Raw genomic sequence first — 72,089 nt, 5'->3', positions numbered from 1 at the left:
AAATTCTCTACTTTTGATGCAGATAGTCAAAGCACCCAAATAAATTCATAACTTACATTTCCCAAATGTCTGCTTTATGTTGGATAGTGTTTTAAGATTCCACATATTTTACTAGAATGTTATGAGGCTCAGAATTTAGGTATCATTTTTCACAATTTTTGTAAAATCACCAGAACCCGTATTTAGAAGAACCTGCTCAACTTCTAATTTACAATGAGAGGCCTAAATAATAGCGAGACTCATAAATTACCCCATTATGGAAACTACACCCCTCAAGAAGTTTGTTAACCCTTTAGGTGTTTTATAGGGGTTAAAACAAAATGGAGGTGCAGTCTGCAAATTGTAATATTTTTTCACAATACGCTCATTTTGGGTGGAAAATTAAACATTTACAATGGATTAAATGAAAAAAGGCTCCACAAAGTTTGTTACCCAATCTCTCCCGGGTACACGGATACCCCATATGTGCTGGTAACCTGCAGTATGGGGGCACGGCCGGCTGCGCTATCCAGAGCAGATTTGCTATGTCACAGGCTATAATTTTCTTATTTTTTTTTATGTGGACCTATAGGGGCTTATTTCTTTTGCCACACGAGATGCACTTTTCTGGTAGTTAATTTTGGGGCATCTATAGCTAATTGGTGAGATTTTATTAACTCTTTGTTGGTGGAGGAAATGAAAATCATCAATTTTTAGGAAAATTTTTATGTGGTTTCTTTTTTTTTGGTCGTTAACCATACCATAAAAATAGTATATTATTTTTATTCTATGGTTTGCCACAATTACGAAAAGACCTCATTTATATAGATTTTTTTATTTTTTCCCATTTTTACTGAATAAAAGGTAATTTGGCAAGAATATTGTTAATTTTAGCATCACCGTCTTTTATATGCATAACTTTTTTATTTTTCGCCTCACAAATCTGTTTAAGGGCTTATTTTTATGTATCACTTTTTAGAGCATTTTTTTATAGGGTATTAATTGAAAATAATCTTTTTTTTTGGAGCTTTTTGGTTTTTTTTTTTACGGTTTGGGGTTTTTCACTTTGCGGTTCTAATAATGATTCCTTTTTATTATGCAGATTGTTACGGACGCAGGGATACCAAATATGTGGGGGTTTTGTGTATTTTATTCAATTGTACTGAATAAAAACTAATTTGGAGAAAATCTTGTTCATTTTAGCATCACCATTTTTTCATATGCATAACTTTTTTATCTTTCGGCAAATCTGGTTAAGGGCTTATTTTTTGCAAGAAGAGTTGTTCTTTTGAGTGGGCTTATTTTATAGTGCATAACATTTTTTAAATCACTTTTTAGAGCATTTTTTATAGGGTATTTATTAAAAATGATCTTTTTTCGGAACGTTTTTGTGGGGTTTTTTTCTCCGGCGTTTACCGTGCGGGTCCAGTAACGATTCTGTTTTATTATACAGATTGTTACGGACGCGGCAATACCAAATATGCGGGGGGGGGGGGGTTGTGTTTTTGTATTTTTTTATACTTTATTAAGTGTTTTTATGGGAAAGTGACATTTTAGGGGCTTATATTTTAATGTATTTATTTTTTATTTATTCTTATGTGTAGTGTTCAGTGTTTTTCACTTTTTTTTACTTATACTTACTTGAACTTGAACCAGTGATGCTCTGATCGCTGGTTCAAGTTCAATACACTGCTCTACAATACTATTTTATTGTAGAGCAGTGTAATCTGTCTGGCATGCTCGCGCATGCTCAGACAGTTTGCAGTCAGACCCGGAAGGGCAGCTCCGGGGCACATACCAGTCCTCGGAGCTGCCCAAAAGTGGATCGGATCCCCCGGTAAGCGGCGCGGGGGATCCGATCCATAGCGCAAACACCCTTGCACGCCGCGGTCATGCTTGACCGCGGCGTGTATGGGGTTAACACACATGATCGAAGTCGGCTCTGATCGCGGTTGTTAGCGCAGGCTGTCAGCTGTGATAGCAGACAGCCGCTGCTTCTGGTGCCGGCTCAGTTCGTGAGCCGGTGCCAGAAGCAGAACGTTATACTACGTCCCGGTGCGCTCAGCATGTAGCCCCGGGGACGTAGTATAACGTTGTGGTGCGCCTAGGGGTTAACAACCTTTATAACAGTTGTTTTACGTACATTGAGGGGTGTAGGTTCTATAATTGGGTAATTTATGGGGTTTTACTTTTATTTAGGCCTCTCAAAGTGACTTGAAACCTGAGCAGGCCCCTTAATAGCAGGATTTTGCATTTTTTATGAAAATGAGAAAAATCGCACCTAACACTCAAAGCCCCATAACATCCTACAAGAATAAGAGTATGCATAAAAAACCATGTCCACATAAATGTTGAAAGATAGTTATTAAAATTTTTTTGCGGTTATGACTATGTTTTGAAAAAGTAGAACATTTTGAAGTTCGAAAATCGAGAATTTTTCTAAATTTTTACCAAATATCTGATTTTCTCATAAATAAATGCAAAACATACCCCCCAAATTTTTCAACTAACATGAAGTACAAAGTGTCACGAGAAAACAATTTCCAAATCACTTGGATATGTTAAAGCATTCCAAAGTTATAACCATTTATAGTGACCCAGGGCAGGTTTGAAAAAATGGCAATGGTACTAATAAAATATTAAAAAACTAAGAAAATATGTATTTTTTTTAGCACTAATTTTATACACACACAATATGGATTAACTTTATACTTAAGAACAAAAGTCTATAGAAATGCTTTGTAGTATTTAAGTTATGTGCTACACATTCAACACGGAAAAATGTCCTCACTGCTAGAAAGAATTATGCCTGAGGACTAATGCCTGTCATTATGACAAGACAGTAAGTACATCAGTGTGCAGTGAAGTATAATTACAGTGAGGCATTGCTGCTACTCATTCTTTGTAATGTCATTGTGCATGTAGAAAATATAATGACTTATATTCAAAAGTACTATACAAGAGAGGTGACGGCACTACTCCTATTCACAAAGAGAGGGATATAATGTCACGTCACACTTAGGGCCGGAAGAAGCGCAGCACAGCGCGAAACGGCCGTTGCCCTCCTATGGGCGTTCAGCTCCCACTCCCTCCCTTGCACTTGTTATGTGAGTATATGTACTTTATTCAATAAAAGAAGAAGATATCTACATCTACAGCTTGGTGAATGCCTTCCTTGCTTTCTATACTGCATCCTGACTTATATTCAAAGTCATAATCACAAAAATAGTCCAGGAAACAGGGGTACCGCACTCCTTTGTGTTTCGGATGGTGCTTGCGTCGGACGCTCAGCCCAGATACATAGCATAGAGAAACGTAGCACTCATCCTGTATATGCTCCACCGGAATCTACCGAGTACTACCAGCCTATTTCAGATCGTGCTTGACAAAGGTCGACTTAGACCGAAACGTCGCGGAAAATTATCCCTTGATCTGTTTTTGCATTGTACAACCCTTTTCAAATATTTGGTGGAGCTGTAAACATTTTCTGTATGAAATGAATTAAAAGAAAATCGTTAAAGCATATACAGGATGAGTGCTACGTTTCTCTATGCTATAATCACAAAAATAGTCATAGAACAAAATCACAACATGTGTCCACTTAAACCAAGACTCTTTTTTAGATTTTTTGACTCTAAGCTGATCATACATTGTTCTGCTGATATAGACAATGATTTGCCGCAGACTGATAACCTGGAGCAACTATTCAATTCTCCTGCAGCACCATTACAGCATTACAGAATTCAGTGCCCATGTAATGTATTGACAACAACACAAAACTAAATTATTTTAGAGCTCCCTAATGTTTGAATAAGTTTTCTAAATTATCTCTTCACATCTACCTGCATTCAGGTAGATGTGCATGCTCACATGTAGGAGAATCTACATAGACTGTGTGCTCACATGTAGGGCAGCCTTACGTAGACCACATGCTCGCATGGAGGAAAGCCTTACATAGATTATCTACTCACGTGCAGTACAGCCTTACATAGATTATCTACTCACGTGCAGTACAGCCTTACATAGACTGCCTGCTCACATGTAGGAAAGCCTTACATAAACTGCATGCTCACATGTAAGAAGCCTTACATAGACTGTGTGCTCACATGTAGTACAGCCTTACATAGACTGCCAGCTCTCATGTAGGAAAGCCTTACATAAACTGCATGCTCACATGTAAGAAGCCTTACATAGACTGTGTGCTCACGTGTAGTACAGCCTTACATAGATTGCATGCTCACATGTAGGAAAGCCTTGCATAAACTGCATGCTCACATGTAAGAAGCCTTACATAGACTGTGTGCTCACGTGTAGTACAGCCTTACATAGATTGCATGCTCACATGTAGGAAAGCCTTACATAAACTGCATGCTCACATGTAAGAAGCCTTACATAGACTGTGTGCTCACGTGTAGTACAGCCTTACATAGACTGCATGCTCTCATGTAGGAAAGCCTTACATAAACTGCATGCTCACATGTAAGAAGCCTTACATAGACTGTGTGCTCACGTGTAGTACAGCCTTACATAAACTGCATGCTCACATGTAAGAAGCCTTACATAGACTGTGTGCTCACATGTAGTACAGCCTTACATAGATTGCATGCTCACATGTAGGAAAGCCTTACATAAACTGCATGCTCACATGTAAGAAGCCTTACATAGACTGTGTGCTCACGTGTAGTACAGCCTTACATAGACTGCATGCTCTCATGTAGGAAAGCCTTACATAAACTGCATGCTCACATGTAAGAAGCCTTACATAGACTGTGTTCTCTCATGTAGGAAAGCCTTACATAAACAGTGTGCTCACAAGTAGGAAAGCCTTACATAGATTGTATATCTTATTGATTAATTAAATAGTGCTAAGTAGCAAGACTTTTTTGTTTATTTGTTTTTTTTTAGTTGTTCCTAATTTATACAATAGTTCAACCAAAGGCTCAGATGAAGGATTCAGAAAACCTAAATGTGATTTCCAACAACCTGATACTGAGTGTTGCTACTGCTCTTTTTGTGCAGTCACAAAACATTTCTTCCAGTTTCCGTTGGTAAGATACCTGATAACTGGTTCTGGATGATTGTCAGATTGCTTCCAGCAACATTCATTCCTCCCTCATTCCTCTTTGGTTATTAACATTCCAAACTGGCAAAAGGCCCAGTACCGTTCCAGTGAATGTTCCAAATGTGGAAATCTGTAAGTTGATGGGAAATCTTGATATGTACGTATTTAGTATGGGTGAAAAATTACACACATCCAGGCTTGGACTGACACATAGGTAAACAGCTAAATTCCCTGCAGGGCCTCAGACCTCTGCATAAGTGCCCCCCCCCCCCCCCCCAATGAATATCATTTGACCAGAAAAGTGTGTAGAGTGGAAATCTGAGTGGGTAAGGCTGCATTTCCATAGGCATTACCTTTTTCTTAAAGATCTTCTCCACATGTTTCAGGTTTTCGGGCAACATTTCAGCTCCCATCAAAGATTTTCAATTAGGTTCAGGTCTGGAGAATGGCTAGGCCACTCCAGGACCTTGAAATGTTTCTAGTCGAGCCACTCCTTTGTTGCCCTGGCTGTGTGTTGTGGATCATTGTCCTCTTGGATCATCCAGAAGATGATTGGGAGACTTCAAAAAGGCTTGGACATGTTCTGGTGAGAGCAGGGGAACCTTGTGTGCCATGAAGGATTTTAATCCAGGTCTTTCTATGTTGTTCTGGCCTGATTCCTGAACAACATAGGAATGTAGAATTATTCTTAACCCATGAGGTGAGATCTTTTAAAGAGCCCAATCCTGAGGAAGGTGGACAATCATTCGATGCTTCTTTCATTTTTTAATAATTGTGCAAACAGTTGTTGCCTTCTCACCAAGCTGCTTGCCTATTGTTTTGTATCCCATCGCAGCCTTGCACAGATCTAAAATCATGTCTTTGGTGTCCTTAGACAGCTCTTTGGTCTTGGACATGGAGGAAAGGTTGGAGTGTGTTTGAATGTGTGGATAGGTGTCCCTTATACAGGTAACAAGTTCAAACGTGTGCAATTTATACAGGTGCAGAGTAGAAGGAGCTTCTTAAAGGAAAACTAAGGCTGCATTCACATGTTTCAGTTGGATTGTGTTTAGAAACGCATCAAACCAGAATGGTTATCAGAAGTGTCTAAGAGCAGAACTGTTGTAGTCGCCCATGGCAACCAATCAGAGCTCTGCTTTAATTTTCTCACAGATGTTTATAAAAGTAAAGCTAAGCTCTGCTTGTTTCCTTGGGCAACTTGAACAGTTTTACCTCAGACACTTCTGACAAATCTCCCTTATGTGATTTGTTGTTGCTGGTTGATAGGTGATCAAATACTTATTTCATGTAATAAAATGAAAAATAATTATTTAAAACACACAATTTGATTTTCTGACTGTACTTACAATTGAAGTGTGCCTACAATAAAAATTACAGATCTCTCCATTCTTTGTAGGTGGGATAACTTAGCAGTGCATAACATTTCCCCATTCTATGTTTTTACAAAATGACTGTTTCATCCTTTACATTTTTTTCCAGATAATACATTTCATTATGTGTATACTTACAAGAATCCTCCCTGCTGTGAATGGATTTTGTTTTCTCTTCTCTGTATACTTTGTAGCCTATGGACAACCATTTTATGAACAATTAACCAAATGTCATCTGTGTTTTCAAACAGCTTATGTCACTGCTTCTTGTGTCCATGCTTCTTATAATACATGATAAGATCCCACTTCTTAGGAAGCTAGTTTAGATTCCACGCTGTTGTTAGTCTATTATCTCCAAATATACCCAAATACTTCTTCAACAGGGATTCAGTTTCTCTTAATACACTTTTATGGTGCATGGACATCATTAAACAGATTCTTGAAATGTAAAAACATCTTCCATAGACCATATGCCATTACAACGCATATTTACATGAATTAATGTATGATAAACAACTCTCAGCTTTACACAATAAATAAAACAACACTTGAATGTTGGCTAAAAATAAGTACCGTATGTCTTTTATAAACTTCATAAATACAGCTTTACTTTAAAGAAATTTTAACAAAACACTCAATCTCAATCACAAACACAATGGGGCACTTTTACTTACCCGGTCCATTCGTGTTCCAGCGGCGGCTTCTCAGACGAGCGTTCGGGTCTTCCGGCGATTCATGAAGGTCCTGCGGCCGATATCCACCAGGTGTCACTGCTGCGCCGAGGTCCGCCAAGTTGCGTCGGAGTTCACTGATCTCTTCCTGGTGCATGTGAGTATGGCCCGTGCGACCAATTTTTTTGTATTAAATGCAGTAGTTTTTCTGAATGTCGGGTTTTCGTTCGGCCACGCCCCCCGATTTCCGTTGCGTGCATGCCAGTCCCGATGCGCCACAATCCGATCGCGTGTGCCAAAATCCCGGGGCAATCCATGGAAAATCGGCGCAAATCGGAAATATTCGGGTATCACGTCGGGAAAACGCGAATCGGGCCCTTAGTAAATGACCCCCATTAACTTCAACTCGGAAAATTATTAGTATTAATGGTTATAACCTCATGGGGATCCCTTTCTACAGGTCAGGCTCCAGTAATTTCACCTGGGAAGATAGAAAAAGTTGTACTAAGCTCATTTCAATGATACAAAGTTGACCATTTTTTAGCATGGTTGACACAAATTGTGGTAGTTGGATTTAGCCTGACAAATTATAATTTGTACCAGAAAGTAACAAATATGTCTAATGGATCAAGAGACATATGTCTCTAGGTACAATTCTCTGTGATGCTGGGGAGACCAAGACTGGCATTAATAGAGCATTCGTGATAAATTTCCTCTAGTGACTTGAGGCGTTGCTAATTCTCAATTGTATTCCATCTTTGTTGTTACTGCACGCTGTGAATTTTTAGGATGGAAAATCTGTTTTCACATTCCTTAGCAATCACTTGCAGAAATAGGGCAAAATTGACTCACAGCTAACACTCTCCAAATAACACTTTCCAGGTAATCCCCTTGCTGCTGGAGGGGCTTACAACACATTGCTAAGCAAGTAGAAGCAAATTCAGACTTAAGAGAGTGTGAGGTCTGCAGGGCAATAATTTAATTCAATTAGTCCTCACCTTTAAGAAAAGCACACCCAGTGTTAAAAAACTCTGACATTTAGGATGTCTACAGCTTGGGTCCCAGTATAAGATCTGATGGTGGCAGGAAACATGCTGAGTTTAGTTTAACTGATTTGGGATCAGGACATTCAATCCCAGCAACACAAAGTTCATGCAGTTGCGTTGTATTAGTTTAAATTAACTTACCTGACCCCTACAGCTCCCATTGAGCAGTTTTATTTTTTAAATAATTTTATTTGAGCCATTGCAATTAAATAAATCAATCACAAATGTACAGTTAAGATGGCAGGTCAGGAAGTACAATAATAGCATTATATATTGGCTCATTGTGATATATAAACAATTATAAAATACATCATTTTGTTTCACATTACCTCTCTGGGGGAAGGGGAAACAGCTACCTGCAGCAGCCTGTGTCTCAGTCCCCTCATGTATTCTTCCTCCACTCCATCCCCCTCACTCCCCTGCCTGGTCAATGCACACGACTGGAAGTAATAAGAAATAAAGTTACAGATCACATGCATTTCTATGGAGACACATATGCCATCAGGCTCAGCACTGCCTATGGAGGTTTCCCTTGCGTTTTGCCACATTTGAATGCAGCCTCAGTTATTACAAGTATACTAATAAGTATTACACACCTGCATCTACTGTTGTTAAATGATGAGACATTTGAAGGCAGTCACATTTGAAGCTAAACACTAGCCTCAGCTGTGACATCTACACACATACCATTGCTTAGAAAAGTCAGGGAGATATCATTAACCCCTTAAGGACGCAGCCATTTTGTAGCTCAAGGCTTGGCCCCATTTTTATGGATTCTGACCTGCGTCTCTTTATATGGATAAAACTTTTAAACACTGTTACTTATCAAAATGATTCTGAGATTGTTTTTCCCCACATGTTGTACTTCATTATAGTGGTAAATGTTGGCTGATAAGTTTTGCGTTTATTTATGAAAAAAAAAAGAAAAAATGATGAATTTTTGGAAAAATTTGCCATTTTCAAAATTCTAAATCATTGCATTTTCGGGGCAGATAGACTTACCACCTAAATAAGTTGCTGAATAACATTTCCCATTTATCTACTTTACATTTTCAGAATTTCTGAAATGTCTGGATAATTTATGTTGATGTCGCACAGCTTACAAATTGAATATCGCTTTTCCGGATTTTCTGAATTGACTTTTTTGGGGATAAATACTGTTTTGAATGAAATTTTACATATTTAACATCCAAACCCACTATATAATCATCCATTTCAAAACTGCACCCCTCAAACTATGAGATACAGCTTTTAGGAAGATTGTTAACCCCTTGAGATTTTCATAGTAATTGAATCAAATGGAGGTGAAATTTAGAATGGTCAAATTGTGTCGGTTATACGTTTATTTAGCACTAAAATTTACACATTTCCAAAAGATAAAAAGAGAAAACCCATCTTACAATTTGTTCTGCAATTTCTCCTGAGTACAGAGACCTCCCACATGTGGCCGTTACTTGTTTTATGGGGGCACAGCGAGGTGCAGAAGGGAAGGAGCGACCTGCAGCTGTCAGGATTTTACTTTCCTCATTGGCCCCTTTTGAAGGCTATCAAATTTTTGCTTTTTCGTTATTGGGGCCATGTGATGGCATTTTTTTTGCGGGATGAGATGCTTTTTCCAGTGTTGGCATTTTGGGGTTGGTATCACCTATTGTTGAAAATTTAGGAACTCGTTTTTGAGGGCAGGAGTAGAAAAGCATCAATTCTGTACTGGATTTTATTTTTTCGTGTTATCTTTACTCTATGGGACGATACGATTACGGGGATACCAGACTTGAATATTTTTTCTTACGTTTTACTACATTTGTCAAATAAAACCCTGTGAGAAAAATCTATCATTTTTGCAGTCTTCCAAGAGGCATAACATTTTTACTTTTTTGGCTACAGAGCTGGTTGATGGCTTGTTTTTTGTGGGACAGTTTTTTACTGTTTCCACCATTGGACATGAACAAGCAATCATCTGATTGCTTGTTCATGATAATACTCTGAGAATGGCTACATAGAGTCAGCCGAAACTTAGCACTTACCACTGGTGGAATAAATATTCACTGTTTATCTTTGAGTGCTGGAATCTTAAATACCATGTAAAATCGCTCATATCTTATTCCAGACTGTATTTCATAGTTCACTATACAATACAATCTCCTATCTATCTTTGTGCCAATCACTGCACTGGTTGCCTCTCTCCTTCTGTATTCACTTTACAATAATAACCCTCATCCAAAAAGCTCTGAATACTGCTGGACCTACCTCTCTTCTCTCATCTCAGTATTGCCCTCCCCGTGCTCTTCGATCTGCCAGTGACATTGGATTAATCTCTACCTTAATTCAAACCGCTCATGCACTTCTCCAGGACTTCTCCCGAGTCGCACCGATTCTCTGGAATGCCCTTCCCCGGACTTTCAGACTAATACCCATCCTCCAAAGCTTCAAACGTACTCTTAAAACCCATCTCTTTAGGCAAACTTAAAACACCGGCAAACAGCAGATATATACCAAGTTCCAGGCTTCTCTGAATCTGCGGTCTTTTTCACCTTGGACCTTGTATATAAGATGGCGGCTGACCACTATACAACCTCTTGTGTCATATGACTGTTTGTTCTGTGTAATGTAATATTATATTTGTATATGTCCCCTATGATTTGCAAAGTGCTACAGAATTTGATGGTGCTATATAAAGATTATTATTAAATAAAAAAATACATTAAATAAACTTTGCTTGTTTTTTCTCCTTATACAATCTTAGCTAATCTTTACTATAAAATAAGTGAGTCTGTGCATAAATTGGTGATAAGTGTTGTTCAGGAAAAGACAAAACTTAAAACAAGAGTAATACAATTCTTGTGTATTACCTCTACATGTGCAAGATTCCGAGATATGAATTCAGGCAGAACATCCCCCCATAAAGTAGTAAGCAAGGGCTGAGAACAAAGACACTGTTAAAACAAGGCCCTGAAAACCTTCCCCAAAACAATTTGATTTTGTTGTAAAACTTTGTATAGCAAAAAATCATCCACATCTGTTTCGAGTTATAGAGGAAGGGTCTTGAACAGTAAAGCAACACGCGCTGTCATTTAAGAGCCCCACACATACCAGGTGCTTTCAACGTGGTTCTGATAAAGCAGAAATCACACTTGGGTTATGAATGGGTGGCAGTTCATAAGGTAGACGCTTGGCAGTCTAAGGGCACAGATGGCATTATTTTAGGATTATCGTTATCATCACATTACTGGAGGCTGAAAGCAGAACCAAACCACATGTGTGTCTATTATGATGCAGATACCTGCAGTCGTAAAATCAATTTTAGCATTAAATGAAGGGGAATAAGTTACATGCTGTCCCATTACATCTGAAAGAATTTGCTGTATATTTTCTCCCCATTAAAAAATGTTTCAGATGAGTTTCACCACAATCTATAATTAGTGTAATAATACAAAACACATACAAATTGCATAAGCATGCAAAACACGATAAATTATACTTCAACGTGTTCTTCTTTGGAGCATAGCCTGTAACCCAGATGGCCTATTGCATGAAAACCATATTTATCATACAATAAATGATTGCAGGATAAACATTTTTTTGGGGGAACAGGACACACCATATCTTGAATTCTCTGACCCCACCCCATAACCATCAGCAGGGTCTTGTTTATAAAGATGCAGTGGATCACAATGATTTTGTGTGTTATTAAGGAGCCAAAAAAGTATCAATAATATTTAATAATATTTCCTTTATTTATATAGCGCACACAGATTACGCAGCGCTGCACAGAGCTTTGCCAAAACGGTCCCCGTCCCCAATGTGGCATCATTTTCCCAGTAGCACCAGCAGACCAATGTCCACTGCCCCTTTTCAGAATCAGATAATCAAAGCTTAATGGGTCAGAAGAAATTGAACCAATAAACCATTTCCATTATTTGGTCAAGCGCCTTAATACATTCCAGATCATGTTTCTTTCATGCCTCAGTGTTGTGGCATGATCCAGAAAATACATTTTGAAGTGATATTTAAACTGGTTGTTTAAAGTCATGGGGACAGAGTTTACCACAGAAGTAAAGCTCTCCCCATCTCAGAATGCCCACTCTGCTAATGTCCCTGGACACAGTGGTGTCAATTATAGCAAAGGGCTCTGAAGTGAATGAAGGATTTTCTAGAGTTTATTTATTGGGTTTAGATAAGGACCCTGGGCTGGCCATTTCATTGTTTCAATGTCTTTGTTAAAACAAACTGCTTTACCCATATTGCTGTGTGACAGGGGGCATTGTCTTGCATGAAACTTGCTGGGTGATTGAGATACGAATGCAAGGCAGGTACCACATGTTGTTGAAGAAGCTTCTGATACACACTTGCATTCTCTCTGCCATGTAACTGCATGAGAGGTCAAACTCCTGCTGCAGAAGACATTTTCCAAACCATGACACTTCCTCCATCACCTTTCACTGACTTCTTTACACATCAATTAAATTTGCTTCCATCAAGAAAATTAACTGTGGACCACTTCTCCTACGTCCACACACTGTGCGCCTCAGCAAAGAGGAGACTAGCTTTTTGATTCTTTCTGCCAATGAGAGGTTTGGTCACTGTAGAGTGGCCTTTCAGTCCAAATGCTCTTAAAGGACATCTACCGCTAGGATGAAGGATCTTAAACCAAGAACTGTTCTAATTTCTTATGCACTTGTTTTTTACACAAAAATAAAAGGATTTTAAAATTATGCAAATGATCCTGAGGGGCTCCAGGCTCCATAGATTTTAAAAAGCCTTTTATTCTTAAAAACAAGGACACAAGAAGCTCCTCCTGCCGGAGGGGGCACACACCAGTATGTCAGTGTGCCTGATTTACAATCCTTCATTCTGGTGTTAGATGTCGAGCCACTGTATGATGAGACAGTTCCAGAGCTGTAGTGCCGAAATTATCTGCATTATCCTGTACTCTCTTGCAGTTGTCTTTAGAGGGCGAAAAGCCTTCTTGGAGGACTTCAATGAGTTTGCAATGTTGTAAAAATGTAATATTCTAGGAATCACAGACTTACAACCAACTTATATTGTTATGGTTAAGATTAGAATACTGCTATTTTACTCATGCTATATTCACAAAGGACTACACAATGACCTTGACATTTAGGAAAATGTGCATTCGTCTCCAGTGTCTAAAGTATCACATAAATACCAAGGGTTAGTTTGTATATTTATACTTAGGAGGACACGGAGGCTCAAAGGGATGTAATTTTTTTGGAATTAATGGCAGATACCCATCTAAGGTATTCACCACCTTTTTACTAATTATTTTGGAAGGTGTCACATAAAGCCCTTATTCAGTTAGAAATGTTCTGCAGTCTGTTTCCCCACTGAGATGCAAGATCAGTTTAGAAGAATCCATAAATGCAGCCAATGGTCAGCTGCATATATGTGCAGTATGGACATATGACACTGATGGGTTCTGCTAGTTTGGATCATCAGAACCCACTCATGTACAAAAATGTACATGCATCATGATCAGATGAAAATAGCTTTTAGCTGCATTACATGGAGAATTCAGAGGGAAATATTACTAAACCAATTCACATTTCAGACCATCAAATTTCAAAGAAAGAATTGTTACAGTATCTATATTATGATGTGTAGGTTAGGTCATGCCATGGATGGATGAAGTTTCTGGAGATATTGGGGAATCATATAAGTTGTTGATTTCTAAAGACATACGTTTCAGATTTCATAGGGAGTCTTTATTCCATTGGTGCCTTTAATACACATCACAAAGGCATCACATTATAAGCCCTTAATGGCGATAGAAATCCTGAACATTGGCACCAAGAACCACCGAAACAAGACTTTCCACCATCATAGTGGTAAAGTGTTTTTTTTTTCCCCCTTTAAAGTAATATGGAATTAGGCATTTGATTTTGTTTACTGGCTACTTTAGTTCAGCTTATTAAAGAGTCTGTCAGTGGAATAACCCCATACTATCCATAAACATGATACAATGGCGCATGGATGTTTTTTTTGTTTTCATATAACAGTCTTGAAGCCCAAAATGTAAGGTTAGATCCACAAAAATTCAAATTCTATCAAGATTGGCAAATGAAAGATGTGCATGTACCAATGTTTTATGAATGTAAAGGGAAAAAAAAAAAAAAAAAAAACGGACATAAAAATAGAAAAGTGGTGTCTTCTCATGGAAACCTTCAGAAAGATTTCTTCATGCTTCCACACCAGTTTTATGGCATAGAAGCACTTAAAGGGAACCTTCTTTTAGCTAAAAATTGCAATCTGCTGTGTAAAGAAGAATAAACGTGGTGTCAAGGTAATACTTGTGTAGAAGTAGTAGTACAACCACTTGCATGACTGACCTAAACCATTTGCTTGTTGTAAGAAATATGAAGAACACATAGTAGTAAATATTGTAAAATTCTGTATAACATTTATCCAAGCAATTATATAAAACATATGCATAAAACAAAACACTCACATATACATTGATTGCAACAACATTTGTTAAAACATGACCATGATAGATCTACAATTAAATATTTACAGGTCCAAAGGAACACAGGAAAAATCATGTTTACAAAAATCATAGGCTGGATTACAAAAAGGATTTGAGCGAGTGAAGCAGGAGGCAGTAATGCCCATGTAAATAGGATGCAATGGTGGGAAGAAAACACAAGAAAACATATGTAAAACTTTACTTCATGTCAGTCATGTAAAAGCAAACATATACAACAGTCATCCGTCGGAGTGGTTACACGTGTAAAACAACTAGGATTATATTTTGGTCCCGTTATTGAAGAGATAGGACTACCACATTTTAATTTTAAGAATGAGTAAAAAAAAATGTATTTTCTATATATTTTATATGTTATATGTATGCAAAGTGAATCAGCAACCTGAATCCGGAGCAAATGGTACATTTCATATACATGACCATATGATGCCACACAGGCTCCTGTAGCAAATATGGCTATGCTGAAAGGATAGAAAATGTGAATTTATTTTGATGACATATCATATAGGTTTATTTAGTCAATAATACTGCAACATGCATAAATGATCATACTGTAAACATACAGTATACTGGATCTGACACTCCCAATTTAACACACCAAGCAAATCCACTAGACACAAAGGGGGAAATGGTACAATATATTTAGCGAATTGGCATTATCATAAGAACATCATCTCTTATTGTTAATTCTGATAAAAAGCGAATCAGTGACATAAAAATTAATTAAGAAACATGGAGAAATAAAATACCCTACATGGTATACAGTGAACGACAAGTGAAGGGCAACCCTGGTATTAGATGTTCAGATAGAAGTGAAAAATACCAAGTCCCTCCCACACTAATACTTGATAACGTACATGCATATTGATATTGGATTTATAAAAAGGTAGAGAGTAGAAAAGAAGAAATGAAATCTATACCTAACCATTATCCACCAGCCGTGGTATACCGTATGTACACTTACATCGCAGGTGAGGGTAATCCAGAATATAGCCAGGAGGCCCGACACGAGACGCATTACGTGGCGCACGTTTCGGAGGAAACGCACCCCTGACAAAGGAGTTTCCTCTGAAATGGACATCGAGTAACACGTCTAGTGTCGGGCCTCCTGGCTATATTCTGGTATTACCCCACCTGCATTTTTAGGGTACATACGATATGCCACGGGCATAGATTTTGCTTCTGCTTCGCTACTCTTCACCTTTTTATATATTAGCAAAAATGATAAAAACACAGTGCAGCACACTTCCATACCACAGGAGCTAGCACCACAGTCCGAGAACGATCCAACAAGTTCCACTTTAAACAATAAAGAAAGGAGTATAAAAAAAACTCTGACCGGAGCTCCCAATGATTATACTCACAAGAGTATTTTTAAAATGCGCATAAAACTTTTAAGAATAAAATCCAAGGCTTTAAGAACGTACTATGCGATTTGGTGCCTACTTTCTCTTTTAGTTTTTGCTACCACACTGTTGAGTGAGTTTAAGGAGAAAACTGCACAAAACGGTTGCAAAACTTTCCTCATCGGTAGAATATAATTGAAGATCTTTGAAGGAATTTTGAACAACAGCCGTATTAGAATCATTGGGAGCTCCGGTCAGAGTTTTTTTTTCTCCTTTATTTTTTATATATCAATATGCATGTATTAAGTATTAGTGTGGGAAGGGAGGGTATTATATCTGAACATCTAATACCACAGTGGCCCTTCACTTGTCGTGGGCTTTATCGTATCGTAGGGTATTTTTATTTCTTCATGTTTGTTAATGAATTTTTATGTCACTGTGTTCTTATGATATTACAATATCTTTTGTGAATTGGCATTATTTCCCCCTTTGTGTCTTAGTAGGTTTATTTAGGTTTTAAATGTTAAAAAAAAAAAATAATATGTATGGGGATTGCCTCTGAGCCCATAGTTATATTCTCAAGAGCGCAAACTCCAGATATTCAGGTCATCTATGGGCTAAAATAAATAGCAATACCTAACATGCTACCATGAATTCATTACGCATCCACACACAATAAATAGAATTCATAAATGTTCGGTTACATTACATCAGGGTTCATGTAAAAAATAATTTAATGCAGAATATCAGCACTATCATAGGATTCTACGGATGACACCATTCCCCTTTTTTGCAGTGAATTATTATTCGGCATTGAACGTATAGTAGATTGAAAGATACATAGTTTACATGAAAGTTGTCGTCAATCCCCATCATCAGTGGCCCTGTGAAGTAAATGCTGTCTCACCATTGAGGCCAGTGGTCACCTACAGCAGTCAAGTCAACGATGTAGATAATCATTAAGTAAGCAATATCCTGCAGAGGCACCAAGTTGGCATGGGTTGAAGACCTCTTTACCTACATGAAAATTCCAGAAAACCTCCTCTTGCGATGTATGTCAATTATCTTTTAGAATTCAAATGCTTCTATACACAAATTTAAAAAAAAAATTTACCCAATTGTTATTAGGTGTAAAACTGGCTTCTAAAGTCAAATGAATTTCTTGTATTAGAGGGTTTATACATGCAGGTTGACTTGACTGCCAACTCATTCCTCAGTCCCTCTAAATGAGCTCAACTTTTATACGGTAATAAGTCAGCGTAGTAGACGAATGGATGTGCTACTAAGTGGAATCATACATTTTGTATTGCATTTTGCACATTAATGTTAGAATTTTTATATTTCTTTTTTGATTTCCTCATCTAAAAAATACTTAAAAATTCTATTATATTATTTAACCAGAAGTAGATACATCGGTTTTCCTTTACAATTTCACTGGAATCCTATGAGAAAAAGGTTTTGTACCACTCTACTATACTTTGCAAGCAGTGAAATTGTGAAATTTTAAATGCAGTCATTATATAGAAGTGTTCATAGTTTCCAGACAGAAAACCCCATGTGATCACGAGTTGCTAACGCAGGCAACGGCTTGGTACACAACCAGCAGAATCTAGTACAATAACTTCAGTTTAGATCTCCATACTAGCAAAACAAAACCTGAAGTTATGGTACAGTTGATGCCGATTTCCAAATAATATGTATTTCCGTCCACAGAAACCAATCACAGCTCTTGAAAGATACAACCTATACTGTGATGTGCTGTGGGAAATGAGGAAACATGTCAGTTTAGACTCTTTCCCCCATGTAAATGGATTGTCATTTTGATTGCATCTATTTCTTCCATGAATAGAATAAAAGCCTAAGACATCAAACCAGTATATGCAACAACATTTTATGTCAGTTAAATAAAATGTTAAAAACAACCCCACAATCCAGTTAAAGTAGAGGTAATCCTCCTGTAAACCCTATGTAAAATGAAAATGGATATAAAGAGGCAGAGAATATGAGGTAAGAAGTCTAGGAGCAGGTCAAAAGAGAGAAGCCTTCAAGTCCTGGTTGCTGCAAGTTGCGTTAATCGAGTCATTGGAGCCCCTCCTAATGACCGGCCAAAGGCCACAGTTCCTTTTCCCACGGTCTTCTTGGTACTCTGCCCCCGAGGGCTACTGGATATTTTTTCTGCAGGGAGAATTCAGATTTAAAATTAACTTGTACAGATCTCCATGAAAAGAAACCTACTATGTGGAAATGGTTGTTCTGACCCACACATACCTGCACATCGGTGTAGCTGAGATGATGCAGGAACATACCTCGTTAAGCACATAATTCATCCATTTCATTATAAGCTCGATTTTTATATTATGCCAATTATGCACTCGGCCCTTCACACAGGCCGATCCGCACTTGGGCATTTGCATAATAGGGCAGGCACGTAGTGTGCCGCCCCCCACATCCCACCCTTCCTCGCTTTCAAGAGCCTGTGACGTCACAGCGTCCTTGGCAGCACAAGGGCACCCGCATCGGTGGCTTGCATAGTGCCCCCGACGGCTCACAGGGCGGCTGCACGTTCTATCCCCGAAGTCTTGCTATAGTATGGGCAGTGTGGGTCAGAAAGACCATTTCCAAAGTGTAGGTTTCCTTTAAGGAATTTTATAGCAAGTGCAACCATACTAGGAGTGGTGCAGAAGAAGGCACAAATACAACACATTATGAGCCACCATCTTCACGTGGATTTCTAGAAATAACTATGGATAGCTAATCCTCAGGACAGGCCAACACCAATCAGCTGTTCTCTCTCTGACACAGCATACATAAGACCTGCTGAAGGGTGAAGACGAGGAGATTCATTAGAAGTGTTTGAGGCAAAACTGTTCTAGCTGCCCACAGAAACTAATCAGTGCTCCGCTTTAACCCTTTGCCACTGAAGCCAGTTTTCACCTTCCTGAAACGGCCAATTTTTTCAAATCTGACATGTGGAAGTGGTTATAACTATGGAACACTAACATATCCAGGTGATTTTGAGACTGTTTTCTTGGGACACATTGTACGTCATGTTAGTTGAACAATTTGGGTGATGTTTGGCATAATTTTATGGAAAAAAAAACAATATTTGGCAAAAATATGTTCTAAATGATAAGTGACGAAAAAGTAGACATTTTCATTGTCACTTTGAAAGGCCTAAATTATAGTTAAACTCCATAAATTACACCATTTTAGAGACTACACCCCTCAACGTATGTAAAACAACCTTTATGAACTTTGTTAACCAATTATTTGTTTTACAGGGGTTATACTTTTTTTTTTTTTTGGCGAAATGAATACATTTTTCAAAAAATGTACACATTCTGGGTGGATAAAATACGAAAACGCTCCATAAAGTTTGATACCAAATGTCTTCAGAGTCAAACGATACCCCATATGTAGTGGTAAACTGCTGTATGGGCACACGCCAGGGCATTGAAAGGAAGGCGTGCCATTCAGGGCAGATTTGCATTGTCACTTTGTAAGGGCTATACAAAAAAATATATATATATATAAATTTGGACATATAAGGGCTTAATTTATGCAAGATGTACTTTACAAATACTTCATTTTTGTGGGTCATTAGCTTATTGATGAGGTTTTATAAAAACTCTTGAATGGTTAAAAGAAAATCATCAATTCTGTTTTCTTTGGGGGGCCGTTCACGTACCATAAAAATAATATGTTATCTTTAAAATTACGGTGATACGTCATTTATATAGTGATCTATAGAATAGATTTTCACATTTTTTTCTTCAGTAAAATTGTAAATATACAATAGACATCTTCTTTATTCCAGTGCCAAGGCTCTTGCTTCCTGCGCACACCCGCAGCTTCTGGTATTGGCTCTGGTCTGGAGCTGGTGCCAGAAGCTCAAATTAATGCCCGTGAAGTACTACTATTAGGTCAAATGTCGGGAACTGGTTAATTTTATAAACCGTTGTGGAAAAATTAATGCTGGGCTCTCATTGGTTGCCATGGGCATCTAGAACAGTTCTGCTCAGACTCTTCTGATAAATCCCCCTCTCTATATAGTTGAATAGTGAACAGAAACAAAGTGAGATGAATAGCTAGGTACACTACACTTGGTCATCTTCAAATACACAAAACAAACCAACTTACCTACTATAGTTGGTGGCCGTAGTACTGGCTTTGATGTGCTTAACTGTAACCTGGCAATCCGACTTTGGTGGTTTGTCCCACTGCCCGGGCGTGAGGAAGATGCACTGGGGGATAACAGGCACAACAGTTAGGGCAAGTTAGACATGAATATCTGGATAACAAAACTTTTTGGTGTGATATTATAATGATTATAATACTGGTTGTATTAGACACACATGTTGTATATTATGTACAATGAAGCTTGAAGCAATTAAAATATTAAAAATGATCCCACAATCCAGTTTAAATAGAAGCAACGCTCCTGGAAACCAGTGTTTGGTAGTCAGTCTTGTAAAATAAAGCAAAAACCGCATGAGAAAATAAAAGGTCACCTCTAACTTTCCGAGTAAGATCAACTTCACATACAAAACTTCCATAGAGAATCAAAAGAAGAAAACAAAAACCATCCTGGTCAGGAGCAAAGCATCAATCACATGGGGAATCCAAGGAAAGTGGTCACCTTTATACTGGGTGAATAAAAAACCATGGAACCAGGACCACCAGGCTGCGTGGACCCGTTAATAAAGACTTTGAACAGATGAGTGTTGCAGTCTATTTCCTTTCTATAATCACATGAGGAATGTCCTTCAGTAATTAATACTCAGGGATAGGTCCGTTTTAATGTGAACATCCAGGATATATCTATCAACCACTTTCAGACACCCATAGAAAGATAGTGCATTTCCTATCTTTTGATGGAATCCGGTGCCGTGCGCGGTGTATTCCTATGGAGAGGGTCGGAGGTAAGCTGCGCTCATCCCCTGCTCCGCTCCCCAGCGCCGATGTATGCCTGCCACACTACGGTTCGGCGGGCATACATAATCTGAATGTAGCCTTAGAGAGAGATGAAATCCCTGACACTCCGGTGCCAGCAGATACATCAAGATGTTCATGCATTTTGCGGAAAACCCCAATTGTGATTATTTCGGGCCTTCTACGTCCCAATAAGTCTCCCCCTTTGAGTTTAAGTACTCACCTCATAGACCGCCTTCTTCTTTGGGAGTATGGCTTTAAACTTGAAGCACATGAAGCAGAGCTAGCGCCTTTTACCGAAAGTTCATTTGTGGTAAACACAGGAATGTCAGAGCTGCGAATGCAAGAAATTTGTATTTTAATATCTATTCTTACAATAGTTCATTTATACTTTCATGTACATAAAGGTGTAATGGCCATTTTGTGTGGAGAGCTGCAGTTTTTAATCAATACCAGTTTAGGAAATGTGTCACCTTTTGAGTGTTTTTGCGGTTTTGCCATTTTGAAATCATATATATGTCTCTTTTTGCTACCTTGCAAGGCATCTCCCTTAAAATTAATCATGACTTTCATGAAGCCTAATGACATGTGGGATTAAAGTCAAACCATATCTATTCCAGAAGGAAAAGATTCCAAACTGTAGGCAGCACTGTTTCGACCTGGTTTGGTCTTCACAGTAGTGGTTTGGCTAAGTGAGAGGCTATTGACTAGAGTTCTCCGTACGGAGACTTTGCCAATTAAGGGCACCTTGTAGGCATGTGGAGACTTCTAGCCATGGGGCTCCACTAGGGGACCCTGGAAAACACGGAAATATGTTTCCTCCTCAGATTATTAGCAAAGTAAAATCTTAGATTGGCAAAGTGTTTGAACCCCATTAAAAATGTATTTCTCCATTTAATGGATTTTATTAATCAACTTCTCTACGTGTTATAAAGCTTTGGGAACCTTTTATTCCTTGTGTCACAAGCTAGTGAGCTTTCTAAAATCTAATATCCTTTGGACTGAGCAGAAGTGGAAGACAGGAATCTTTAAACCACGAGATGCACTTCCCCATGCCTTGAGGACAATAATGCCAACAGTGTTGACTGATAATGGCAATGCAACAATTTAGACACCAGTGTCAGTGCTTTGGTGAGAAGTTGGAGCTTCAGCACTGTATCAGAATGATCTCCATTAGGAAATAAAAATCTTTTGATAGTCTGTCATGTGAACCTAACCAGAAAACAAGTTTTTTCGTTAAATGCAAAATGATCAAGTTTTTCCAACAAATAATGGACTTTTTCCTTTTATATATTGAACCTATGCAACAAACAAAGTCACACTATCCAACACCACATATACAAGTTACCTTTTCACAAATGTGCAGTCAATCTGTGGCAAGCCAACATTTTCCCAGCCAGGGAATTCAACGGGTCCAAAGGTTTCAGTCTTGTCCATCCCTGACATCGTCCAGTTTTCTTCAGACAAGTCAAAAGTGGTGTTCATGTCCCTGATTTTCAGAGTGGATGTTGGCATGGTCACAATGTTCTGGAGGGCAGATGTCCCCAGCGGTACCCGGCCTTTGGTGACTGTCCGAGAGAGCACACCTGGCACAGTTTGTGAAGGTTGCTTTGGTGTACATAGAGAATGTTTAGAGTGACTAGCACAAGAAAGGTCAGTGGTTTTACTAGGAAACAGATTTCCACTTGATCTGAGATTTGGCCGGCTGGGGATGGAGGATTTTCTGGGTCTTTTGATCTGAACTTCCGGAGTGGTGGGAAGGACTTGGATGGACTTGGATGGGGTGTGTGTGTCTTGTCTTCTTCTCTTCACTGGGACCACTGGGCTACAGAGTGTAGGGCTAACATCTGGAAGAAGCTCCTGCCGGCTGCGTTTGACTAGCTGCCTCTTCTTGTTCGCATGTGCTTGGACACATGGCTCCTCCTCTTTGACATCCAATATAATATCTAATATACAAAAATCAAAATAAGTAAATAAAATATCCAGTTTTTTCCAGGAACAGAAATACATGGCCAAATTTTTTTTTACATGCACAATGCCAACAGAGAAACATACACTGAAAGCGGAGATATTAATTACCATCATAAGTTTAGCAAAAATCATATTGGTCTTTAAAAATATATACAGTAAATATTTTTTGTAGTCCATGAAAATATTCTGGGAAATTAATCTTACTTTAGTGTCCCTTTGTCTCAGCTTCTGGCATATAAACCTGATGTAATAAACGCACTTGAATAATTATTTCACAATATCCTAGAGCATCTAGTCCTCAATCTACGCGTACCAGAGACTTTGGTTATGTTTCTTAGGGGAGGCAGATGGGATGTTTTACAGCTCTCTAGCCATCATTGTAAATGGAGCATCAAAAATGTAAAGTTAAACTGGAAATAAAAGTTTGACGCTGGAACAGTTCTACAACATGTCCTGGGAATAAATGCAGTTAATATCCTTGAAAATGCAGATCCTGCGTTTAGTGAGAATTCGCTTTCATTCCAGTCAATATGGCAACCATTTGCCAAGAAATAAATATTCTATTCACAAGTTTGTTTTTAAAAAATAAAAATAGTCCTTATGAATGCGGCTTTAGAGGGGCAAGTTGAGCCATATTGGATTTCAGATGCAGATATGGACTGTTTTACTACCCCAGTAACCATCCCCACTGCGTTCTAATGATCCAAACTAGTAACAACATAAGGATTTATTATTAGAATTTATGAATCATGGTTATCCGAATAAGGCCTCCATCATGACTTAAAGAGGACACCTGGGAAAAAAACACCCCCAACAAATTAGCTCCCCCTCATCCTGTTCCCCAGCCCCTATTTATTGAATTTTTATTAGTGTTTTTATACTTCGTTTAAAACGATCCGACCGCTTATCAAATAACAAGTACAAGTCTCCTAACAGTCGGCCGTATTCATGAGGGGGCCGGCCAACACACCCCCTCCACACCCCTGTCAGTCAGGGGCCTGTAAGACTCGCCGGCAGTGGCGCATGTATTGCGCAATCGCTGCCGGCTCTATGCGATGCAGCGCTGTGCTGACAGCGGCCGCAGAGGGGCTTATTCACAGCTGGTTGAATGTTCGGCTGGCGCTGTGAATAAGCCCCTCTGCGGCCACTGTCAGCACAGCGCTGCATCGCATAGAGCCGGCAGCGATTGTGCAATACATCTTACAGGCCCCTGACTGACAGGGCCGTGGAGGGGGTGTGTCGGCTGGCCCCCTCATGAATACGGCCGACTATTAGGAGACTTGTACAAGCGGTCGGATCGTTTTAAACCAAGTATAAAAACACTAATTTTAATAAAAATTCAATAAATATAAAAGGGGCTGGGGATAGGATGAGGGGGAGCTAATTTGTTGGGGGCGTTTTTTCCGGGTGACAGGTCCTCTTTAATACGAGTCCTAGCTGCTGAACAACATTATAATCCACATCTCTGCTTATATTTTTATTAGAAAAGGAAACCTCATTCAAATAAAATAGATTATCAAATAAAGTCCATTTTAAAGTCCAACCCCAGATACAATATTTTTATTTACCACACTTACCCTCCATTGATGGCAGCTGACTTTCCTCTTCATTGATGCTTTTATTGTTGTCTTCTTCAACAGATTTTTTAGGTACATCGGTTTGTATTTTTTCAGCGACTCCAAGATCCCCTGACAGTCCCAGTGCTTCAAGCTCGGCATCCATTTCTGGGGTCTGCAGGTTGGCTTGTTTCAGAATAGCATACTGTTTGCGTACAACATTCAGGAGGGCAACGATCAGCCTGGAAACACAAAAGGCATGAATCATCAATTGCCGATTGTCACCAAAATCAGATTTTCAAAAGCAGGTACTGCCAATCTCAGGTGTTTGACATGGTCAACTGCAATACCACACACACACTGTTGCCAAGTAGGCAGCATGAAGTTGGATGGACTGATATATGGGAATAGACAGAATTCCAAGGTCAACACGGATTCTATCCATACAAGATTATCTCATGGATGTATACAGTGACAGAAAACAAAAACAAAAAAAAAGACTAAATATAAAGCAACATTGAAGAAATACAGGAAGTACGGTAGCTTATATTTTACGGTAATAAGTAGTGCACCACTGTCTGGATGACTCATTATCACATAGAATGCAGTGAGCTGCAAAGATGCTGGACCATATAGCAGGATCTGACAAGCCAAATAAAGCAAGCCAGGGCCTGCTGGTTTCCAGAGTATTTCCACAAAAGTAGCCAACATTATCTAGCTGGAGCATGGATAAGTACAAGGTTAGAACAAAGAGCAAGACAGAGATACTTACTTGTCAGTGCCATGATTGTGGGGTGCCAACAGGAAACTTGTATTGGTCTCTCCAGATCCACTATCAAAGCTCTCAGACCCAGAATCCTTGAAGAATAAAATATTACATTATTTTCCTGGTCGTTATATAGGGTACCATTTTCTTTATCGAGACCATCTTTACTCAAAAGAACCCTGTACTCCAAGGTTATAAAAAGTCAGAGCTCACAAACTGGACCTTCACATCTGTACCAGCATCAAAGTATCTGGCAAACTACCAGAACTCTAATATAGTAGTCTATGAAAGTCTCATATACACATTGTCGAAACAGTCCTCAGTGGAGATTAAGCTCTGCCTCCCTGACACAGTAAAATCGCTGCATGAAACGCAATGGAAACCAGCCAATTTCGTCTACATTGGCGTGTGGAATTAGCTGCAAAATTCTTGCTGGGGCAAATTCTGCAGCCATTCAACAACGTATGCAGTTAGCCTTAAACAAAAAATGTAAGACTAACACCAACTACCCTGATTAAGTTAATAATAATTTATATAGCGCCTAAAGATTACACAGCGCTGCACAGAGCTTGCCAAATCTGTTCCTCTCCCAAAAGGGACTCACAATCTAATCAACCAGTATGTTTAGGGGCGTGGGAGGAAATCGAGGGAAGCATGGGGAGAACATACAAACTCTTTGCAGATTCCTAGTGGCTCAGTGGTTAGCACTGAGTGCTGTGCTGCCCAGAAGTTTCACATTCCCTGTCAGCTACAGGTCACATGACCCCCCAAGGATAAGGGGGCTGTGAGCCCAGTACTGTATGTGTGCCCCCTCTCACACTCAGAGTTGGAGGGGCATAGGGATGAGTTTGGCGTGCCCCTCCAACCACTGATATGGGAGTGGTCATCACAGAGGGGGCGTGCACCACCTGCTAGAATCCAACACAACACGGAAAGTCACAGGTACAGCTGACGAGTCATGTTAACATGGTGGCAAACAGGAAACTAATAGTGTAAGTATATCATGGGATACGCTACTAGGTTCTCAACTTTAAAAAAGGGTAAGCAAAAGTGGTTATGCATTTAACAGAAAATATAATTAGTTCATTTTGTTGAGATTAATGTATATTAAAAAATATTTTTGTAAACATTTATCTATACTATACGCTGCAATTTTCACTCTGACTATTAAAAGGGAACCTCTCACCAGGGACCTCATCTTGCAGAAGACAATTACAGCTGGGATAGCAAAGAGGTCTTTCTGCATTTTCTGTGCATTACAATATAACTGAGTGTTTTAACTTTGCATCCTGACATAATCCTGTGCCTAGTCCCAGGTTTGTTGTGGCTGCGTGGGGCAGCATGGTGGCTTAGTGGTTAGCATTACAGCCTTGCAGCGCTGAGGATCTGGGTTGAAGTCCCAGGTCAACATCTGCAAAGAGTTTGTATGTTTTCTACGTGTTTGATTGGGTTTCCTCCGGGTCCTTCGGTTCCATCCCACACTCCAAAACATACTGGTAGGATGATTGTGAGCCTCATGGAAACAGGGACCGATATGGCAAACTCCGTAGCGCTGCATAATCTGTGTGCGCTTTATAAAGAAAGAATTATTATTATAAAAAAAAAAAAAAAAACACTGTGCTGCTCAACTCTCCCCCACCTTTCTGCTCCTGTACAATTTCTCCCACCCGCAATGTACTTTAAAGTGTAACCTTCATTTCAAAAAACTTTTGATATGTTGTAGGGCAGGTAATTTTAAGCAATTTTTGCAATTGGATTAGTTACCCAAATCTTGCTCCTTCCTCTTGTATTCTGCAGACTTCCCCTAGATGTCAGTGACTTCTCAGATAGCTGTTACTATGGACGTTCCGTCTTCATAAAGAAGCAGAGACTACAGGAGGGAGAGACACCCCCCCCTCCCTGCTCACAGCTGATTACCTCATGTCTCCAGCACTCATGTGCAGGGAGAAGCCCTAACTAATGTAGTGACCAAACACCTAAACTCTTATCTCTCCCTCAGTTTTCCGTACACTTGTGTATAAACAAATAATCCACACAGACAGAAACTGCAGCCCACCCTCCCCCATCACCTCAGACAAGGTCGTGGCAGGAGACACTCTCCAAGTCTTCGTGCTGTGCCCTCATGAGCACAGAGACCCGACCGGCAGATTCAATAACATGCAAATCCTAAGCCTTCAGAACATCCTCCAATTAAACATTTTATGGCTCATTAATTGCTTTTGCTCATTTATAAAAAGAGGAATTTAAATTTATTTTCAATGTTTTTTGCTCATTTATAAAAAGGGGAATTTATTTTCAAAATAAAATTTATGAACTTTTAAAAAAAAAAAAAAAAAAACTGTCCCTATGGATGAGATCAATGATTATTTTGAGACACAGACTGCTTCTCCTGTCGGAGCTTTCCCTTTAGGAGGGAGGGATAGATAGATAAATAAATGGATACGAGATGGATAGATACATATGGTGTCATTGGTCAGCACCACGCGGTTGTGATGAGGTGACTGGAGGTAGGTCCCGCCTCCACCTTGCTGATAGGTTTTTGAGAGCTGGAAACCCTGGTTGCTATGGGCCAAAAAAGGTACTAAATGAGGACCGAGAGGCAAAATACTTTGAGGAATGATTCCCAGGGACCCCTGGAGCAGAATTATGTATTTTAGGGGTTTTTTTTGCTCAGAATGACGGTTACACTTTAAAGCATGATGACCTGATATCTACCAACAGGATGAAGGCTTGTACACCAACCACACAGTATGTGCCCCCTCTGGCAGGATCTGCTCTTCTTTTGGCTTATTATGCCCTGGTTTTTACTATAAAAGGCTTTTAAAATTATGCAAACGAGTCAGAGGGGCTCCAGGCTCCATAGATGTTAATGGTGCCTGAATCCCTAAAGGCTTGTTTGCATAATTTTTAAAGTCTTTTCTTCTTAATAATAAGGGCATAAGAAGCTTAAAAGAAAAGCATATCCTGCCATAGGGAGCACACACCAGTATGTCAGTGTGCTTGGTTTACAATCCTTCATCCTGGTGGTAGCTGTCCTTTAAGCTCTGTCCTTGAAGGAGCAGGAGGGAGGAGTTGTACAGAAGCGCAAAGGTGTGAAAACAGAGAAGTGAGTGTAACAGACAAGTTACACTTTTTTTTAATGCAGCCAAACCAAAACAAACCTGGGACTCGGAACAGAATTCTGGGAGGGAGGAAGGGAAGTTAAAACAAATGCAAATGTTAATGCAAATGCACAGAAAAGGCAGAAAGGCATCTTTGCAATGCAGCCTCTAAAATAAGGCTTAAAGGCAACTTGACAATTTTGTTGAAATTCTCTTTGAAGCAGTCACCTCATTTAGATCACTTGGCACCTCTAGTGAAAGCCTCATCACTGCAACCACTACTGACATTTGATTAGATCATGGCTGCCACATCCTTCCTCCATAAGGCATACCTAGAAACTATCCATACTCTTCAATGATTCAACTCCAATCTATGGTGGTCTTTAACCAGAGATTGTCAAGCAGATTACTACATTTTGTAACAGAGTAGCAGAGAATCACAGGGAAGATGGCAGCACCATAGGGCTCATTTATACGGCCATTCATGGGGAGGTACAGGTGGCAGCAAATTTGTGGCCGCATATACGTCCTCATAGACGGCAATGGCAGCACGGTGCCATACATGTGTGGCACCGATCCGCGCCGTACACCGCAAAAAGATAGAGGGTCACCTCCTCCTCCTCTCCAGCACACTGCGGTATGCCCACACGCCGGGCATACCGCGTGTGAATGTACTCATAAGAAGTAAAAACAGATTAGAAAAAGTGATTCTAGGTTTAAAGAAAAATACATTATCTCAGCTGCAGAAATGAACATTCCTATGATACATGTCTACAGAACACTAGAGTAATGGGAAACATACTGGTAATGCTGGTCACTGGTACACACCATCACACAGCGTATACACAATTATTAGTCCCAGCTGCATCAAAGCACAAAGAGCCGACCGGCACATTCAATAACATGCAAATCCTAAGCCTTCAGAACATCCTCCAATTAAACATTTTATGGCTCATTAATTGCTTTTGCTCATTTATAAAAAGAGGAATTTAAATTTATTTTCAAAATAAAATTTATGAACTTTTTTTTTTTTTTTAAATGCCCTATGGATGAGATCAATGATTATTTTGAGACACAGGCTGCTTCTCCTTTATTTGTGCTAGCATCATAGAGCTGGTGATTTCTTGTGGAGAGCTGAAAAGCAGACTTTGATATAAAAAGTCAGTTTACGGATTGCAGTATGACTGCCATGATCCCACAGGGGTTGAGTTTTCATTTGCTCCTGTTATTAATTTATTTCCATAGCACCAATATATTCTGTAGAACTGTAAAAAGGGGTTGTCAATATCAGTCCTTGCAACTGGAGCCAATAATCTGAAAAGAGGTCTACTGGCAAAATCAAGCATTGAAACCAGGGGCACCCACTCATTGGTCCGGGCACAGTGACTCTGGTAATCTTCTTAGATTGTTATCACGGCCTCCTCCTTTCTAAAATCAACCTTTAAAATGGTGCCAATGAGCCAGAGGGGCTCTGTAGAGTGTTACTAGCGCTTCACATGATGTTACACTGTACATTTCTCCGTCCAAATGTATAAGATTACAGCAGGCATAGGGTAGGGAAATCCTGAGGGAGCAGTGTTGACATGGAGACATGCTCCTGAATAGTGTAACCGCGCATTCGGGTTCATTAGCATAATTTTAAAAGTTACCTTTAGACGGAAGGAGGCCATGGATAACAAATATAAGAAGATTACCACAGTCACAGTGCCTGGAGCTATGAGTAAGCGTCCCTGGTTGATCCATGCTTGATTTCTATAGTAGATTTCCTCTAAGCAATTGCAGGAAGTTGCAAGGGACATATATTTGCAGTTGCAGGAACATAAATTTTCATTGCTATTGTCACCTGCAGAGCTATATAAACCATAATCTAATATATAAAGAATTGGTGGAAGGGGGAAATAATGCATGCTTAGATGTGTCAGTCCATGAAAGTTGGGCGACTTCCTCTAAAATAGCTGCCGTTACCTCACACTGCTGAAATGGTTACTAGGCATTATTGACAGAACTCACACACACGGACTAACTAGGGACTGATCTGCAGATTGCATCAATTGTACATGCTTTACTAAAAAGTGGAAAATGCATTCACAGACTAAACATAGCCATGAGAGTTACTTTGTTCAACCCAACAAAAAAAGACCCCCATGGTAGGAAGAATGCCTTAGGAAGCTAACTTCCTTAGCAGCCAAAAGGTAACCCACAGATGCTAAAGACATTAGATAAACATTAAGATGCCAGAAGTCTGTCCCCCACCTAACCCAAACTAATAAATCTACATCTGCAGCCAATAACCCCATACAGTTACTATTCATATGCACAATAGATAAATGATCGTCTGATGGTGCAGGAACTGCAGGCACTCATACACTGGAATGGGGACAAACTGCAGCTACCCGTGCAACAGTAAAGCGGGATGCCACTGAGGAGGGCAAGAGAGTAAAGGGAATATGGTGATAAAAAACTACCATTCATCCTCAAAATCAGAGGTCTGAATCTTTCCCAATATGGGATTAAATCGTTCAACCAATATATTTCATTGTTTACTTACAAATATTGCTTGGATTGCAGCAATCCAGAGGGCATCTTGATATGTTGGATTATAATGTTTTCACAAAATATAACTAATTTCTAAGCAGCTTCTCATCTCTTTTCTTCTTATTGAGATTAACATGCAAGCAGTCTCCCTTGCTATGGTGAGAAGAGTGTCCGCTTGGGAAGTCTTTACTGAGGTAAGCAAACTTCACACGCTGACGACACATGGGAGGCAAACTGCGAATCATACGTGTTGATGTAGCCTCACACTCTAGTCTCTACACTGTAGTAGTTTGTAGTCGCTATTGCGTATTTCGCACAGAAGGTAACGCATCAGCTGCCCTGAAATGATTTTTTTTTAGTAAAGAAGTGTGTATCACATGGAGAAGAAAAAAGAAAAGCCCCAGAATTATTAAAAGGGTTTGCCCATGAAAGAAAATTCTCAAATCTCAATCACAAATCTCCTTGCTCTACAAGTACATGAGATTGCAGTCTGAGAGGGAGATCGCTATCTGCTATTTGCATCACTCCTCAGTCAATAGGAGATCGTGATCCTCTCTCCTCCTTTTCCATCTTGCATTCAGCGATCTACACTGCCCCCAATGCGTAATTTTTGAAATTGAGGAAGAGGACGGTGCGTCCTCGAAATGTGTAGTCCACAATACATAAAAAATTTAAATTAATTTGCAACATACATATCACTTATTGTCTATGGGGCAGTGCATCTGTTAAACCAGTTCTTTCTACACTTATCTACTTCCCTGTTACACACAATGACACACTCAGCTCTCCTACATCTCTGCTATTCCAAAACATGCTAGATCTGCTGTGCCTCTCTCCCCCTCCCAGATAAACAACTTATCTGTCTGTAGCTTTACACTCCTCACACTGCTCCCGAAAAGACTTTAGTATTGAAGTATCATGGACAGGGGTAGGGGTCAGAAGCAGTGAGCAGAGAGACAATTCTCAGCTCCACAATGGCAGGCAATATGGCTTCCCCAACCCTAAGGGTGCGTTCACATGGTGTGTTTTGAAACTCATTACAATATCTGAGGAGAGGCGATTTGCCCAATTACATTATTGTTAACAATTGCATTTACAAAACAATGCATTAACACGTTGCGTTAACAATAATGAAATTGGGCAAATTACCTCTCCTCCGCTATTGTAATACGTTTCAAACTCAATGAAAACTCAACCAAAAAGCACAGTGTGAAAGCGCCCCAAGTCAAAAATTACAGGGTTGTGTCTAGGAGCAACTGAAATTGTATACCCCAGGACTGATAGAGACAGGTTGGACTTGTGTGAAATGCTCTATTTTTGTTCATAGTGAATTAGAGAATGTGTTATCTTTATAGCCAGAATACATTTTAGAAACTTGTCTTCGTGCGAATACCCCTTTAAGATATGTTGTACCATTCTTTTATCAATGGAATTTACAGTCTGGAAATGTCATTATTGAGGGGAATTGTCACACTGTGTAGGGTCAGAACCCTTTGATAATTCATATATTTTTAGAAGAAAAAAAACAATGGAATGGAACAATGGAAAGTTTTAAATTACATTTCAGGACAGATGAGGTTTCCCTATGCACATATGTATAGAATGTACAGTAATGTGACCTCTAGGTTGCAGACAGGGCATTCTTACAACTCAGGAGCCTTAGTTTTGGCAATCTAAAAATCCCAGTTGGAAAAAATATCAATTTGGGTGGAGTGGAGCAAAGCCTAATAGATGGTGCAAAAGAATGGGGTGGTGGTGGGGAGAGATCCTTATTAAAAGGATCTTATTAAAAAGACTAAAGTCTTCCATCATCTTTTACATAGGATACATGTCTAGGCAATGTGATTCAGTCAGCTGGAACCCCAGTAGGGGTAGGGGGCTAGCAGCCATGGTGATCATGTGTAACCATCAATCCGTTCACTTGTGTAGGAAAACAATATCATACAAGTGAATAGGGTGGTGGACATGCATGCATCCTTTTTGTTGGACAAACCTTTTAGAGAAAAAAAAATAAAAAATCTTGTCAAAAACGCAGAGCAGTTTGTAGATTTACTTTGGGCAATGATTTTTGTTACTTTCCTTTCCTTCAGTGATAGTGCCAAGAATAAGCAGTGAGTTATAGCACAATTCTGTAAACTGTCTTATTGAAATATTTAAGCCCCACAAGCGGCCAGAAGAATCTGTAGAGGTTTGGCTGATCCAAGACAAACTGCATTTCTTTCAGCAGTAGATATTCCAAGTGTCATTTACTACACAGGCAGTCTATGGTGATTTAGAAGGCCAATCTTATGAAAAACATTACCTTCTGTCTGAAGTGGTTATTGTGCATTAGACAGGCAATACTTGGACTGGCACACAGAATGGGACTGTATTGTCCTATAAATCAGGAAAGGTTTCCAGTGCTCTGCAGCCCCACAACTCCCACACTCTACATAAATGCATCTACACATTCAGGAGAAATTCCTACATGTCTGGAATGGCTTACACTATTACTTGTTTGTGGACACTAAAGCTGACATTTACAAATAACATACTACTAGGGGGAAGCTAAGCAGTCAGGCCCTTCCACGGGTCATTGGTATTGTACCTGTACTTCCTGTCTTATCCCAAGCCATAAATAACAGATGAAACAAAGCTGGGGATATTGCTAAACCAGACATGGAGGAAATGGGTGGCAAGGTGCAAGAATTAGATCAGAATGTTCCCATTACTTGATGGGTGGGTGCAATATGGACTATCAGCTGCTGAGAAAAGAAAATCTTTGATCAAAATGTTGTTGGACCACGGATCAGATATTGGGGATCTATTCTTAGAAGAGGCCACCAATATATTTAGCCCTGAAAATCCCTTTAATGTAAATTTTCATAAATCCAGTTTACCTGGTTCGCTTTATTCTTTCTGAAATGTTGCTTGTAAAGTAAATGCTCTGAAGATAAGTCGCTCAACGATCGCAGATGTTTTTTAAACCCTTGTTCTGGACTTGACGTATCGAAAGGCTCTTCCAAACTGGCAAAAAATAAAAGAGATGTTAATGAAGAGTCACAAATAATACCCACTAAGTCTTCTCAAGTGATCGAACCCAAGCTCATCTAGAGGCATACTACAGTATATGTACATGATTTCATAGACATTCTTTACAGGGGGGATCCAAATAATGTACAGATCCTGTCTCATTGCCATTTACCAAGAGGGCATTGTATATTAGGAGACCAAATGTTAATTTCATATTTAGGTTCAAAAGAGACAAACTATGGGGTAGATTTACAAAAGTAAAATGCAATTTATTATCTCCTCATTCTGTGCTGATTATGAAAGACTGTTTCCACACGAAACTTGACAGACACTACTGAGGCTGCTGCTACCTATGGAAAGGGAGAACAAGTGATGCTGTTCTCTAGCTAGCAGAAAAACCTTGTGTCTGCAGCAAAAATCTGCAAATAGGTGTGGATGAGGGCCTTCCCCTGTTCCATATAAGACCTGCCATCCCTGTCTGCGTTCCTTCACATCTCTCTATATCGATCTCTGCATTTAATGCAAAAACAAAAAAAAACATTAAGAACTCAAACAAATTTTTAGTTGCAAAAAAAGGACAAATTTTTATCCGTGGCTTTATAGGGAGTAACATTTGGCAAAGGCCAGGTTAAGCCAAAACACCAATGCTGCCTGTAAAATTGGTAAGAGAGTAGCGCTGCAGAATAGTGTCTAGACACTATACTGGAATGGTTGTTCTCTTACCAAAGTTTTATAATCCTCTATAATACACTACAGGCAGCATTGGTGTTTGCCAAAGCCTCGTTGGGCCAAAACGTTACACCATGTAAAGCCACGAATCAACATCCTCCCACACTCCAAAACATACTGTTAGGATGTTTAGATTGTGAGCCCCCTGGGGACAGGGACCAATTTGACATGCTTTGTGCAGCGCAGCGTAATCTGTGTGCGCTATATAAATAAAATAATTATTATTATTATTATTGTCACTTTGTTGCAACCAAAAAAAGACATTTGAGTGCTTTGATAATTATTTGTGCATAAATAGGGGTGGAACACAATTTAAAGCAGCGAATATTTATATCTGCTGCATAACCGAACCTGCTCTCTCTCCACACATCAGGCACCAATCACATCTTTCCTCTGCAGCCCCCTGCCCAGGCACTTTACCTTCAGAGCAGGGAAGCTGGAAATCCTTAGTGGTCACACAGTAAAGACTATACAGATAAAGTAACCATTTCAATGCCAGTTTCCAATACTTATTCCATTCTATTCCATGTAATGAAAACTGCCAGGCTAGTCATTATATACATCCTATTCGGGGGCACCGAATCAATTTGTTAAAATTGGTACACTTTAACTAAAAGGTGGTTGTGTCCTAAAATGGAATGAATTGTATGCTCTAGATTTATCATTCAGCATCAGACACTTTAGCGTTGGGCGGGAGGCCTAGTGATCCCTTGTTGAGCCTTTGCCACATTAAGCTGTGATGGCAGCACGAGGAAAACCTACAAACAAATTAGACAATTGCTTTCATTGTTACGACTGTACAGAGATATATTGTAATTTCTTCCACAGATGTTTGTAGCCAGAGAGATTCAGTACATGAGGAACGTACTTGGAGGAAACAGATGTGCACCTGATAAAAGTGTCAGTATTCCTGCTCCACAAAGTGAAACCATCTGGGCCCATTTTAATCATTTACCAGTCATTTCACGCCGATACCAAAATCTACAGCTGCAGTACACAACGCAACTACTTGTATAAAAGCAAAAAAAAAAATAAAAAAGTCATAAATAAAATTATTTAAAGATTTTATGTCTTGAGACATATGGAGCACTTGGCCCATCACAGCACAAGTAGAAAACAACAAACATGGCTGGTGCGGGGGAAGTAAACCAATATGCCGATCTTGCTACATTATTAGGTAGTTTAACAACATCCAAGTAATAGCATAAACAACTAAACGTGCAGCCTCGGACATGAAAGCAACTTCAAAAAAAATAACCCTCGGCCAGAAACATTTTAAGACGAGCATGAAAGTCAGAAAGCCATATTACTCAGCTGGGAATCTACTTTCCATGAAATAACAGGAATTAAAAAAAGCCAATCTTAAAGGAATTTTTAAAAGAACAAAGAAAATTGCTAAGCGCCCCCTGCCTACCCAGAAATTTATATTTTATACATTTTTCTTTCTTTTTTTCATGTTTTAGTTGTTCCAGATTGTATGTTAATGACGAGAAATAAAAGGGAGAGAACATAACTTACAGGAGAAATGTTTCCTAAGCCGCGCAACAGATTCAGATGTAACACATTTCACTAAATGGTCCCAGATCCCATGAGTTAGATGTTACTGTCATTAAGTGAACTGGATAGGAGCTCGGTGTTGAGCACAAACACGTGAGTGGTGGACAAGATAAATGAGAACCTAACTACTGTGGACAGCAGGAAACATAGGGCCCAGCTGACAGATGGGTCATGCATCAGCAAGTGAGGATGTAGATAATTGCTCTGGAAAAACTACTTAAAGGGAACCTGCCACCATGAAAAAGTTTTTCAACTGCTGCTTTTACTCAACCAAACTAATTACCTTCCAGCTTCTTTATTAAACAAAACCCCCTCCAAGTTAAATCCAAATGAAGAGCAGAGTATCTATTTGCCCCAAATAAGTCACTTTTAGAGGCTGGACAGCAGCTCTTGCAGAGCAGAAAGAGGGACAAAAGAACATTTCTTTGCCATAAGCTGGACCTTTTGCTCCCTCGACTTATTCTACACTCGCACGGTTTAATTTCCCCATCTCACAAGTGCTTTTGCCAGCTCCCCCTCAAATTATCTGCCCCCCCAAGCAGCCCCCCCGCCAATATTACCCACCCCCCCAAGCAGATCCCCCTCATATTACCCCTCCCCCCTAAGCAGCTGCCTCCCTCCCATAGTTACTATTCCTTCACAGCAACTCTTCTCTCTTCTGCTGCTGGGTGCAGTACTTAAGCTGGCAGGCAAGACGACAAACCGTGCCTGCCGTCTCCCTACATACAGCAGCAACAAATAAGGCAGAGCGAGAGATGACCGCTCTGTGCGGGGTCGATGGCTAGACCAATCAGGCCTCCCGTCAGGAGCATTATTATCCATAAGACAGGGACTACCATATCTGCTTGCCAGTGCGGGCACCAGAAACCCTTAAAAAAAAAAAAAAAAATATTATTTGGCAAGTACTGAATGTCTACTAATAAGAGTTCTAGATCTAGGTTGAGTCAATATTGGCTGTTGCTGAATATAGGGAGGACACCGGACTGGGGGGGTGGGAAAGGGAGATGGCTGGCTGCGACCGGCTGGTGGGGGTTTGGGGGGATATGTTATGTGGTGTATGTCTTGCCAGCTGTTTTACTGGCATATTGCTATTTGTTATTACATGCCTATAAATGTTTGTAATGTGTAAATGTACTGTTTGTGGAAAAAACATAAAATCATCAATAAAAATGTTTTGATGTAAAAAAATGACCGCTCTGTGCATTTAATTCTGTTGGGCGTCTAGAGACCCACAGGGACATCTGTACCTACTTTGCCAGACGGGACAGAGCCCAAAATGTTAGAGGCCTCAATCAGACATAAGTTAGAAGTAGGCCTGGCACGATGATAAATGGTAGAAAAGTATATGTATGCTTTACCTTATATGTTCCATTTACTTAATATAGTGATTTTCTTACAACCCACTGGTGATTATAATTGTTAGGCCATGCTTCTCACACACTCATACATAGTAGATGAATAATTGTTTATATGACTGTATTGATTTATTATATGACTGGATTGATTTAGATTCCAAAAGTAGCCAGCTATAAAACAATACACAGCTATGCAATACCGTCTGGCATGTATGTAATAACAACATTACCTGGGGGACTTCCTCTGCACAGGACTATGGCACAGAGAAGAGATTTCCGTGGCATCTTGGATAGATTCCTTCATTTCATAGGAACGCAGCTTAGCCTTTAGTTCAGCTACCTATTCAATGTAAAGACAATATTTTATAAGCACTGGCTGCCTAGCTACCTACAACACAGTGTAGTTCAGAAGGCAATCTCACCTCGGCTTTCAGTTCCTCACATACAGCGGCATATTTGCTGATATGACAGTCCAAATTGATCACATTGCTCTTCAGCTATAGACAAGAAAAAAAACAAACCACAAATAAACAGACCAATATAAATTGTTTACTAAGTAATTCCCAATAACAGGGTGGAAAAAGAAAAACTATGCCTCCAGTGTAAATAAGATATCTCCCTCCACATCAACATCTGACTTTATAGAAGACTTGAGACATGATGTGGGATAGCCAAACCAGCGAGTCTTTTCCATAAGGAATACAAAGCCACAACGCGGTTTCCATGTTGTTATTACATCTTACAGTACAGTATAAAAGGAGATGGTTTAGACAGCTAGATGCTCTGCACATGGGTCAAGAGGGGATTCATTCCCCCTATGGAGATTACCTTTGTGGAGCAGGATTGGCCCCTCCGACCTTTTGAAGGCATATAAAAAAGGCATATAAGAATTTTTAAAGGCAATCTCCATAAAGAGAATTAATTCTTTTCTGGCCTATACCTATAGCTTCTCGCCTAGCCGAAACAGTTCTCTATACTGCGCTGAAGAGATCACATCATGTATTTCACCTCTTCAGCCCAGCATGGGGAAGTGGTTTGGCTAGGTGAGAGGTTATGGGCATAGGTCAGAAAAGAAGGAAGGAATACATTCACCTACCGTAATGGAGATTGCCTGTGCCACCTTTTAAGACTTGGTTCTAATATGCAGTATATGAAAACCAGTGCTATTCATTTATACAAAGTATATTTTTGTCATGTGTTTGGCTGTTAGGTGGTAAGGAATATGCAAGTAAGTGGGAAAAGCACAGCTTTTGACTTGCATTAAAGAAAAAAAAAAAAAGTAGTGACCAGGTCAATTGAAAAAAATAAAAAAAAAAAAATAAAAAAAAAAATGGAGAAATAAATAAATTTACTTACTGATAGTTTGATTTCTTTGGCCCGATTGGCATATTTAAGGGTGTTATAGGTGTCATCATAACTTAGAAAGGAAGGGCTAATGGCTGCAATCATCACTGTCCTACAGTTTCCTCCAATTGAGTCTTTTAGAAGCCGGGTTAGTTTACTGTCCCTGTAGGGAATGTGGGCCTTTTTATTCTACATTAGGGAAAAAAAGTTAATTAGAACCAGCATACAGTTAACAAAGAATGATAGCAAGAATAAGCACATCCAATTCTGTTTGATATGATTAGAAACAAACACTTAACCATTTACCCTCAAAATCCATCATGATAATCCACGACCTCCTACCTTTTAAAATCAAATTTTACACTGTCTCATCCTCCCCTTGCTCCCTCAGTGATAATTTATCATGAGGGTATATTTCCTTGAATTGACATTTATCATCTATATAGTGGTTAAATGTTTCATTACTGGTTGGCAATGGACCAAAAGTCCAGTGAACTACCCATTCTCAGGGAATGGAGTACATGTGCCTACCTATATGCTAGTTGAAGACATATTGTTACTTTTTATCCTTCTTTAAAAGGATAGAAATAGAATAGAATATAGTGAAATTAAATGTCCAATAGCACTCTATGAAGATGGACAGAAACTGGGTCAAAATGTACATCAAGTCCACAGAGAAAAAGTCTAACATGTATCTAAGTATTTCCACTCAAGATACATCCAAAGATGAGAATCAAGGCACTAACGCCATCCAAATTTAAGACAATCGCAGCAAACCGAGTTGGAAGATACGGCAATGAATATAGTGGTTCTGTAACCAAAGGTGGTATATTTGCTTAAAACTGCATCAGGTGCTCAGAACCTTCTCCAGATATCTCTGCCAAAAACATTAACAGTGCACCTCAACAACTGCTCAAAACATGAGAAACAATAGCCAGACCTTGAAGGTATCGGCAGGAGAAGCCATCATGGCAAAACCTAGACTAGGCTATTAAGGGAGCCATTACTTATTTGCCATTGGTCCATCAACAAAAAATACAAAATAAATAACTTTATCCCAAATTAATTTAACAATTATGGCACAAGTGCTAAAAGCAATATAACCAGGCTGTTTAGAAACTTACAATATAATGTATTGTGACAAAACATAAAAGAATAGAAGTAACCTAGCAGTCATAAGTTATAATAGAAGAGATAGGTTCCCTTTAAGGCAATTTATACCTGTCACCAGGGACCTCATTTTTCACTAAAGGCAGATTGTAAAAGCCCATGACACCAGCAGCGCAAATCTGCCTTTCTGCCTTTTTTAAGCATTTGCATTACAATATAATTGTGTGTTATAACTTACCTTGCATCCTGACAAAATCCTGGGGTAGTCACAGGGGCTGGACTTTGGTTTGCATGCATTTCAAAAAACACCATGTGACTTGTCTGAGCTGCAGGCTGTCTCCATGTTTGTGCTCCTGTACAGATTGTCCCTCCCCCACTGATGTCACGTTGACCAGGCTGTAACCTCTGAGAACCAGCAGGAGGTGGAGCTAGACAGGAGCCAAAGGAGGGGGCCAAGCTCTGAGGAGTGGGTAACAGACTAGTCACATGTTGTTTATTGAAATGCATCCAAACCAAAGTCCAGCTCCTGTGACTACCACAGGATTTTGTCATGCAGCAAGAGTAAGTTATATCACACAATTATATTGTAATGCAAATGCATAGAAAAGGCAGAAAGGCAGATTTGCACTGCAGGTGTAATAAGCTTCTCCAACCTGTTTTTAGTGAAAAATGAGGTCCCTGGTGACAGGTTCCCTTTAATGCCTTGCCCAAGCAGAAGGTATGCCCAAACAGGTGGGTCTACATCATCCAAGGTCCCGTCTGACATAGCTTGACCAAGGCATAAGGGCAAGTTGTTACTCTTGAAGTCTCTTGAAGACTTGTGGTGCCTTCATTTTTCATATTTGCATTGAATATAAAGTAAAAGTTATCTGTATGTATAAAGTTTTAGTTGCTGCATTAGATTGGAGTTAATGGGAGTACAGCAGGTTTACTAATGTTATTAGTGATGATTTCCCTCTGCTCTGCCTGTTTTTCTATGGTGTATTTGGAGTGCTTCTATTGAAGATCTGTTTTATAATAACTTTTGTGCGCAGATCAATGGCTTTTAATAAACAGCGCTGTAAGGTTGTACCACATGTGGCTTCTCCTTTGTATAAAGTGCACGGATCTTGAAGCACATGGAAGCTCTATCTCATGTAGTTGTGTGTGAAGTTTCCATCTGGGTTTGCAAGAACCAAATTGCAGAACTTTCATACACATTGCTTTACCATCCTGCAATTTTTACATTCAGTTTATGGTATACAAGTACAGTTTTTTTCCCCTCTGTGACTTCCATTTAAAGTAAATAACAGTCAATAAAACAATGCGTATACAAAATGGACAAAACATTTGTCAAAGACTTGGGAGTTCTGCACTGCGGAAGGAAATAAAAAATGACAAACAACCACCATGTGTTACAAATGAGGTTATGCTGTCCCTTCAGTTGTGGAACATCCCAACATAAACACAATAAAATTGTGCCAAGTGTCCGAGTGGTGTGCGCAAGGAAAAGATTACTTTGTGTTTTCTTTGTGCCCAGGAAGTACAGATTAAATTAATACACACCAGACACAGAGCTTTTCATGATGCTCAAAAGACAACAAGATACTAATCAGGCATCAGGCTCATATGAAAACAATCAGCGCTGAGCACCAAAGGCATGCAAGTGCAAAGGACAGCGGGTACCTTGGCATCGGCCAGCGCATTAATCACATTTATTAGCGCCAACAAGGAACGATTGATGTTAGCACCCTCTCTGAGACGCTCGCCTTTGGCGTTTGTGGATGACGCCCGCTCTGACCCGGCTAAGTCAATAAGACTCATTTTTGCCACACGAATGTCCTGGCTGATACTAGCTGACCGATCTTGCTGCTTGACATAAATCTGCAGAGGAAAACACAGGATGAGAGGTCACTGATCAGGTAATGGTTTCCTTATACAGTAGATAATGTCAAATGATTGCATACGGAATTGTTGTGACTCCTCCCCTTTGCCAAACTCAGGGCAAAGTACAACAAGCTTGGTAGATTGCATGCTCGAACAATGTGCGTGTGTATGGGGAAAAAGATGGTATACAAGAGAGATGGCTGCTGAATCCAGTTATGGCCCCATGTAGGAACTTAAAGGTGTATTCCCACGAAGACAAGTTTCTTAAATATACTCAGAATAACAAAATAATAACAGTGAATTAGAGAATGTGTTAACAAAAATACAGCATTTCACAGATATAATTTCAACCTATCAGTCCTGGTATACAAAATTTTCGACCATGGAACTTTTGACTTTTGGGTCGGCAGACATATGGACAAAGGATTTTAGTGTACATTATGCTCTATGGGGACATGGGGGAGCCAGAAGACAGGCTGGTGATGACAGGTTCTTTTTAAGGGCAAGGCAGGCATAGCACAACTTACTACAGAAAAGAAAGCCATGGAGACAATATTTTAGTCCAGTATCCAATGCTGTAGTGTAGGCAGAGAAAAATAAAATACACAGAACCTTACCTGGAAAACTGCATGTGATCGGGATGATGTTGCATTAGCGTCTGTTGGATGCTGGGTCCTGTTTAGGTTACCATTAGCCAACATTTGCAGTAGCTGATTGGCTGATTTGGGCTAAGGATGTAAAAGAAGCTTATTATTATAAGATACTTTGATTCTTGGAAATACATGGTGTATGTTACATCTCAACCTTTATATTCTAAATCTGAGAGGTGTCAAAAGTGACCACCATCTCTGCTCACTTATAAGAGAGGTCAAAGCCTAATATACTAGAATTTAAAGATTTATGGACATATGAAGTATCTGTGGGAGGTATTAGTATCTAGAACATAGTGACCATGGGTAAAAGTTTTCATGAACTCCCAGTGTAGATGTAAATCTGTCGAGAACCAATGCTTTTAGGCAAATCAGAGAAGTGTAACTCATTGATCTGATGCTGCATAGAAATGGCCGTAAAGTGTTTACGTTTTTGCAATGGTTTACAAAGAAAACACAAAATCACATTTGTTTGTTACAGAAATGGTCCAAATAGTTTCCATGGAAAAATCCTAATGTATGTACAAGGCAGACAAGTAATTTTATAGTGTTCCATTATGTCCATAAACAAAGGTGCCTAGCCACACCATATGGCACCATGTCATATAACGTTTTCCATACTGTGCAGCGATAACCTCTGACCTGTCTCTGAGAAACCCATCAAGGTAACAGATACATTGGAGTGGATTGTTTCATCCTGTCTAATATACAGACAGTGTAAACTTCACCATCTACTAATAGATTATTGAGGCAGTCAGCAGAAACTTGTGTAGGAACAGACATTCACAAAAAAATGGCCTTACAAGGAGACATTGTGCTGTGTGATGGATTCCTCAGACAAGAGAATCAAAAGGTGCACCAAATATATAAAAATGTATTTAGCTGGATGATAAAGTTTGTACTACTTCTGTCCAAGTTTCCACCATACAACACATAAATATAGTAATAGCATATGACGTACACCATTTTATGTCATACAAACTAAGGCCTCATGTATGCAAATGTGGTTTTCGAGGCTTGCTCACGTCCCCATGTATTTCTAAGGGATCCTACACAAAGCTGAGGTTTCCTTAGCCCCGTGTCTGAGCCTAGAGCCCCTGAGAAAAACTCAGAGCACGTCCTATTTTTGGCTGTGTTTGCAGCTCTGCGGTCCTAAAGTCTATGGGTTTTTGAAAAATTCAGATGACATGTGGGGCATCATCCATATTTCAGGTGGTTACTAGATAACACAATCATCTGACATTTCAGTGCGTTGGGACAAGCTACTGACCTTTGCCAGTCCCCTTTTTTTTTTGAGGCCATAGGAAATATAACTTCATATGCAGAAGGCCTAAGAGACTTGCAGTGCAGACTGACTGCAAAGCCACACACAACTTACAAAGAAAAAAAATCCAGCAGTCTTCGAACTTGTGTAACTTTCATGTTTAACATATATAAGGTCAAAGTTGTTTGCAGCACTATCCCTCTAACAAAAAATAAAGGGCATATGTCTAGCCTTGCACTCTGGTTGAAAAGTTGCCTGTGACAAAAAGACTCAGAAGTCATTTAGTTTGGAACCATTATGTATTGTTATCAGTTGTAAAGCATCAAAAGTGAAAATCCTTAACTGTAAAGTCATGATTGTGATCTTAATACTGGGCAACACATGTTACACATTGTCCTTCACCTAAAGAGGCTGTTAAATAATCAGTAAATAATCGTATTGATCATATATGATATAGCATCTATTCTTTGAACTTTTCCTGTTATACCTCCAACTAATTTATAAAATTGTGTACAGGCAGTCCCCGGGTTACATACAAGATAGGGTCTGTAGGTTTGTTCTTAAGTTGAATTTGTATGCAAGTCGGAACTGTATACTTTATAATTGTAAACCCAGCCAAAATTTTTTGGGTCTCTGTCACAATTTTAAAAATGCTGGGTTGTCATAAGAACCAGGATTAACACTAGAGCTTCATTGCAGACATCATTTATAACAGTTATAGCTGTTTATTGTAGCCTAGGATTAAAGTACAGTAAATTACCAGAAGTCCGTTTGTAACTAGGGGTCGTCTGTAAGTCGGGTGTTCTTAAGTAGGGGACCGCCTGTTGATGTTGCCAACACTGAACCAGAAATATTACAAGGCAAATACAAGTATTTCACTAAAGCAGATATGGCAGAAGCGATGGCTGCTACTCTTTAAGCACTGCTATTACTTGGTGTTTTTTTTTTGTTTTTTTTTTTAAAGGTAACCTGTTAAAGCAATTTGGTACAATAAACAAACTACAGGTCATTATGGACCAGACCTGTTGCTTAATGTTCCAATTTGCCCATGATCCATGGCTGATACAGTAAACCTTTATAGTTACCGTGAGATGACACTGATAAGGTGCATAGGACTCATCTCCAGTGCTCTCGGTGACTACATGGAGCTTTAATGAATCATGTGTAGTATACCTGGCTTCATATCGCATGTGTCATACCCAACAGGGGTGTAAGCTCTACTGTAGACCTCCATAAGTCCTGAGAGCTCCAGGCCAAAGTAATTATGAACTTTTCCATTTTTATTGTGGTCACAGACAGAAAGGCAACACTAACCCAATGGTCCAGAAGGTGGTTTGGAGTTTCAAAATTCCCCGACAGGTCTCCTTTAAGGATATATTTACTGATCAGAAGCAGAACATCAACTAGTTATTGAAACAAGACCACATGCCCACCCCCAGTATTGTTTCCACTGAATTTCATAAACAGGTTGGGCTTGTGGATTGGAGATGAAAGCATGAACACTTACCTGATGAAAGGATAGACCCTGAACCACAACTCCTTTCTGGGGATCTTCTCTGATTGCTAAAAAGCCTTTGGGTTCTAGCAGATCCTGGATCTGTTCATTGTATACCTGAGAAAAAAAATCTCTTTAGGATAACATTTAGCTTAACAATTAAAAGAAAGAATAATTGAAATTAAAAAAAAGATGGACTAACACCAAGAATAGTTGTAACAGAAGAATGACCGAATGAAGGGCATGGCAGGATAATAATTGAAGGGAATTTATCAGCAATATTTTATATGAAATTTAAATCAATTAAAAATATTTTATTTCCTCTTTTTATTCACTAAAAGGGAAACTATACAGGTTGTTTGGGTCAGTAAAATGCCCATGGTTCTGTCTGCTGGCACCCCACAATGATCATATGAACAGGGGAACAAGGAAGCATAGCCGCTCCACTTATCAAAGTCATTGTTACATAGCAGTGCTGCACTTGCCATCTCAGCCAGTGCTGTAGAAGAGAGCCACTTCATATAAAAACATACATAAAATTTATGGGGTCATTTACAACAGTAATGAACAGTCCATACCTCCAGGTAGGAGATGAGCACCTCACACGATTTTTCCTCCTTGATTGCTTCTATTCGCCGATATAGCTCAACCATAGTGAGGTACATGACTCCAGGGTCTGCTTCACTTCCCAACATGGTATGCGTTTTCCCTGCTCCAGTAGCTCCATAAGCAAAAACTAGATATGGTAATTTAGAAAGAAACATGGTTTTATAATATAAATAATAATATAAGGTAACTCTTTTACAGGAATCACAACAAGAAATGCATTAATTACCTATCCACTCAAAATGTAACTAAACTTGGCTGTACTGTACTCAAGAGAAATGTTGGTCTTACTTGAGCACCATCTAATATATAAGGAAGTCCTACCAACTCATGGCCGATGTCGGGGTGCAGAGGTCGCACTAACATTTTTCCAGAAGGATAATATTACTCCTCTTTGAGGACTATATTTAGCCGAGGAGGAGTGTGAAATTTTCAGTAATACAAATATCTACCTTAAAGGAAACCTACCACTTACAAGTGGTAGGTTTAGACACATATACATGGCACCAGCTCAGGGTGAGCTGGTGCCAGAGCATATTTTTGTTAGGGGAACAAAGCCCCTATCGCCGTTTTATAAGTTATATTAACTTATAACTCGGCGCACCGCACTTGGGCACGGCGCACCATGCGCGTGCCCGTGCGTGCGCCGGATTCCAACGTGCTGGAGAGCCGGTGACGTCACTGAGCTCTCCGGCACACGCGCCCCTGCGCAACTTAGCACGGGGAAACAGGCCGTGCTAAGTTGTGCAGGCGCGCGTGTGCCGGAGAGATAACTTATAAAACGGCGATAGGGGCTTTGTTCCCCTAACAAAAATATGCTCTGGCACCAGCTCACCCTGAGCTGGTGCCATGTATATGTGTCTAAACCTACCACTTGTAAGTGGTAGGTTTCCTTTAAATCTGTATATTATGTTAAAAGACATTTATATTTAAACAAGAAAATCATCTCAGTCAGTATCTTAGCAAATTGTGGCAGTAAAAGTAACATTACATTATGCAGTAAAGAAGGGGCACCCCCAAGCCAAACTGTGGCCACCACCCTTCCCCAGGGCCAGACTGACTCACACCGCCAAACAGCCCCCCGCCCCCCAGACCAGTCTGTGGGAGATGCCCCCTTCAGATGGATTCTATGTTAAAAAAGCTTTTAAAAAAATGTTTTTGTGAGTGTGATTAACGCTTTCATTTTTTTAAATTTAATTTGTGCGTTCGGAATTTTTATGTGTGTTTAGGGACTGTTGTATTATACAGATCACATATAACAGTGATCTTACAGAAACATCCCATAGTAACAGTGATCTGTATACAGACATGCAGGGGAGGGAGGGGGGTTGCACATTGCATCTTCTCTGCATGCATCTAAACCCTCTTGGGGAATCCCAGTGATTTTATATCAGTGATGTCTCGGGATCCCTCTCAGTATGAACGTGGTGTTCGGGCGCTCCTGTGACAGGAGATTGATTATATCAGGCCTATCACAGTAAAGGATCAAGCTGTCCGTGTGACAGCCTGGATCCTTCCGATGGCTCTGTGCGAAGTGACCAGCGTTCAGCAGTGCTGGCAGCCATGGCACACAGAATTGGAGTACACTGCCTGTGTGTAGGGGCTGGGAGAACTTACCGAGGAGCTGCACCCCCTGACCTGGAGACAGATCTGTGTACACAGGGGGTAATATATGGTAGATGGACAGCCAATAACAAAGCCCCTTACAGCATGGTTAATATGTGCAGTGTGAGGGGAGCTTTGTTATTAGTCTAGTGGACTCTGCATGTCCTGCTGAGCAGGTGCGCACTGCTACTGCTATTTCCCTCCATTGTAGGATTGCAGTAAGCGCCGGACCGTGCTGCCTGTGGGCTACAGGAAATAATTGCCAAGCTTTCTTTTACACTTCTTTGATAGTCTGACCATAGGTCTACAAAAGTAGATCGGCCAGTTCAACTGCAGTTCAATTAATCAAGTATTGATCCAGTAAATAGAGAAATCACATGGAGTGAGTTTGTGGGACCTACCGTATATACTGGAGTATAAGCCAACCCGAGGTACACAATTTTAACACAAAAAAACCTGGAAAAATCTACTGCCTCCAGTATAGGCCGAGGGTAGGGAATGCATTGGTCCTAGTCTGCCCGCAGTATACAGCCTGCCAGCCCCTGTCCCCCGCAGTATACAGCCTGCCAGCCCCTGTCCCCCGCAGTATACAGCCTGCTAGCCCCTTCGAGAGGGAGCCGGAACGATCATCGTTGGACAGAAGAGGACCTCCAGGGGTGGCATTGGAAGGAGAGTAACTTTTTTTTTTTTTTTTTTAAATATATATATATATATATATATATATAGACTTGAGTATAAGCCAAGTTAGGGTTTTTTAGAACATATTTTGTGCTGAAAAACTCAGCTTAAACTCGAGTATATACGGTATTTGTATTTATAACCAAGGAAAAAATTATCAAATTGATAACACAACGTGGGGCAAATAATTTTTAGTGAATAGGTCCAACCACCTGCTAACAGACATCCAAATAATTGAGACACTGTACAAATTTCCTTTATTGGGATTCTATACCCGGAATCAATAGCTTTCACTCTAAGAACAATTGATGCAGGTGAAATAATAACTGGATCCAATAACATGGAATCCCATTGTTCTTTAAATAAACTTACTTATGACATTTAATATTTGACACGCTACAAGCAATTGGGGTCCAATTTCAGATACTTGTGACTTTGTCTACGTTATATCACAAAGCATCTTGTATGCAGCAGACGCCACTATGTACCAACAGACACAACGCAATGAATAACAGGCGGCAGGGATTATTTACCGAAGTGTTAATGAAGCGTAGCCGAGAACAAGCAGACATATTCTTTACATACAGCGATTAGAAGACACCCATTGTTGAGGATTATTGCTCATCTGAATTCTATCCCAGTTCCTACATGCGGAATCGCTTCATCTACGGATGTTAACCAAGAGTCACAATATAAAGCGCAAGAAAACAAATATATCAAGTCACAGAGATGAAGGGCCAGAAGTGGCAAAATGGATGGTTGTAGGTGACAACTGGGTGAGGATACGGTACAGGCTTCAACAAGACATCACGTCGTTCTAAAACTTTTGTCCGAATACATTGTTTGTTTTTTTTTTTTTTTTTTATATATCCGCCAAATATAATACACTGTAAGGCAAACTTATTTACCCCAGCCAGCAAACCCACAGGCTACGTGTAGATAGCCCAAGGCTCCTATTATCTGGTTTGATTCAGGCGACAACTGAATGCTGCAGCCAGTCATGGCCAAGGGGTGGCAGCTGTATACAACGTGGCCTGTATGTGGCACATCATTGCTAAGCAAATATTTGGCTGCACACAGCACAAGACACGGCTGTGCAAGAGAGCTCTAGATTTCTGGGTAACACAAAGTTATTTTTATGGTCTACATTTCTGATGGATATAAATCCAAATATTCTTAAAAGGTGTTATCAAGGTCTTTGAAATGACTTATCCCACATTGAAGATTGGATCAAAGAGGGTCCGGCTCTCTGTCTTTCTAGATACACATTGTGTTTCTAGTAAGGATACTTCAGCAACATATCTGTACAATGGAGTATGTATCCCATTATCTGCTCAAACACTTCCTCCACCCCCCACCTGAAAGCAGGAAGAGGAATAAACAGCAGCAGAAGCCAACGATTGGGTTAGGGGAAGTTACATCATTGGGGAAACACCCAGTGTACACTCAGCAGAGGCCGAGGATGGAGGCCACCAGTTACATTTGTTCTCCACTGAGAACATGTACTGCCCTGTCATGCAGGAAGATATAATAATAATTCCTTTATTTATATAGCGCACACAGATTCTGCAGCGCTGCACATAGTTTTCCAGCTCAGTCATATATTGCAGTCTGGTGGATTTTTTTCATCCAGTATTTCCTGCATGCAACATTATACTGAGCACACATACACATAAAAGATGCCCCCACTTGTATAGTCCATAGACACATTGAACATGTGCATTGGGAGCTTACCTGGCATACGACCTAAACGTGTTGAAAAGACACGATGTGAACCAGCATTAGTAGCATACTGTGTTCTGCTCATTGTTTACATTGGTCCATACCAGAGGTCGCACTAACATTTTTCTGGAAGGGTAATAATACTCCTTTTAGCATTTTTGAGGAGTATTTTTAGCCGATGAGGAGTATGAAATTTTTAGGAATACAAATATATAACTCCTAGTTGTGTATAAATTTATCTATTAATGTCTACTAACGATCTAATAAACGTCTATTAATACAAGAAAATCATTAAAGCCTGAAACACGGCACACAGCCCCTGTCACACTCGCCACACACGGCGCCTGGCACACACACGCCACACGGCACACAGCATCTGGGACACTTGCCACACACACACTATACACAGCATACACACACTACACACAGCGCACACACACACAGCACCTGGCTCACTCACTACACACAGTACACAGAGTGCAGTGAGTACAGTGTGGGTTTGCACTCACCTTGCCCTGCTCTCCGGTCCTGCCAGAATCAAGTAATCGCTGATACACAGGCCTGCAGGGAGAGCTGGAGCAGCAGCCCCGAACCCACATGTCTCCCCCGGGGCCTGCGCTCTCGTTGGGGGTCTCTCCAACGCGCCGCTGACACGGATCACGGCGTCACATGTCCAGCGGAGCGGCCCTGCGACCGCACCACTGATATTTCCCTCCTTTGCGGCGCGCGCTGAACACCTCAGCCTGCGCGCTACAGGAAATAATTGCCATGCGTACTTTGACACATGGCAATTATTTTGGGGGGTAATGGCGCCTCATCATGCGTCTATGACGCTTGGTGAGGCGTTAATGCGACCTCTGGTCCATACTGCATAACACTTTGAAGTGGGTTGTGCAGTTTTGTCTCAATCAATGGCCTCGGCAGACTATAAAACTTCCAGCCCCCGATTCCTGGAAAAACCATTTAACTAATGGGACAAACAAACTTGAGGAATTACACAAGGTTTATCTGTGTCATGTATCCACTAAGAAACACTGGTCTAAATCAAAGCAGTATACTTGAAACTATATGATCATTATTCAAAATATTTGCAAAGAGGCATTTTTTTTAGGCTCTATTCTCAGCCCGAACACTAAAAACTTCTGCCTCCAGAGCCATATTAATCCCAAACTTGCTAATATTTTTTCAGTCCATAATCCTTTAATCAGTCAGTACAATGGTTTCTAATAACCGTTACTACTGGAAATAGTAGATGAATAAGGGTATGTGTCAGCCAACACAGATTTCTCCTTCTCCTGAAGCACAAAAATTTGTGAAATATATATACATACACACACTCACCGGCCACTTTATTAGGTACACCATGCTAGTAACGGGTTGGACCCCCTTTTGCCTTCAGAACTGCCTCAATTCTTCGGGGCATAGATTCAACAAGGTGTTGGAAGAATTCCTCAGAGATTTTGGTCCATATTGCCATGATGGCATCACACAGTTGCCGCAGATTTGTCGGCTGCACATCCATGATGCGAATCTCCCGTTCCACCACATCCCAAAGATGCTCTATTGGATTGAGATCTGGTGACTGTGGAGGCCATTTGAGTACAGTGAACTCATTGTCATGTTCAAGAAACCAGTCTGAGATGATTCTAGCTTTATGACATGGCGCATTATCCTGCTGAAAGTAGCCATCAGATGTTGGGTACATTGTGGTCATAAAGGGATGGACATGGTCAGCAACAATACTCAGGTAGGCTGTGGCGTTGCAACGATGCTCAATTGGTACCAAGGGGACCAAAGAGTGCCAAGAAAATATTCCCCACACCATGACACCACCACCACCAGCCTGAACCGTTGATACAAGGCAGGATGGATCCATGATTTCATGTTGTTGACGCCAAATTCTGACCCTACCATCCGAATATCGCAGCAGAAATCGAGATTTATCAGACCAGGCAACGTTTTTCCAATCTTCTACTGTCCAATTTCGATGAGCTTGTGCAAATTGTAGCCTCAGTTTCCTGTTCTTAGCTGAAAGGAGTGGCACCCGGTGTGGTCTTCTGCTGCTGTAGCCCATCTGCCTCAAAGTTCGACGTACTGTGCGTTCAGAGATGCTCTTCTGCCTACCTTGGTTGTAACGGGTGGCAATTTGAGTCACTGTTGTCTTTCTATCAGCTCGAACCAGTCTGCCCATTCTCCTCTGACCTCTGGCATCAACAAGGCATTTCTGCCCACAGAACTGCCGCTCACTGGATGTTTTTTCTTTTTCGGACCATTCTCTGTAAACCCTAGAGATGGTTGTGCGTGAAGATCCCAGTAGATCAGCAGTTTCTGAAATACTCAGACCAGCCCTTCTGGCACCAACAACCATGCCACGTGCAAAGGCACTCAAATCACCTTTCTTCCCCATACTGATGCTTGGTTTGAACTGCAGGAGATTGTCTTGACCATGTCTACATGCCTAAATGCACTGAGTTGCCACCATGTGATTGGCTGATTAAAAATTAAGTGTTAACGAGCAGTTGGACAGGTGTACCTAATAAAGTGGCGAGTGCGAGTGTGTGCAATATATATATATATATATATATATATATATATAATGATTACCCCTTTATTGGAGTTACCGTATATACTCGAATATAAGCCGAGACCCCTAATTTTACCACCAAAAACTGGGAAAAACTATTGACTTGAGCATACAGCACCAAAAAAAAAAAATAAAGTTATATACTTACCCTCCGATGTCGGCTCGTCTTCTTTCTTCCGCGCAGCTGGCGGCATGGACTCGGCCATGTTTTCTTCCAGCAGGCACATACTATGACGCGGCCGCTGCTGACGTCATAGCAAGCGCCTGCCGGCCGGAAGGAAGCATGCCGCGTCCATCCCAGCAGTTAAAGAAGACAGAAGAAAGAAGAGGAACCGCGTGGAAGAAAGAAGACGAGCCGAGCCGACATCGGGGAGCCGTGTGGAGCATCGGGACGTCGGAGGTTGAGTATATAAGTTTTTTTTTTTGTTTTTTTTTTTATATATAGACTCGTGTATAAGCAGTTTCGAACTCTCAAGAGTTCTTAGTCATAGTTAAGATTCTAGTAAGTATGAACATTCATTATAAAGACATATCAAACGGAAGTAAGAAGGTTGCGAGCAGGTAATTAGTCACGTCATGACGTGACTAATTACCTGCTCGCAACCTTCTTACTTCCGTTTGATATGTCTTTATAATGAATGTTCATACTTACTAGAATCTTAACTATGACTAAGAACTCTTGAGAGTTCGAAATGCTTCAGATGTCTGTATAATGGTACCTTTTTTTAAGCCTTTTTATACCACGATGAAATAAATAGAAGTTTTATAGCACTTATTTCAAGCCTGGCTGCTGGATCAATCCTACTGTGTAGGAATGCTAAGGCGAGATCCAGGTTGGCTGACATGCCCTTGCTGATCTACTATTGTATTTCCAAAAGTAATGAGTGGCAAAGAATAGCCATCTTCTATACTGTAAAAAAATTCTATTTTTATTAAAAGAAAACGTCAAAGCATTTGGATGTCTGATTCTTTACCTGAACAGTTGTACCCATTTAAGACTCCATCAAGGATCTGCTTAGTCGTATGCTCAAACACATCTTGCTGGCTGCTTTGTTCACCAAAGACATGGTCAAATATGAATTTCATATCCTTCCCTTTTCGCTTTGTTCCTTCATGAGCTCGAAGGTTGGAGAAGACGCCTGGGGTATCAGGTTCATCAGGGTCAAATATCAGAATGTTGTGATCTACTACTTGCACCACAGAGTACTGGTTTCCATCTTGTTCTCTTGAGTTATGGGGACGGACACGGACTACCACAGACACATTACCATCCTCAGTGGCAGCCATATTCAAGTGATATGACAAGTGGTGTCAGGAAGTTCTGTAGGGAGAAAAATACATGTTAGTGGAGTGTGTGGGCCATAATTTGTAGGCCCCCCCCCCCCCAAAAAAAAAAAAACACCTTACATTGATGGTAGAACCTATCAAAGAAATAAAGGGAAGCAAATGAACTTCTACAGGATAGGTGCTACATGTCTGATGCAAAGGTTCTGCTATTTTTATTTTGGTACAGTAAAAATACTCCTCTCTGTGAAGGGTATTTTTTAGCAGACTAGAAGTAGAAGATTTGTAGTGATATGACTGATATATTCAGTACATACGGTAGCTAGTATACGGCTGCCATAGGAGCATATTGTGCACAGCTAGCACCCGTGTGTCACTGTACCAAGCCATCGGTGGGAAAAAGATACAATGTGCTCTCTTTCGCCATTCGAACAGCCTGGCGGCATGCCTCCCTGTGTAGATGGACGCTTACCCCTCAACCTGAACGCATGCTATGCCTGGGCCCCGACCTAGCACATATTTGTGAGCAAGTAGCCTTACAAAGGAGTGAAAAGACATCACTGGGGGCTCTGGACACATCCCCCAGGTCCCCTAAGGCTAATTAGCAAAATAGGGCCAAATGCCTGCTACCTATATACCCTAGTCCACCATACAACAAAAAATAAGCACAGTGGGAGAGATTTATCGTTGGTCCTATGTAGCTTCTTGGCGTATAATTGTGCAACACCGCATTTATCAACTGAGAATTTTCAAAAGAACGCAAATTTAATCGCAAAACTACACCACATAGGAGGTGGTTATGTGGGTCCATTGCTACTACAGGGGGAAGTTTTTGCTCAATTTTATGTTTGAGGTATCTGAGAATTGGAGCAGATGGCAAAAAGGCAGAAATGGAGCAGATGTTAAACATACGTGCGACTGGTGCAGTCTATCAGCATAGAGCACACACATCAGAAGACATTTAACACTGCACAATACACCGGACTATAAATCCGACTGGTGGAAACCTGCCAGTCTAACACATAAACAATTGTGCAAAATCCTGCCTAATGATAAATCTCCCCCAGTATGTCTGACCAGGAAAAAGCCCTCTGCTAGCAATGTGTGTTACATTACATATATGTGATTAGCAAAGTGCAAAATAAACCAACATAGTTTTGCCAAAACAGATAGAACCATAACCAAAATGAAGAATGAGATCCAAAAACTTGGGTGAAGGAAAGCATGCAGGCGACATGGCCCTGGTCTATAGTGAATGTTACTATCTCTAAGGACCACATTACAGGGGTTTGGGGCAGAGCTTGTCCCTACATTTCCATTGATTAGTAGAGAGATGCCACCATGGCACCGGCATGCCCGGGCACAGGTGGTTCTGGAGGATGCAGTCGCTTACTGCCCACAAGCCGCATCACGTGATCACTCACCGTGATAAAAACACAGCTGAAGTTAACGTCTACGATTCCCATAAATCTTCAATATAATTGTTGTGATTATTTCCGAAAAGAAGCCGCCGGCCCCGCCCCCATCGCTCCACACTTCCGTCACACTAAGTTCAAATCAAGCGGGCTCCTCCGGACGCGTATGCTGATTGGATAATGATTCCAGTGCGCTGATTGGTTCTGGAACGTACGTCATTAAGCGTTGCGTGTCGGGTAATGTAGTCCAGAGTGAGTCCGTGGTCGTCCTCTGAATTGCACTCATGGTTCATCTGTTTGTTGCATTTGAAGGAGATTAGACACTGACTAGCAGGGCTGACATGGACGTGTTTTATGATCAATCAAATGTGCAGATTCTGGTTTTGTGGTCAGAACCTACATTAAAAAAAGGACATTGCTTCTCAAATCATCCTGCTGTTGTACGTAATGGACAGTGGTGACAATTATTAACATAGGATAACAAAGCATGCCAACCCAAGACTGAAACATAGCATTTCTTTTATATTTGCTAAATGCTTTAAAAACAATCCTTGTATAGGAAAATAATGCACACTACATATAGTTCTGCTCATAAACGTATTCAAGGACATCTACCACAAGATTACCAGTGGTAGACTGTCTTGGTAAGGCTGCTCATTACAACTAGGGGATAATGGGACCTTTCACTAAATCCTGTTCCTCCGGTGTTGCAGAAAAAAAGTTTTATGTAAATTAGACAGAGGCTCTCAGGCACACATCACCTTAGCGCAGGGGTAGGGAACCTATGGCTCGGGAGCCAGATGTGGCTCTTTTGTTGGCTGCATCTGGCTCTCAGACTGATCTTTAATAAACAGTGATGGCTGCTGTGTGTCTCTTAGACTGATCACAGGCAGCTGTTACCGCTGCCTACGTCCTTTGTACGACCCATCGCAGCCATTGTCTAAACCTGGGTCAAAGAAAAGTGTGTGGGAGCGATGAGGAGCTGCCTGCAGGGAGCGCTAGTAAGTGAATTTTTTTTTTTTTTGCTGTGACTACCTATCTACTAGGGGGCTTGTGCTGTGGCTACCTATCTACTAGGAGTATGTGCTGGGTGTCAGGATTTCGAGTAATGAACCCCCTGGACCACCGTGGACAATGATGTAAGCAGACACATGGGACTGGGATCTAAGTGGCACCCGGTCTTCACCAGAGCCCGCCACAAAGCAGGATGGTCTTGCTGCAGCATGGTACCACCAGGTCGTTCCACAGGCACGACTTGTCACGGTGGCAGTCTTGTGGTCAGGAACAGGATCACTAGGCAGGTCAGGAACAGGCAAATGGTCAAGGACGGTGGTAATGATGCGAGGTGGGGAACGGAGCAAGAGGTCAGGGCTGGCACGGACAGAGCAGAATCAGGAACAGGTCTGGGGTCACAACAGGAGGTCAACAATTGGAAAGAAACACTGCGCAAAGCTGCCTCATAGGTATGAAGCACTAAGATCCGACGGGGAATGCTGGGAGCCGCCAGTCTTTATAGGAACACGGGAAGTGGGTAGCGCCAATCAGCGGCGTGCTGCCCTTAAAATCTGCCGTCGCGCGCGCTGGCCAGGTGGGATGGGAGCAGGAAAGTGGAGAGGTAAGTGAGCTCAGAAAGGGGCACCACCACGGACAGGGGCACGGGTGTGCCTGCGATCCGAGGCGTAGATCGCAGAGGCACCCGTGAAACAGGGACTACCTATCTACTTGAGTGCATGTGCATATTGTACGGCTCTTAAGGTATAAAATTTTAAAATATGTGGCGTTCACGGCTCTCTCAGCCAAAAAGGTTCCTGACCCCTGCCTTAGCGCCTCATGACCCCTGCTTATTCGTATTCACTTTTCCGTTCCACCCTTGTCTTTGCAGACAGCCGGTGACGTCCATGCGCAACCACAGCCTACTATTGCGGCTGCTCAAAGAATGGTGTTCTTGCGCATGCACAAGATTTGCAGACTGCAGACAGCTGGTGACATCAGTCAACTAAGATAAGACAGGAATGGAGAAGTACATAAGAATAGGCGGGCCACGTGCATAATCAAAAAAGACGAAGCAGCGGGAGCCAAGAAGTTCCATCATCCCAGAGTGGTAAGGAGCTCATTATGACAGTCTACCTGGTGGTAGATGTCCTATAAATATAATAATAATCTTTATTTATATAGCACCATCTAATTACATGTTTTTCTTGCATTACATTAATCCTTGCATTTCGTTAATCCCCATTTATGGGGTATTCTCACGAAGAGAAGTTTCTTGAATGTACAAGATAACACATTCTATAATTCAATGTTTTTAAACACATGCGTTTTTTTTCAAACTGAAAATGCACTATTAAAAACGGCAAAGCCCAAAAACGGGCTAAAAACGCCATGTGTGTCACCACCCTTAGGCTGGTGCCACACGTAATGCTTTGTCTGCATTTGCAAGTGCAGACAAAGCCGCACCCACCGGGGTGGCCCGCGGCTCGATCGCATTGGTGTTTCTATGGAAACGCCTGCAATCGGGAACGAACCGCCAGTGTTTCACATTAAATTAACACAAAACATCGGCGTCTCGTTCCTGATCGCAGGCGTCTCCATATAAACGCCAATGCAATCGGGTTGCGGCTCACCCTGGTGGGTGTGGCTTTGTTTGCGTTTGCAAACGCAGACAAAGCGATGCGTGTCGCACCAGCCTTAAGGTGATGCCACACATGACGTTTTGAATGCGTTTTTGGGCTGTTTTTGAGCAGTCCGTCAAAAAAAAGCATGCGTTGAAAATGCATGCGTTTTTGACCAGTTTCAATTAAGATAATTGGTCAAACCTGTCAAAAACGCATGTGTTTTCAAAAAACGCACACGTTTTTCAAAAATGCACGCATTTTTTAACGCATGCATTTTTTTTTTACGGACTGCTTAAAAACGGACCAAAAACTGGTTCAAAAGGCCAGTTTTTTAGGCTGTTTTTAGTTAGTGCGTTTTCAGATCGTAAAAAATGCATCAAATTTTTTTTAAAAAGCATGCTTTTTTTAAAAACGTTTGCGTTTTTGTCCAGTTTTCCGAATTTGTGCAATTATAAACAAACAAAAACATGCGTTTTCAAAAAGCTGATGCGTTTTTTACAATCTAAAAACGGCCCAAAAACGGCCTAATAACGCCATGTTTGACATCACCCTTAGGGTCGGGAAGCCATCTTGGATTTCTGTGTGGAGCTGAGTTTTTCCTCTCGCTCTCTGCTCCCTGCACTCTAGCCCGCTCCCATGCAGTCCAGGCCAGAGCTCAATCACTGATATACATGGATACACAGACACTGAGTTCCTGCAGGCAGAAGCATGAGGGGACCTACAAGCTACAGACGCATAAGTACTTTAACTGTGGAGGAAGACACAGAAGATGTAGTGTGTTGTGGAATAGCATGTATCTCATCTCTGATCTGTCTCATTTCTCTTTCTACTAGTACAATGTTCAGAAGCTGTACCCTGATAATCTAACCACACTGTCTGCTCACAGAACTAGGTGGATCATGAGGTATCTGCTTAGAGAGTCCCTGCCCGGGCTTGTGGTGAATATGGGCAGAACGCCGCCAGTTCAGACTGGTAGACTAGATATAGACTGGCAGAGTTTTTTGCAATATGCTCCACCGATTTTTCGGCTAAGACTCTGTTGGCCCCCCCCTTCCCACCAAAAACTGTCGGTGAGGGGTAGACTCATGTTCCTTCATAAAACTGTCGGAGAAGGCATAGTGAATCTCCCCCAATGTTTTCGATTTGTGTTTGGTGGTATATATTGGAAGAGATAGAAGAATAATAATTATTTTATTTATGTAGCACGAATTTATTCTGCAGTGCTACACAGAACTTGTCAAATCATTCGATGTCCCCATGGGGGCTTACAATCTAATCAACCTACCAGTATATTTTTGGAATGTGGGAGGAACTGAAGGACCCGGAAAAAAACCACGCAAACACGGAGAGAACATACAACTCTTTGTATATGTTGACTTGGATGGGACGTGAACCCAGGACCCCAGCGCTGCAAGACTGTGCTAACCACCGAGCCACCAGAAGGTAATAATGCAGAACAAATTAAGATTAGGCTGCTACAGAAAAATCCCTGGCTGCTGCTACCATCACGGGCCCCCCCTTTCTGATCTGGGCCTTCACTACACGCACACCAGGAGTGCCCCATTATGTTGCGGCCTCCTCTTTTTGCATACCTTCACTGGCCCTGACTGGGAGTGGAAAACGCCTGTTAACTTGGATCAACCTACCCGTTATACGACTAGCACTAGGCCACTCAGGTTTGAGAGGGATCCAGCTGCCCCCACAATAAGGGCAAAGACATTGGGGGACATTTACTTACAGTGTCGGTGTCTGCATTGGCTTTGTTACCGACCTGCTCTCGGTAAGATGACACACATTTAATATTGTGGAGCTGTGCAGAGACATTTCTGGCGCCGAGACTATTTTCTGTCCCTGGGACAAAATCTGTCCCGAGCACCAGAAATGTGTCCAACAGTCCCTGCTAGACCAGTTTTCTTTTGGTCTACTTTCCGTCAGTTTACACCGCCCAAAAAGGGCTGCGACACATAGTAATTGTGTCTGAGTCTCCACTCCGCCAAAGCCACGCCCCTTTTCGGAGAACAGTCGGAGCAGACGGAAAAAGGCATTTTTTCTGTTCCCGACAGCTAATAAATAGGTCGGAGAGCAGAACATGTGGTGAGAGCGCCACAAAACTGTCGGAAACGCCATAGTAAATGTCCCCCATTGTTCATTTGCATCAAGCCTTAGACTCTCTAGTGCACACACATCTGTTTTTTTGGCTTAATTTATGGCAGAAAAATGCACCATCATCGCAACACTCCTACACAAATTATAAGAGTATGTAATGAATATGCCCGACTATGTGTACTAACAGTGTTTTTTTTTTTTTTATACTGTAAACATGACTACGACTACTTGAAGACTCGGAATACACTAGTTAAGTCACAACAAGAGGGAATGTCAAGAGCAAAATCAGTAAGCAAAGGGTCAACGTCAAAAACTAGCCGAGATCACAACAATACAGAACACAGGGCAAATCAAACCTAATGCAAAAAAAAGCAAGCAATGAAGGGATTTCAAACACTGGCACAGGTGACTAGTGAAGCTGCAATTTATGCAGCCAGAACCCCACCTCCAGAACCTGTTTGGAGCTGGACAACTTCTGGGAATTAACCCCTCATGGTGCAGAACAACAAAACACAATCGCAGACACCATGCAGAGCTACCACAACTCCCAACAGTCCAGAACACAACCCCTAAACAGCGCACGGTCTTAGCAGCCATTGCCCGCAGCGCGCGCCAGAGACCGCTGGTAGCAGATGAGAGGTGGAGTCTGCGTGGAGACGCACAGGAGGTCGGAAAACGCCACTAGCACCACCAGAAGCATTGGAGGAAGGACCAGAAGTCCCAGTGTTCTCCCATGCGAACTTAACACTTATATTCATAAAATATTATTTTCCCCTAGTTTCTCTTTTTGATTGAATAGAAATGTTATGAAACAGATAATACTGAAATTGTTATACTATCTAATATTATATAATGTATTTATTAGATCATTTATTTTTGAATACTGTACAATTCGTTTTTCTTTGCCAGCTTACATTTCAGTTACATTACCTTGGCGGTGGGCAAATGCGAGAATCTCTTCGCTCTCAGGATGAGGCGCCGGCCTCGGTGACGTCATTTTGTCGCGCAAGGTTCAAAGCTTGTGCATGTGTTATTGTACACGTCTCCTACATTGTAAGAAGCCGTGACTGCGCATTGCTGGGAAACAAAACACAGGGGGCACCATAGTTTGGGGAACTTTCCCTTTTCGCGCCACACTGGTTGAAAATCACTGCACTAGAGCCCCTCCGAGTTCTGGCTATTACACGTTCCCATCTGCACTCTTACCCATCCATTGTGTGCCAAAATTTCACAGCAGTACAGAGCACTTACACAATAAATATCTAAGTTAATTTTAATAATACTCATGACCATATCCCATAATAAACACAGGGCTTTATTGACCCTACCCAGCAGTTTTAATGGTGAGTACAGTCCTATTACCTTTAATCTCCCACTTGGGAGCTTGAACATGTGATCACGTGATTGCTTCCATAATACACTGCAATACTTCTGTAGTGTAATATAAATGTCAGTTTCACAGGTTTCCATAGATGGCATACCTAGGGGCCATTGTCACATTTCCAGCTGCTATGACGGTCCCATGGAAACAAGCAACAAATTGATAAGAGCCACAGCAGCATTAAAATGAGTCCTACACCTCTAGCAGGCTTTATAATTTGCTTATAGCATCTTGTAAAGAAATTCACATCTTTTTTAAAATTTTTGTTTTATCTGTATGCTTATGAGACAGTTGTGTCACGGGCTGACCCGTGCCTCTCGTCCCCCGCAGGCGCCGCGCCAGCGCGTCTCTCCTCTCCCCACTCCCGAGTCCCGGCCTCGCTCCGTGTGCACGCGGCCCCGTGCCTTAGGGCACGCATGCGGCACTTCTAGGAAATTTAAAGGGCCAGCGCTTCATTGATTGGCGCTGGTCATTTCCCAGGAGGCTATTTATATCTGCCTCTCCCATCTAACCCTGCCGGATCTTTGTGCCTCACAGCCTTAGAGAAAGCTCTGTTGCGAGTTGCGTTCCAGTGTCTCCTGCGTTCCTGTGTCTCCTGCGTTCCTGACTCCCTCCGTGTTCCTGTGTTACCTGAACTCCTCCGTGTACCAGTGTTCCTCCATGCTGCTGTCGTGTGTGCTGTGTTCCCGTATCCTTCTGCTTGGACCTCCTGTTGCTGACCCCGGATTGGACTCTGACGTTGCATCTCTGCCGCCTGCCCTGACCCTGTGCCTGGACTGTGACTTCGAGTTTGACTGCTGTTTCTGTACTTCAACCTTGGCTGCCACTGCAGACAAGTCACGCCTGAGAAACGACCTGGTGGTACCACGCCGCAGCTTGTCTAACCCGCTTTGCGGCGGGCTCTGGTGAAAACCGGGTACCACTTAGACCCCGGTCCCAGGTAGTGGCTTGAGTTATTGTCTGCAGTGGTCCAGTGGATCCACATCCCGTAAGCCTGACAAGTTGGTTCTCATCCCACCAGAGCACTTCCCTCTTCTCCAAATGTCATCCAGTGCTTCTCAAAAGTGGAATCTCCAGAGTATCTGATGGTGAGGGTAGTGGTCTAATAATGAATAACAGTTCTCCAGATTGTAAGGACACCAATTGCCTCATTAGCATATGGATTAAAATGGGAATTTCTCAGAAAAGGCATGATAAACAGGAATAATAAAGGTATGTTGAAAATCACCATGCATTCCTCTACAAAATTCTTCTAGCAGAAAATAATGCCTACTGAGGTGGTATGTCATTTTGCATGTTTATATTTTAACAATTTGGCTAGCTTGAAGAAACATCATTACAAAGCCATTATCAGGATTTTTATTTTTACAAGTGTTTTCTATTTTTGCCAATGTATAAGATTTCATACAATGTAACAGTTACATCCTGGATTGAGAAGAGTTTAAAATAGAACTAAAAAAAACCCTTAATTTAAAAAAAAAAATTACCCTTTTAGTGTGGACCCCAAAGTTGTTAAACATAGTCTCTACTGGCACAGCCATTCTTCGCAATAGTTTATTCCAAATGTTCATGCTCATATTATATTTATTAATTGACCTGAAAGCATCTCTAGCTCTGGATGCACTTCAGCTTATTACCCACATGGGAATTGATTTATTTGTTATGAACTCAATTATACTGATATTATAGAACCTCTTTAGTACTGGGATGTATTGCGTTAAATAGAACAAATGATGGCAGCATTTATTAGCCAAGTGTTTTCTATCACTTATTATGTTGTTGTTACACTAAAGCATTTGCTTCCTCTGACTTATGTTCTGCCAAGCATAAAGGAGATGATTGCCAGATTATTAGGAGGAGTTCGGCTTTGATGTGAGATTTGTTCTCGTCAATGGAGAAAGATATTGGCATGTGATGTCCAGATCTGCAAATGTTTATAATTCTAATCAATAGAAATAATGTAATGGAAACTGATGTAAGTGAGTGAATATGAGTTAGGCTTTCTGTTTATTTTGTTTGTGTCTATAACAACCCTATAGCATTCTCCCTGCTCCACCAGACTTTACAGTGGGCACAGTGCACTCATGTAGATGTTGTCCTGGCATTTGCTAAACCCAGACTCATCGATTCAGGGCCGGCGTTAGGGGGGCCGCAAACTAGGCATTTGCCCAAGGCCCCTATCATAAAGATCTATCCATCTAGTTATCTATCTCCTATAATTTGTCTATTTCCTATCTATATATCTGCCTAACAATTTATCTATCATCCATCTAACTATCATCTGTCTATCTCCTATAACATTCTCCTACAGCCTCATATTACAGATGGCCTTACCATACTACTGCTTGTAGCCTACAAAGTGTTATCATTGTGCAGGGCTAAAGGAGCCTCTTACTGACTGTGACTGTTCATAAAATAGTTTTATTTTGGGGCCCCACTTTTAGTTTTGCCCAGGACCCCACTTTGTCTAAAACCGTCCCTGCATCCATTCACTTTGTGGATGAGTTGCTTCGATTCTTAAATGGTTCAATGGCTTACAAATTGTCTTTTTACAATAGTGTCATCTTAGTACATAATCACTCTGGAATTCTGTGAGCCAATTTTCACTTTTCATGTATTCGTAAAGACAGGCTGCATGGCTTGGTGCTGGTCTCACCTACTTCAACTTCTGGAGCACCCGGGATCAGAAGGTAGGCCGAACATTCAGCCAGGAGTCGTCTCTCATCTTCCAGCAGTGCTCACTCAGGGAAGATGAGAGCAAGGAAATGCCTTCTATGCTGTCGCTGCAGATCTAGATATATTACATGACCAGAGGATGTGGGCGCACCTTCTGGTCATGACAGGCGTTGTGGGGCTCCAATGAAAAGGTACCTTGTTGCTAAAGCCTCACCACAGCCTGCTCATAAGAAGACCTCCCGCCTAACACTGATGTGCGCTGCGGTGAGACCTGGTTCTTCTGCTCATGTACACTCTTGTATGGTGACCTGTACAGAGAAGGCATTTAATTTACTGAAAGAAAAGTGTACTGCATTTTCCATTTTAGCTTCCCATCTGAGGACTACAACTCCCGAATGCTGAAAGAGCTACTGAAAGTTGAAATTCTCCAACCCACTCTCATTTTGTATAGATATGCTTTAACCACTTCAGAATGTGCGACATAATATTACAGCGTAGTGTTGGGTGTATGGAGAAGGATCACAGGCAAAGCCCTCTCCATGCACGGTGGTTGTTTGACCACCATTAACTCCCACGATTGGCGCTAAGGTGTTAACCCTTTACGTGCTGCTGACATGTGATTGTCGCTTCCCCTGACATCGTCAACATATGGTAGTATCGATCAGGCTACTGTATATACTCGAGAATAAGCCGATCTGAGTAATTTTACCACAAAAAACTGGGAAAACCTATTGACTTGAGTATAAGCCTAGGGTGGGAAATACATTAGTCACAGCCTCCAGCCAGTATAAAACTGACAATTCCCTCTCCCCAGTATATAGCTGGCCAGCCCCCTGTCCCCCAGAATATAGCCAGCCCATGCCCCCCATTATACAGCCAGCCCCCTGCCCCCCAGTGTATAGCCTGCCTGCCCCACAGTATACACCCTGCCAACTCCCCAGTATATAGCCTTCCAGCCCCATCAGTACGTAGCCTGCCAGCCCCTGCAGTATATAGCCAGCTCCTCCCCCAGTATATAGCCGGCCAGCCCCTGCCAAAGAATGCCAAGCCTTTAAAAAAATGCTCACCTTTCCAGTGCCCTCCGCAGTTCCACTTCTTGCTTCGGGTGCTGTGGTTCCTATCATAGTATCATAGTATATAAGGCTGGAAAAAGACGCAAGTCCATCAAGTCCTCTTTGGGTCCTTGTTTTTGCGCCACCGGTATGTTGGGAGGGGCGTTCCCGCATTTTGAAGTAATATTACGTCATGCTTCTGGCACCAGCTCCTGAATGGAGCCAGTACCAGAAGCAGCGGGTGCCAGCTGTATGGCTATCGTTCGCGGGCATTAACACTTTACACTCCATGATCACGCATGACCGTGGTGTGCAAAGGTCTTCTGCACGAAATTGGAACCCACCCACCCCGCCCCCGCAGCACTTACTGCTGGGCGATCCTCCACTGCCAGTGCCGGCTGTAATACACTAAGCATGCACAGTGTATTAAATAACACAGTGTAATTCATCTGTATTACACTGTGTTAGGTGAAAAAGCCTGTTGAGTGCAATGCAAGTTCTGCACCTCAAAAGCACGCGCAGAACACGCCCATGAAAAACGCAAGTGGGAAAGAGGCCTAACACTGCTGTGGTAAAAAAAATGCAAAAGGTAATGAAATGTTATCAGGCAAATCTTTTCTCCTCAGCTGTTGTAATGCATTTCAAAACGCAATGTAAATGCCATGTGCGAAAGCAGCCTCAAACCGACAAAAACAATTTAAAAAAAAAACAAATGTGATCGGTAACAAGTACCCACTGTTTTGCATATAAACAATGCAAAACTGCGGGTGCTCATTACCAATCGCATAATAATTCATTTATTTATATAGCCCAAACAGATTACGTAGCGCTGCACAGAGCTTGCCAAATTAGTCCCTGTACCCAATGGGGCTCCAGCGCGGCAATTATGCATTTTTGTGGAAATCATTACACCTCCTCCTCCATGCTTCACAGTGGGGACCAAGCATGTAGAATCCATTTGTTCATATTTTCTGCATCACGCAAAGACATGGTGGTTGGAACCAAGGATCTTATATTTGGACTCAACAGACTAAAGCACAGATTTCCACTGGTGTCCATTCCTTATGTTCTTTAGCCCAAACAAGTCTCTTCTGCTTATTGTCTGTCCTAAGCAGTGGTTTCCTAGCAGCTATTTTACCATGAAGGCTGCTGCACACAGTCTCCTCTTACCAGCTGTTATAGAGATTTGTCTGCTGCTAGAGCTCTGTGCGGCATCGACCTGGTCTCTAATCTGAGCTGCTTTTACCCTGCGATTTCTGGGGCTGGTGACTAAGATGAACTTATCCTCCGCAGCAGAGGTGACTCTTGGTCTTCCTTTCCTGGGGCAGTCCTCATGTGAGCCAGTTTCTTTGAAACGCTTAATGGTTTTTACAATTGCACTCGGGGACACTTTTTCAAAGTTTTCCCAATTTTTCAGACTGACTGACTTTCATTTCTTAAAGTCATGATGGACACTCATTTTCTTTATTTAGCTGCTTTTTTCTAACCATAATACATATTCTAACAGTCTATTCAGTAGGACTATCAACTGTGTATCCACCTGACTTATGCACCACCCAGCTGATGGTCCCAACCCAATTTATAAGACCAGAAATACCACTTATTAAACCTGACAGGGCACACCTGTGATGTGAAAACCTTTTCTGGTGACTACCTCTTGAAGCTCATCAAGAGAAGGCCAACAGTGTGCAAAGCAGTGATCAGAGAAGAACCTAGAATAAATATATAATTTTCAGTTGTTTCACATTTTTTGTTAAGTCTATAATTCCACATTAATTCATTGTTTTGATGCCTACAGTGTGAATCTACAATTTTTATAGTCATGAAAATACAGAAAACTTTTTTAATGAGAAGGCATTTCGAAACGTATGGTCTGAAAGTCCTGTCCCATGTGTTCTTGGCTTCAACTGTACATAAATAGAAAAATTGAGCAAAGCTACAAGCAGTGTGGGTGCACTTCACATGTGGCATTTAACGCATGTGTTTCAAAGCGCATTTCAACAGCTGAAGAGAGATTTGCTTAAAGAATTGTTAGGTTGCCGTCACACGTTGCGGTTGCAACTGCATCGCAATCAGTTTTGAGGTGGTTTTAGGTGCACATTTGTTAATTTATCAGGTGAAAGACATGAACTTAAAGGGTGAATTTGAGTTTGAAGGGGAAACCTGTTCCACAATTGTTATTCACCTGTTCAACAAATGTCTTTCACCTGTTAAATTAACAAAACTGCACCTAAAACCAAACTCTGTCAGTGGTGGTTGACATCAGAGCACTGACCTGCCGCTGCTGGATGGAAGTAGAGAAGACCTGCTGGGGCGTCGGAAAGGTGAGTATTGACTTTTTTTTTTACTTGAGTTTAAGCCGAGTTTGGGCTTTTCAGCACATTTTTTGTGCTGAAAAACTCTGCTTGTATTAGAATATATACGGCAAGCTGTCAGGATCTGTGTATACATTTGGGTGATCAGCTCACACTCAGATTTCATTCCAGTGAAGGAATCAAAAAAATTGTAAAAAAGAGAGTCCAGCATCGTGGCAATTTATAGTAAAGTAAAAATCCACTATCCACTAAAAACATAGGAACCTCCTGTAACATGATTCTGACGTGTTTTGGACCGCAAATGGTCCTTAGTTGTAACACATATAACACATTGTTATAGCACAGAGTATTTAAGCATTTGGCACCCTGACTGAAAGCACGAATCGACAGTGACATGTGATTGATATAGCCAATGAAGAAAAAGAAGCAACCTAGAAGGTATACATACAGAATATTTTGAATTTCAAAATAAATATTAATACATTAAATTATTCCTATGATTCAGTCCTAGAGAAGATCGTGTTTTCAGCATTAAAATATAAAACGCTTTGCGCGAGTTCAACGCTCACGTCCAGTCACAGCTTTCTGTTGGTTGGGGGACTCTCTCAATAGGTATAACCTGTAGATTAGATAGGTTACCTTTATGTTTATCATATATGTTTTGTTAGACTTGACATGTTAAGCTGTGCTGCAATAGTTTGATCTCTGTTTTTGGAGGCTGCTGTAACATGTTCTAAAATCCTTTTTTTGAGATTTCGAATAGTGCAGCCAACATGATCACAAAAAGGTTTTCCGACTGCATACATTACAGTGGTTGACTCCACATTTTGAGCTTCCTTTGTATTTTAACCAGGTCTTCTTATCTGTATATAAAGGAAAAAGGTTGGGAGACAAAAGTTTGCCCAATGATGGGGCATTTTTTGCAGCATATCTCAGCATACCTTGTCCAATCTTTGGGATAACTTATCATCTTGGTATAAGATAGAGATATTCTTTTTAATTTCCTGTAATTCTTGATTATACTTATTACTGTATGTAGTACGGAAAGTGATTTGATGTTCGTCTATGTGTTTCTTCTTTATTTTGGGTTTTGACCCGGGTTTTGCATTAAAGGGGTATTCCCATGAAGACAAGTTTCTTATATGTACTCAGGATAACAAAATAACACATTCTCTAATTCACTTTTATTAACAAAAATGCAGCATTTCACGGATATGAGTCCAACCTGTCTCTATCAGTCCTGCTGTATACAATCAGTTTCCCCTAGACACGACCCTGTAACTTCTCTTAGGGTCGGGTGGCCGCCATCTTGGATGAGATCATGGAGCTAAGTTTCTGTCTCTCTGCTGTGTGTACTGTAGCCACGCCCCCTGCACAGAGCTTACAGACTCTCACTGATCACATCCTGTCAGCACATGGTGAGCAGAGAGAGAGGCTGCAAACTACCAGGAGATGCAGGCACATATCTGGGGAATGCAGGCACATATCTGTGAGATGTAGCAGAGCTCACAGTGCAACAGTGTAATGGTCTATCAGCCTCTGTAATCTCATGCATCTCTCATCTGTCTTTGTATGTGTCAGTGTGTTAGTACAATGTCAGTAGCCAGATAAAAGTGCAGATACACCCTGTACCCTGATAATCTAACCACATTGTCACCCCACAGAACTAGATGGATAATACAGTAATGTGTCTGCTTAGAGAGACCCCAGCCCTCAGCAGGGGATTTTGCAGTGAGCAGCTAAAAGAGTGGTAGAAGCTAAAACAGCAATAACACTGAGTAATATTGTAAAGTAAGGGGTTAAACTGATCTTTATTGTGTTAACATCACTAGGGGATTGAAATTTGAGAATTTTCTTTTGTGGGAAAAACCCTTTAATAGAAGCCTGTACTCTTGAGAAGTTATTTCTGTTGTATCCTCTTTTCAGTAATCAATTGGAGATTTGTTTAGAGGCATGTTGATGTTATTAGAGCTGATGCGTTTTGCTGGAATATATTCACCACTGGAAATGTTTTGTGTGACATGTAGGGGATGACATCTAGAAGCATGTAACAACGTATTCCCTGAAATGGGTTTACTATGGACACGCAATCCATTTTACTATTATAATATGGACTTTACCTAGAATAAAATCTTAAAACTTTACATGAACAGTTAATTTTGCTGAGCAGTCATAATTACTATAATCTTATGGAAGTCTCCCAAGTAGTGAAGATGGTCTCCTCATGTTAGTTTGTGCTGTGTAAACATTTACATGGTTTAGACAGTTTCACACATTGAAACCTGTTTATTATGTTTTATGTTGCCCTCAAAACATGTATTTAGACACAAAGAAATCACATCTTATTAATATGATAATCTTTTTAAAGTTGCCATCATTGTAGTACGTTGGAACATTTAATGAATTCCAGCTCTCTGAAAATACAAAGTTAATCAAAAGCCTCCATCTTTCAGTCTCCCTCACTGTATCTAATCCCATGGTGCCCAGAAAGAAAAATGCATCATATCATGAGTAGTGAAGATGTTCCTTGTGGTTTTATAAACTCCTGCTGTGAAGATGTCAAATGACTTCATCTGGATGATGACTTGTTTTCAATAGTTTGTACTAAAATGTACTTGATTTTGTGGTCACTAATTGTGCATTAATCAGTAGTACAATCAAAAATGACCACACAGACTTTGAAGTACAGTATATTATACATGGAAAAGGGATTTTCTTCCACTTACTCTGTTATTTATCATACTCATTTCTTCCTTCCAATTCAGCAGAAATTTCCAGGTGAAAAACAGAATTCAGTTGTTCTGAAGCTCACTTAATAGTCACAATCTGTGGCCTGCAATATACAACTGAAACTAGAAGTTTACAGACATGATAAAAAAGAAACATATGCATATTTTTCTCTGACATGAAATCAGAATAAACATTTCCTGTTTTATTTCCTGTCAATTAGGATTACCAAAATTATTTATATGTGCCAAATGCCAATAAAAGAGAGAATTTTAAGGCATTTTATTACTTTCCGCAAAGTCAAAAGTTTACTTACCCTAATATTACTATTCCTTTAAATAATATGGGGCAAAACATTTGATGATGTCATGTCTTTGGAGGCTTCTTATTGGCAACATCTTAATTGATTAGAGACAGACCTGTGGATGTATTTGAAGGCACACCTGAAATCCACTGCTTCTCTGTGTAATATCATGAAAAGGTCAAAAGAAATCAGAGTTGTGGACTTTCACTATGCTGGTTCATCCTTGGATGCGATTTCCAGAAACCTGAAGGTGCCTTATTCATTTGTTCAAGTACAGACAAGATGGGAATGTCCAGTCATCATACCGCTCAGGATGGAGACAGGTTCTGTTTGTAACGTGTATCATCATCTTCCTTGATCCGTGGTTGAGGAGAGTTAACTTTTTCTGTTATTCTTTTGTTCGGTAGTCTGAACTAGTGGCTGGCTGATCTGGAATCTGCCACACCCATGACTCTGCCTCTATCTTGCAAGAGTTAACTATGCATGACTGTGATTGCCTGCTCCTTCTACTTGGGGCAGGGTCTATCCTTTCTATAAGTATTCAGCACTCATTCCATACTCTGCTGGTCCCATTTCTGGCTGGCTTTATTCACACTTGTACTGAACTTAAAAAAGTGCTTTTCTTCCAGTAGCTCCAGTACCTTGAATCTCTTACATCTCTTTGGAATCCAATTCTGTAATAATTTGCTCTCACTGTTGATTACCCAGTTTGTCCAATACGCCTTAGGGCTCTTGCAGCCCTACATACATCCCCCATAGAAGGCTATGGAGCATGGGCTTGGTACAGTGAACGCAACAAACGCTGATTGTAGCCTCAAAAAGAAACAGGCAGCACAGTGGCTGAGTGGGTAGCACTTTTGCCTTGCAGCGCTGGAGTCCTGGGTTCTAATCCCACCCAGGTCAACATCTGAAAATTTTGTATGTTCTCTCCATGTTTGCATGGGTTTCCAAAACATACTGGTAGGTTGTTTAGATTGTGAGCCCCATGGTGACAGGGACCAATTTGTCATGCTTTGTGAAGCGCTGCGTAATCTGTAGGCGCTATATAAAGAATTATTATTTTCTATGGAGGGGGGCGAGCAGCGCTCACCCCTTCCTCCTCTCCTGCGCCGTTCATATGTTAGTGTGCATGAGCCCTTATTGTGTTTTTTGCTTGTTTGTCTTGTTCCATGTCTGCACAGAGAGGAGGGATTGTCCTCTAGTTTTTGAAGGCTCAGTTTAGGCTTCACTTTCCTCGTTGTCTTCCTGAGTCCAAGTCCCCCATTACACTGTGTGATCATGGTCAGATTTCTATCCACCGGAAATAAACAATAAAGCTTTCTATAGAATGACAGCAAGCAGAGATAGATCCAGAAAAGTATGAGGAATTGATACAGGAAGTACATTGGAAAATTGTATAATTTTTCATAATACAAACAATAATATTAATTTGAAAAACTGGGAATACCCCTTTAAGGACAACAGTAGGAGGAGTAATATGGAGAGATAAAGGAGGGATATAAAAAGTGAGACCCTCCCCTTTAAGGTAGATTTTCAAGGTGCAGTTAGGTATCCAAAATAGACCCCCTTGTCAAGTTGGAGGGTTACCTTGACTAGACTTGGTTGTAAGCCTTCAAACAATCCTTAATGTGGGCTGTCCGACAGTCCATTTACATGAGTAGGGAAGACTTGGTGGGTGCATAAAATTTTAACCAGAGTTCTGACTGGAATGGCACTCGCAGGGATGTAAGTGGTTTTCATGTAGAGTAGGTAATGTCCACACGTTAGGTTATTTTGGGTTTCATTTATTTAATAGAATAT

The 72,089-nt window shown here is 40.8% G+C and overlaps 1 protein-coding gene and 1 long non-coding RNA gene across 4 annotated transcripts; one reads left to right on the top strand and one right to left on the bottom strand.

Moving 5' to 3' along the window:
• Positions 1-17,851: 17,851 nt before the first annotated feature.
• Positions 17,852-55,291, bottom strand: LOC140063954 (kinesin-like protein KIF18B). 2 transcript variants are annotated; one of them, XM_072110275.1, is made up of 16 exons: positions 55,123-55,291; positions 53,389-53,735; positions 45,798-45,955; positions 45,232-45,336; positions 42,428-42,538; positions 41,610-41,807; positions 38,847-39,023; positions 37,913-37,987; positions 37,721-37,830; positions 33,717-33,843; positions 25,208-25,293; positions 24,457-24,677; positions 22,257-22,854; positions 21,132-21,242; positions 20,117-20,220; positions 17,852-18,151 (listed from the first exon to the last, which is right to left on the bottom strand). In XM_072110275.1, exons 2-16 carry the CDS (start codon positions 53,699-53,701, stop codon positions 18,021-18,023), a joined length of 2,625 nt encoding a protein of 874 aa, XP_071966376.1. In that variant the 5' UTR covers positions 53,702-53,735; positions 55,123-55,291; the 3' UTR covers positions 17,852-18,020. The 2 variants fall into 2 exon arrangements, with proteins under 2 accessions (XP_071966376.1, XP_071966377.1); XM_072110276.1 differs by lacking the exon at positions 55,123-55,291 and adding an exon at positions 55,010-55,105.
• A 1,709-nt stretch (positions 55,292-57,000) lies between these two features.
• Positions 57,001-60,655, top strand: LOC140065803 (uncharacterized). 2 transcript variants are annotated; one of them, XR_011848056.1, is made up of 3 exons: positions 57,001-57,214; positions 58,950-59,171; positions 60,069-60,655. It is a non-coding gene; the product is annotated as an uncharacterized lncRNA (long non-coding RNA). The 2 variants fall into 2 exon arrangements; XR_011848057.1 differs by having other exon boundaries at positions 58,932-59,171.
• The last annotated feature ends 11,434 nt before the right edge of the window (positions 60,656-72,089 follow it).

Source organism: Engystomops pustulosus, chromosome 6 (assembly GCF_040894005.1).
Source record: "Engystomops pustulosus chromosome 6, aEngPut4.maternal, whole genome shotgun sequence".
NCBI lineage: Eukaryota > Metazoa > Chordata > Amphibia > Anura > Leptodactylidae > Engystomops > Engystomops pustulosus.
Note: the sequence above shows the minus strand (reverse complement) of the source record. Positions and strands in the feature narration are given on the sequence as shown.

Excerpts from the sequence above, each read along its gene's own strand:
- LOC140063954 (XM_072110275.1), bottom strand. The coding sequence starts at position 53,701 with ATGGCTGCCACTGAGGATGGTAATGTGTCTGTGGTAGTCCGTGTCCGT. Across the intron at positions 41,808-42,427 it reads GATCACATGCAGTTTTCCAG|ATTTATGTCAAGCAGCAAGA; the intron begins GTAAGGTTCTGT and ends TTTCCTCTGCAG. Across the intron at positions 24,678-25,207 it reads CACAATCATGGCACTGACAA|GCTGATCGTTGCCCTCCTGA; the intron begins GTAAGTATCTCT and ends TTGTGTTTCCAG.